The sequence below is a fragment of the Rousettus aegyptiacus genome, unplaced genomic scaffold (assembly GCF_014176215.1).
Source record: "Rousettus aegyptiacus isolate mRouAeg1 unplaced genomic scaffold, mRouAeg1.p scaffold_m13_p_2, whole genome shotgun sequence".
Classification (NCBI taxonomy): domain Eukaryota; kingdom Metazoa; phylum Chordata; class Mammalia; order Chiroptera; family Pteropodidae; genus Rousettus; species Rousettus aegyptiacus.
The window spans coordinates 45,152,564-45,224,652 of NW_023416295.1; the positions used below are offsets into that span (position 1 = coordinate 45,152,564).

Sequence of the window (72,089 nt, forward strand, 5' to 3'; positions counted from 1 at the left end):
AGTGATTTATCACTTTACTCTGAAACACAATGTATTCAGCTTACCCACTAACTGGTATCCTATTCCATTTACCATTAATTAACTTAAAATATGTTAACTTTTACACAAACGAAGCTTTTTTGACAATCTTATGCTTTAAACCTCCAACTGATATTTATATATTTCCTAAGCTAATATTTACTGAGAACCTATTATGTGTCTAATACTGTTATTCAATGGTACTTTTTTGGCTTCCCAAGTATAGCTGAAACTTTTAATATGAAAATTTATTTTCAAAAAGGAAAACGTGTAAGAACAGCGTCAGTGTCAGAGTACAAAAATAGAAGATTGTGAGCTTTCATACCCCCTCTGCCAGTGATACAATGTGTGATCCAGGAGTCATGTTTCTCTCTGTGCCTCTTGTTTCTTCACCTGCACAGAGTAGTAAGTAACTCTCCTTGAACTGATTCATCCATTAAGAGAAACAGCTAATAAAAATTGTTGCAAAGTACCATGAATATTGAAAAGCGCATCATCATCATGATTAATAATAATGAACAAAGCTCAACTATTGAAATAACTCTCTGGCATCATTCCAGATCAAGAAATATAAGCTCTGGCCTTACATATTAATGAAGAGAAACAGTGCAAAATATTCTTATTGTACAAGTTCGAATGAACATGGTGATGACTATCTTTAATTATACTATCCTATGACATGTGTGTGTGTGTCTGTGTGCGTATTTCAAACTGAATGTATTATAATCCTCTAAACAATATAGCTAGGTTTCAAACAGAATCATTCCCAAACCAGGCAGACATGTGTATGTCTGTATCCAACCTTGAAATAAATACTCATTTTGACAGAGAAGGTAAGCAGCTAGCAATTCTCTGTTAAAGAAAACTGACTCTGATTTCACAGATCTCAAAATCTGTCATCTTCATGTTAGCTGACTATCTGGTACCTAATGAGAAAAACAAATTGCTTTTACTTTCCACATAAGACATTTGCATTTAGAACTTTTTTTTTGGCTCATAAAAGGTTTATAAAGAATCCATTCAAACCATTCTACCTGCATTTTTCACCTAAAAGGGTCTTTACGAAATCTTACAGTAAATTTAATAACCCTCTTCAATAAACATGAGCTTTTATGAGCATGACATATCTAAATAGACTCAATGGTTTGGGAATAAAATCTGCATCAGTAATATTTTCAATGCTGTAATATCCCATATATATATATATATATATGAAAGCCACATACAGAACAGACCACTGCATTAGGAAAAAAAAAATTATACTCCAAGTTTAAGAAAGCAACTGGTCAATGAACACCTGAGTGACTCATTAAGTTAAATGTGAAATATCTTGATGTGTACAACATCGAGCTTCATAATTTTCAAACATTAGCATCTCTCATTTTCTTCCATTTTCAGCAAATGCACATTATAGAAATAACTTTAGAAATGGCCTTCAGTAATCGTTCACACTAGGTTTTTCAGGAAAGGGACCTTCACATTAAACATTTCCCCATTTCAATCACCTCCGCAGGGGACTTCTGCTTGGGTGAACCTGCTGACATGAGCCCTATTGCTCCAGGCATCTCATAGCTTCTTTTCACCAGTTAAGCTACCAAATTAGGCATGAGACTGGGACCCTCATTTCTCCTATTGCTGGTGTGTATCAGTAAGGAAGACAGGAAAATGCTAGTGACTTTTTTATAGCTGCTATATAACAAGAGAATGAAATGTCAAAGCCCTGGAAACTCCATCTTTCTTAGTCCCATCAAAGCTCATCTAGCTACTGCTGATACTGAGACTTGCCCCTAACCTTCAACTTTGCCTTACTAGCAAGTAGCAATTTAAAATTCAGCAATGCAGAGCATCCAGAGAGTCAAATATCATGACTGTGGATTCAGTAGTTACTGAACATCTATCTACATGTGCTAACAGCTTGGGCAAACATTCAGAACAGCCCACTCTTACTGTCTTAAGGTAGCTGATTTCTCACAATTAGACATATTCTTGAGAGTTGTATGTAAATTGTTTCCTTGATAATTTATATTTATAACACGCTAAGGTATTATAACCTAAAAAACAATGAACGTTTTATATAATTTTCTCTTTAATTTTTAAAATCATGTCTTTTTAAAATCAAGATTTGCATATTTAAATCAAGGTTTGCTTAAAGTAGAATGGATAAGGTGAGAGAGACCAATTAAACCCAAATAAAACCACGGATTCTCGCTTTAGTCCTTATTGCTGTCTTCTCTTGCTGTCTCATATTTTTGTCATCAGACTTTCTAGTAAGAACTAAATAGAAGAAAGATATCCAATAGTCAAAAGAGCTCTGTTTCCTCTGTCTTTGAGTTCAACTTCCTTTTCCAAATCATTAGATGTAAAAGGCCAAGAAGCAGAGATTGTGAGTAGAAGAGCTAGGAATGAACATAAGACCTCAGAAGGAAGTGATTCAATGGTGCCTTGGGGTTTCTATCACATTTATCCTTCCATTCTTATTCCCTTGGACTCTCCACACCTTGGGGCACAAGAGGACATGGTAACCAAAAAGGAGCCTTCTTCTTCCATACTCATTTTTTCCATCAATGCCCTCAGGCTAAAACCATCAGAACTGCCTGGACAGCCTGCCTCTCCTGCTCTAACTCCCTGTCCTCACCTGAGCCTCTTCCTCTGCTACTGACTGCAATCTTGGTGACCGGAGAGGCTCTTAGGCAGGAGAGCCTTCAACATTTTACAGGATACTCAGCCTGAGCAGAATGAGGCACTCCCAGAATGCCCAGGCTCCACCTTGTAATCGTGTCCCGGTCCACCCTTGAACAGCAGTGCAGTGAAGCAATGATTCATCCAAAGGCTGACAAAGAAAACAAATAGATGAGAAGGAACTCTAGCTAATCAACAAAATAGGTCATTGTCCCTAAATAGCCAAGAAATAGCAAGGTGGCACTTAAGCCTGGTTTTAAAACTTTTTGCAGAACCTTCAGACATGCCTGCTGCCACAGAGCCATGGGAGGGTACCTGCTGGTCTTGCCCACCTGGACCAGGAATCCACTTTTAGTGCCACAGAGCCCCCAGTGGTCACAGAGTCTTCCTAAGGCCCACATAGCTGTGCCTACTAAATGTTCTATTCCCAAGAATCAGTGAAGCCTACTGCTCCAAATTAACGCATTTTAAAAATACCAAATAAAATGAATGAGGTGATGATACAGAGGAAAGAACACATTTAAGGATAATGAGCATGGAGCCCAGAGCTTCATTCTATACAGGGGGAAATAAAGGTCAGTAAATTTAGCACACACATAACAGTCCTCACAAATCATCTCCTAATTAATCCTCATCCAGCCAGAATGTACCAGTTTAACCTTTTCATTCTGGGCTTCTCATAATATTTACAAAGCACTGTCTCTCAACAGCAATGGAAAACACACCCATTCTGGAAGCTTCCAGACTAAGTGTGCCCCTAGAGGGACTCCTGCAAGACAGGATGAGAGGGTGCCTGGCACTGTCCCTCCTCCTGCTGGGAACAATATGGAGTTTGCCCAGACAATTAAAAACCATAGTTATTTAGGGCTGTTGTCTGCATTTTCAATGCCAGAGTTACACATACTGGGCGGCAAAGGGGTTTTCGGTTTTGTTTGGTTTTCAAATAACAGTAATATAATTGATCTTTCTAAAACAATGAAGCTGACCTCAGTGAAAAAACAAGCTGCACTCGCATCCTCCGCATGAGCATAAGTGGTGATTTATTAGAAACCTTGTCAAAAGGTGGCTCAAATAAAGAACGTTCCAGAAGACACTAGGGCAGAACCTCCAAAACAATTATTTCCAAATACATAATTTCTCAGGATAAGTATATTGATAATCAACTTAAGGCTTTGAAACCCTCGATTTGGAAACACTGCAGGGAAGCGCGATACATGTCACCCACCTAATACTGTCGTTTTTAACCCCTGTAGTGCTAAAGTGGCACCACTCTGAACAAAAACAAAATTCAGAAAATGTAGTAGCTTGAGCTTTTGCATCATGCCCTCCACAATTCCAGGTCCACTGCAGCCAGCACACAGCCCTCTACCCACAGTGTCAGTCATTTTAATCACTGTCACACAGAGACAGAACCATGAAAAATCAGAGCCGGAGGAGGGCAGGCTCAGACAGCAGCCCAGATTATAGCAACAGTGGTGTTGGCCGGAATAATAAATAACATTTATAAATACTTTATGCCATACACACTTAAATGTACATTATATTTTTAATCTATTTAGCTTCTATGACAACTCGAGGTTTGTACTATCTATACCAGTATTGTAGAGGAGGAAACTGAGGCACAGAGAGATCAAACAATTTGCCTGAGGTCACGCAGTGAGGAAGAGGAGCCACTAGACTATGGATTCCTCAGGGGTGGAGTTGATATTTTATTCAACTCTGTATCCCATCAACACCTAATCCAGTAGTTTTCACCTGTATAATTTGTAAAACTGAGTTTGTTGAAAAGAATCAGGCTGAACTGAATAATATGAGGAAGGTAGAGAAGATTGCCTGAGGCTACAGAGGGGATATTTGCAAAATATTCTGTGAGCAAAAAGGTCTCCTAATCCTGATCAGTATTTTGAGTTTATACATTCATTGGACAGCCTTCTTTCTAGATGTACAGCATTTTAGGAGTCCACGTAAGCCTCCATTTTCCCTTGATCTTATCCTTTCCTGAGTGATGGGTATTAAGCAATGTGTCCTGCTGCTGTACAGTCTTGTGGCACTGAATCCTTGACTCTTTGGGTGTCTGCACTAACTCCAGGTAGTGTCAGAATTGAATCGAATTGAATTGTAGGACACTCAGTTGGTGTTGGCAGGAGTAGAAGAATGGCTTGGTGTGGAAAATGCCACACATTTGGTGTCAAAAATGTAAGTAGAAATAGCTTAGGCTGTCTTTTTACATACGCCTCAGAAAATTTGCATAGTAAATTAGCAATGATGGAGATATTTTCTCATAGGAGAGTATAAAAAATTAGTGAAAATGTTATTCTCTAAGCAACTACCATATAATTCCTCCTCAGAGAGAAAAGCACCTCTGTTGTGAATTTTCTGATAAGATTGTTGGGACAGAGCTGCTGAGCTGCCCTTCCCCTAGACCTCATTCCTTTTCTGAAAACAGAGAAGGTGTGTGTTATTCAGGAGAGGCTGAAGAAAGACTAGAGAGAAGGAAGAGCAGAGGCAGCAGCCTCTGCTGCCTCTGATGGACAATAGGAGGTAAATTTACCAAAGTCACCAAATGCTTTATGAACACTGGTTAGGGAGAAGATTAACTGTCAACAGACTGGGCTTCCTGTCTAGATCAGCATGGCAGTGGGATTGAAGCAGCAAATGCCCTCAGATGCAAGAGTCAGACATAGAAAAATAGAGTTAAAAAGGGATGTTCCAGTGGAAGGGCATTCCCTGAAACCCACAAAAACACAGGAGTGGGGAAAGGGAAGGTTGCTGAACCAAAGATATATGAATCTGCCACAGCCAGAGAGGCCTCATACTTTCTAGGTGACTCATGCCTTTGTCCCTTCCTTGTGCTCGTACTTCCCATCTTCACCCTCTCTCCTTTCCTCGCATATCTCTTTCTCCTGCCCAACAGTGATAGTTCACAGATCTCTCATTCCCAAACATTCCCCCTTTTTATGTGAAGCCATTTATAGAGTCATCCAGATTCCTGCTCTTGTTAGAGAATTTCTTCATTGGCATTCCGATAGTAAATGAATCACACACCACACAAATAACCTGGTCCACAATTCAACCCACCCACACCTGGGGATGTTTCAGTTTTACAGTTAGTATACATACTGAGCAGAGTAATTTAAAATAAAGAATTGGATGAGTACATATTATAATTTGTCATTGTTAAAGAATGAAGGTGATTGGATAAGTAGACAGGACAAATGCATGCAAGATAATATCGACAGCATGTTGACTAATCAAACACCCAATCATCTCACCTGCCACAAGTGAGAATTTGGTTAAACATTTTGATGATGTACAGAATAGCTTGCAGAGGGATTTGTTTCCAGGTAATTGGCAGGAACTGCAGCTCATTAAATTAGCTCTCATCTGACATGCCAAATGATACTCACAGTTGATCCGTTAGATCATCAGCAAGCAATAGTATATCTCTTCTATAAGCCAGGATGACAAATAAGCAATTTTAGCCAAAAGGGTTAAGGCCAGTGCCAATCATTATTCACAATGCAATTTAACTGATTCTCTGGCAATCAATACCATGTGTTCAAAATGCAATACAGCAGTTACTTCCTCATTGTAAGACCCTTTATGTGACTATTCTGCCAGAGTATAAACAAACAAAATGCTAAATAAAGATAACTCTCAAATGTAGTATTTGTCATCTGATTTTAAGGGAGTGAGGAAATCAGTAAACTTAGAGGCATTCACATTGGACAGTTGCATAATGGAACAGGTGCATTAAGAGAGTTCCTACCCAGATTATTGGGCTAAACCAGTAAGAAATCATGAAAGGCGGCAGGAGAGAAATGACAGCAATGACAGCGGCTGGTTGAATGCCCACACCAAGCTTATCAGCTCATCAGGAAATCTGGATAATGATGGATAAAACAGCTCTAAATAGCCACATTTTGCTCTCCCTTTCCATGCACTTGAAATCAAGGTCTTTGCATGAGATTAGCTAAAGGAGAGATTCTGCACCACTGCAATGTCTTATTCAATTTGCCCATTGATATGGCTGGCCCCTGTCTGACAATAGATGCTATTTCCTTTTCTGACTGAACTTTTCTCTTCTTGCCTAAGGCTCCTGACATTATGGCAAGATTCTAAGCTGTTGGGACAGCATTTCCCTTCATTGTACAAATGACCAAAATACAAATAGTAACAGGGAAAGCCACTACAAATGAGGAGTTTAAATCTTAGAGCCACAGCCCAGAAACTCAGTCGTCACTATGCCACTTAGTGAGATAAGCACTAAGTAAGATAAAAGCACTCTTTCTCAAGTCTTGATTTCTCTTTCAGTGGAACATGCAGATTCTTAACTAGTTTGTGAATTATTTGGGTTTCTTGCTTTCTCTTTTTACTTTGATTGGGAATTGTGGTTATTTAGTTATTATACTGCTCATCTGGTACAGGGCATTCAAGAGCCAGAAATTCAAGCCAATAATAGCCTCCTCACATGTTATCTATGCTGATAAAATATTCAAAATTGAAGAGGAGTGAAGCTGTCGCCTAATGTGAGGTTTTAGGATCATTTTGCTATTCCCATCCCTTGTGTTTTCTTCGGACTCCCAACCAGAATAATCAAAATTTGGTCATAAATCTCCTTGGTTAAGAGCCCTCCTTAAGATATGTTTCAGGCATCATTACTAATCAAAATCCCTGTGGAAAAACTAGTACTTCAGTTCTTTAAAGCAATATATGTAATTAATGTGGTCATAATATTTATAATTTGTATTCATAATTAAAATAATAAATACTATGCACAAAGCTCTTTCTCTGGGATCTTGTCAGACACTCAAGGACAAAGCCCTGAATTGAGTTGGTAGTAATGGAACTACAGAAAAAAGCATGGGGACTGGTTAGATTCAGATTGTGAGGAGAAGTTAGGGTGAGAGAGGGAGAAAAGTCAAGAATTATCCTCAAGAATTATTTAGGTTATTCTGACCTAAATAACTGAGAAGATGCAGCATCAAGATGCAGTATCAAGAGACAGGTAAGGGAAATAAGTTTAGAGCATATCGAGTTTAAGATGCCAGTGGTAGTTTTGTGTGGAGAGATTTAGTAATCAATTAAATATTTGGCCCTAGAGAGATGGGAGCTAAAGATGCAGACTTGGAAGCTGACAGCACATGGTTAATGCTGGAGCCGTTATAAGTGAATGAATCCTTTTAGGGGCATATAAAGAGAGAACAGAGCAGAAAGCAAAACTCCAGGGGCATCATATTTAAGGAGCCAGCTCGGGAAAAGCAGTTATCCAAGGAAGCTGAAATGGGGTGAGAGAGTAGTATTGGGGAAACCTCAGTGGTCATCCAGGATGGGTTCACAACTTTTTGGAAAGAAATTTTCAGTTCCCCTACCATTAATAAATATGTACTGATATGCAGGATGACCAGGTCAGTTACCCTTTCTGCTCCTCTTCTTTAAAAACTACAGCATTTCAGAAGGAATGATCATAGTCTTAGATGTTTTCATAAGTCAAATAAGAATAGTAAAAAAAAAAATTCCACTGACTTTACAAAAAACGAAGTTCTTGGAAACTTCGAATAATTAACTTCCATGAAATAATGAGAGCAAGAACCCATTGTAATGGGCTGGAAAGTTAGAAAAAGCAGAGGATTGTAACAGCTCCTTCTGGAACTCAATTGTGATGGAACTCAGGAAAAGTTGGCAGAAGCAAGTGAGAGAAAGCTGGGTGAAAGGAGGTTTTTGCTGTTTGTCCTATTTTTCAGATTAAAGACTTAGATTTGTTTGTGATCTATGAGGCAGATCCCAGGAAGGTTTCTTTAAAAAATAAATGATAGAGCTATAGATCGATAGGTCAATAGCTGGATAGATCGATAGATCAATTTAAAAGAAAACAATAGAAGGGAAGTAAAAGAAAGGGATTAGTCTTGAAAGAGGAAAAGTGCTGCCTCTTCATGGGAGACACCAAGCAAGTAAATATGACTGATATAACCATAGAGCTATAGGAGAGGGGTCATCCATACCGTGGGGATTGAGAAAGAGGGTAGATCTGGGAGGATAGAAATATTGCCATGTTTCAGAGGTGCCTATTCAAGTGGGAAGTCATACATTTACTGTGACACCAATTCACACAGCTACGTGAGTACCTCAGCAATTTGGGATGCAGGAGCAAAGATGACTGATGGTCAGACTGAGCCTTGTTGGGGGTTTGCAAAGCATATTTTGTAAAAGGAGATGAAGGCACAAACATTGATGATATTAGCAAGAGAGGAGAGAGTTATCAAATATGTGTACTGCAGTCATCCTTGCTAGTGCTGCTTCTACTTTGCCCTGGGCATACCCACACATGCCGAAACTTAAGCAGGTTGTGCTGCTGTCAGAGATGCTTGCCACCCTTTATCCTTTCTCTCTACATTCCCTTTCTTTACTTCATCAATTCTCTGCTGCGTTTCAGTGTTGAGGAAGGTTATATGGACCACCCTGGCTTTTTGTCAGGCTACCAGGTAATGTACAATCAGAAAAGTCTCCCCCACTGTGCAGAAGCCATTGACTAGAACACTTCCTGTGTCACACCATCAAGCATCCCTCCAGCTGCAACCACCTGGGTTTTACTGTTGAACTGTTTCATGCCCACTCTGTGTGGGCTAAACTTACAAAGAGGAAAAGGCCATCTACTGAGCCTGTAACAGATGTCTAATGGGTTCTCAGCCTTGAGCTAATGGTGGGATTAGGAAGGGAGCCTACAGAGACTGATTATTTCCTCCTAGGCTTGGCTGAAATCCAGCCTTTACCTGATTCTCTGCTCACCCAGCAATCTTTTGAATATGAATTCAGTTTATCAAATATCTTAATAATAGGAAGAAAGTGTACAGGATAATGGACATGCAAACAAACCACTTAATGGAAAGCTCCCACTGTAAGATAATTAATTGGCATTCAGTCTTACACATAATTTTTTAAGAAGCAATCACAATCATTTATTAAGCCTACTTAGTACATGGCACTGGATATTTACTTTCTCCCCCTCCTTTCTCCCACAGTTGGACACTTGGTGGCCCAGGGTCCTGGGCATAGGCTGGAGATGGATGCTGCAGAGCTCTGGCACAGGAGTGAGGCATCCTTTATCTGAGAACTGTGTGCATAGAAATGCTTTGGGGACTAAATGAGGGGAGGGTGTGTATTCTAAAAGGATATCTTAGGAACATAGCAGTATTCTCGGGGGAAAAGATCCTATAAAGAGTCTAAAGTTAGGCAGAGAGAGACAATCAGGTATAAAGTAAAAGAGAATTTGGACAGGATAAGAAGTTTAGAGACAAAACCTAGAACAGAGCCCTGAGCCAACGAGGACACAGCTTCTGGACCTTTCCTTTCAGTAAATTACCTGGAATTTGGGTCATGGAATGTAAGGATCATTTAAAGCAAGTATACAGCCTAAATACTAGATACTTTACTTATGTAAATTATCTCTAACTTTTGCAACAACCCTAAAAATTAAAAAACCTTTTACCTATTTCCATAGTAGAAATGATAAAATTGAGGCTGAGGGAGGCTAAGTATTCAAATAAAGGGCAGAGCCATGATTCATATTCATATCATCCGCTTTCAATACAGTGCTTTCACCACAATGGCAAGCTGCCTGTGGCTCTCTCAGAGTACATCCGACCCTTCGACCTGAAGGACTCTGCGTATACAGTTGACCTTTGAACAATGAATTGGAACTGCACTAATTCACTTATATGAGGATTTTTTTCTAGCAAATACAATGGGCCCTTGAACCTGCAGGATTCACATCAGCGAATCCAACCAACCGTGGATTGAAAACAGTAGTTTGCCTTCTTACCAGTAATCCTAACCACAGATTCCCAACCACATAGCAAAAATCCATCCTTAATTGCAGTGGCTCTATCCAGATACTTTCTCCCCATGAGGCACAGCCACATAGCTATTCAGGATATCTCTGCCATCAAGCAAACCCCATTGGCTTTCTGAGGTAAATCACTATGTTTTCACTGATTACCACAAAGTGCAGAAATCCTAGGCTAGGACAACATATAAATGACATTAAAGCCAGGAGTTTGATCATATTTAAACCATTAATTTTAATTTGATCCAAAACATAGACTTGCATCTTTAATTCTTACCTCTTGAAAATATGGCCAAGAAAATATGAATCAACCATATATTAATTCATCCCCAATACTAGATAATAACGGAAATGCCAAATTAGCAATGGGTAGATATAATTCTCTTTCTGTGTAATTCTAATGCCAGAGTGGAAAAAATAATCAGAGCTCATTGAAAAGTGTACCAGCAAAAAACCAAAAACAATACTTTTGCCTTTCCTTGATATTAACTAACAACTATTTTTGGTGAAGATCCTGGCTTTTAAATGGGAAAAAAAAAATGGTCTATGAAACTTCCTCTGATTAAAAAAAAAGTCTAGAATTAATTCTGCAATCTTAAACCAATAGTCAATGTCATATGTAATTGTGATACATTAGAACATTTTTATGTTCTAATAGAGCCAGTGGGAACCATTTAAAGTTTTTAAAAAGTGTAGAGATTAAAATGGATGCCTTAAGAGTTTGAATTTTGCAGTAGTGTGAAATATAGAGTTTTCAATTTTACAAATATAAGTGCATCCTTTAATTGTGAAAATTATGGATTTTATATATTGAATAATTAATACTTGTACTTAAAATATTCAACTTTGAAAAAATTTAGTACTTTGAGAGAAAAAGAGATAAGCGATTGAGCTGTGAGTTCATAGGAAAAGGTGAAAAAAATTGAAGCCTCCTGACTCATGTGGCCCCCTCTACTCTGATAGAACAGCTAATGATAGAGACGTGGACTTGGAGAGTCTGGCTTGACTTTTAAGTCCCTCCTTTACAACATGTAAGCCTGAGCAAGTCACATACTTTCCCCAAGCCTTGGTGTCATCATCAGTAAAGTAGCCTAGTTTAGGGTGCTCCTATAAGGCTCAAAGAAGTGACCTGTAGGCCAGAATTATAAAAAACGATTATCTTCATAATCACCATATATAATAAATATATTAACCCTCTAATTTCTTAGCTACAGTCTCTGAAGTGTAGAAACTTAAATTTAGGTAACTGTAGCAACCAATTATTAAACACTATGCATCAAGCCTTGTGCTAAATGTCTCACGTGTGACACCTCATTTATTCCTTACGACACCACTAGCATTGTCCCCATTTTACAGTTGAGGAAACCAAGATTCAGAAGGAGAAATAACTTATCCAGAGTCACACAGCTGGTAATCTGTGGAGCTAGGATTGCACTGGTGTCTCTTTGGCTCCAGAGTTGATGTTCTAAACCACAGAGTTCACTTCCTCCCCGACTAACATTGGTAAAGCTTTACCAGCCCCACTCATCACATGCTAACTCTCTATTCATTATTAACAACAAAACATTCCGTGAATCCTAAACTTAGAAAGAGAATGATCTATTCGGGGTAGTGAATCCCCTTGGTATGCCACCATTCCCAGCAGCGAGCACGGTGGGCTGGAAGGAGTTACTGTCGCACTAGCTAGACTCTGAGCTTCGAGCTTCGAGCTTTGAGCTTCGAGTTTTGGGATAGTGAGATCTCTCCCTTTTATTTACCACAGAATCCCCCAGCAGATGGCAATGCTCATTTGGTAAATATTTCCTGTTAAACAGATACCATTGAAGAAAAATTCTCTTCTGTCTAGTCTTCACATTACTAATAGAAGTAAAATTTGGAAGGGGGGAAAAAGTGGCATTTACTGGGTTGCCTGCTGGCCCCAGGGGCTTTAGAATGGAGGCATTCTTTCAGCTCCTTAAGCCCAGCAGCCTGAATTTTACATGTGAAGACACCAGGGGCAAGAAATCAATGAAGGACCTCTTCCTCTGGGAGGCTAGGATATGAGCAAGAGAGAAATCAGAGAAACCACTTCCCTTTCTTGTCCTAAGTGACTGGTGCAGCAGTAGACCCTGTGCCATGGGGCACACTGGGGGAAAATGTTCATTGCAGAACCCAGATGCCAAAGTGAAGAAGAAATAGAGTGCTTCCATCAGCCACATCTGGCTTTTTGGCAAGCTTTCTACACTGTGGTACTGATTCTCCCTGCATCTACTCCTTAATTGTTTGTTTCACTAGTTACCTGTGAACTGTTTTACCCGCTTTGACCATGCACTGCTTGGAGCTTGGATAGATGTGTCAGTTATGTCTATTTTCAAGCTGCTGTGAATCTTTCCAAAGAAATCAATATTAAGAAACTTTCATCTGTGATAGTAAAAGAGAAAAAATGAAAAAAAAAGGAAATTTTCTATTCCTGAACCCCGGCAGCTAAGAACCCTGATCACGTTCACACAATGATTTTGAAAATCAAGAGAAAACTCCTAAAGTAAGCGCTCTCTTCCTGTAAATGAGTCCAGGGTTCAGAGGGTTTATACAGTGGTTGTACAGTTAGGGAGGCTCTTAGAAAATTTAATCTACAAGGAGGCTTCATTAAAACCCTCACCTTTAGCAAAGCTTTTTTACACATCAGAAAAGTGAGATACCTTTCATGGCTTTCCCTCTACACATTTTTATACTACACCTTTCAGCAAAAGCTTTTACAATGATATTAAACATTAACTCTGTATGGGTTAATCCCAAGACACAGCAGCAGCCTTAAGGTTAATAGTCCTTTTAATTAAAGGATAAGTCAGTTATCGAACGCAGAAGCTAATCACAAAAGGATTACCACTGAAAATGAACATAGTCTGTGCAATTAGTCTGATAATTAAGACTTAAGTACTGGACAGAGATCAAAGTGCTTGTAATATGCAATAAAGTTCCTAGAGTTGCAAAGATATTCAAAATGTTAGCTTGCGCTTTATTGCACCTTCCATTTATCGTGTACCCATGATAGCAGCAAACACATTTCCCCGATGGATGTCAGCATGGATAACTACAACAGCTGTTACTACATAAGCCTGGTGTTTCTCACAATATGATTACTCTGTCAACGACGGCTGTAAAAGGTGGCATCTGCATTCATCAAACAGAGTTATCAATAAATGTAAAACCATACAACAATTAGAGATCTCAAAGGAAGAACAAATCCAACTAGAAAAAAATGTCAACCACATTCTTTAATTACTAAGATTGTTAATCAATAAAATGCCTTCATAACTTTTAATTAAAATTTTATTTGAGCTGGATGTTTGGAGAATCTGATTCTTTGTTTTCATTACATTTAACAGTTGCACTACAAAAATCCTGGTGGCATCTGTGAGCGGACATCCCCTGGGAGACACTTTATATCTGTAATTGCACATTATCACCTACAGAGGGCGTTAAGAATCCTTGTTAAAAATAAAGGAACTAGGAGCTTCCTACAGTAGCCGTCATTATGGAACAAATTACTAGGTAGAGTAATCTAGAAGCTGTCAACAAAGGTTAGCAAGAAGGAGTGTGAGCAAACCAACCATTCAGCAACTCAGCATGGACCAAAACTAGGTCTGAGATAAAACAGAAGCAAAAAGGGTATAGGTTTTAGGAAGTCAAGACATTGTCTTTGTTTATAACAATGAATAGATTAGAAGAGACGACTGATGAAGGATAAAGAAATGAAATGATAAAAGAAAAATCGATTGCTTTAATCACAATGATACTTGGGCAAGATATCACGAGAACAGGAAGATAGAATTCCAAAGCTCTTTGCTGTATACATTAACTTTATCTTTAATTTGTGTTCATAAAGGTCCATTTAATTTGTTTCGCCAGCCCCAAAATTTGACTGATGAATTCCAATACCTTCATCTCAGTCTCTTCAAGCCAAATCCAGGCCTCACTGTTACATTTTTAAATGGTCTTGTTTTGATTTATAGAAAAAGAAAATTGATCTTAAATTTTTTTCTCAACTGTTTCTACTAGGATTTTATTTTATACTCAGTTCCAGCCTACATAAATAAATGAAGTTGGTGTTGCTTGTTTCATTGCTGAAATACTTAGCGATCTCTCATTTGACATTTTTGAGTGCTGAAAAAATGTAGAATTCAGTGCTCAGAGGTTCACTGTTAGGGCCTTCCTTTCCTTAGCTTGGTTTCTGGGATTCCCATAGCGTAAGAATGATTGTGAACTATAGCCGACCTGTCTACTGGATATACTAGCAAGGGTTGCCATCTCTCTAATTTAAAGTTCATAGCAGATAGAACATACCCTCCGTGTTTTCCTTCTCTCGGGAAAAGTTAATGTGCTATCATCAGAGCATTTTATTGCTCGGAAGATCAGCCAAGGAAGGCTATTTTTTAAAAACAGTTCCCCAGCCCAACTTTGGTTCAAAACAGCAATTATACTCATGAGATCAGGATCTTATCTTGGAGAAAGAAGGAAATAATAGTACCTCATACTTAAATAACGCATACCAAATGCCAGGCACTATTCCGAGCACTTAATATATATCAACTCATCTAATCATGAGTTAACCCTAGGAAGTAAATTATTATTATTACCACACCAAGAGGTTAAGTTGCTTGCCCATGTCACACAGCACATAAGGGAAAGAGCTGGAACTACGTGCCCAAGCTGTCTGGCTTCAGAGTCTATTCCCTTACCCTCAGTACAAACAGCTTTTAAGAAAATAGCACTTATTGGGCATGTACTTGTGTCATGCGTATGCTAAATGTTTTGTTTCCGTTTGCGTAACTCCGCAAGGTGGGTTTTACAGATGGGGAAATTGAGGCTCAAAGAAGAAACTTGAACTTGACCAAAGTCACATAGTAAGTAGTAGTACCCAGAGTCAAATCTAGTTCTATCAAGAGTCTAAAAATCCATATTACTTCACATATCGTCAGAGTAAGAAATGATCATTGGATTTTAGTTCCACTTAACATTTCATGATAAATGAGAAAAAAGAAAGAAATAGAAAAGGCAGGAGAAGAAGAGATTCTGTGTGTGTGCACTACTTTCTCTCCTAGCAGGCTGAGGAATAAATTAGTTCTAAAAGAAAGAAAAGATGAAGCAAAGTTTAGAATTTTCCCAAAAGCTAAGAGTGGTTATTAAATGGAGTTCAAATGTGATAAAATCGGTTTTCTAGGTGTAGGAGAATTCATTCTGAGAACGAGAACTTATGTTTCTAATGGAATCTGAGATCAAGTAGTGCAGAAGGCACATAAAAGTTTATATCGAGAGGTTCTCAAGAGCATGAAAGATTGCCTTCGACTGTGACAGAGGTCGTGTTTTTACCATTTTCCTCAGGGGTGAATATTAGGATTGTGATGTTTATGGTGAAACATATTCCTCTCTACAAGATTAGCAAAACAAATTTAACACCAAAGAAGAAAAAGGGATTGTTTGCAAACAAATAAACAAGCAGTCCAGGATTCGGGGTGGGTGAGTAGAGGAATCTACTGACGTGGGAAAAATCAGGGTCTGATTCACCTTAGTAAAATCGCAATGTCTTACATATCAGTAGGGTCTAATAAACTGACTAAACTTAATGATGAACCTCTTCCTTCTAACTTAGCTACTATTAGAGATAGTAACTCCAGCCTCTACTAAAACACCAGGTTCATAGTTATTTTCGACCTACCAAGGAGAACACTTTCCCATCTTTTTCATCTTTAGCATTTGATTCACTCCTGTTTTTCATTCCTACTATCTTAGAAGTTGTTAGACTTTTCTCCTTCATTTAAGTTAAAAGTTCAGGGTGGACAACAACTCCATCTATCAAAACGTCAATTTCAGATATTGCAGTAGAACTCTTGTTTTCTTCACCAGGGCTTAGCATGGCCTCTTGCATTACAGACAGCGGTCAAAGCATCAACAGAAAAGGTGCGTATTTGTGAAAACTGCTTTTGGCATACTTAGTATTTTATTCTTACCTATAAACAAAGCAGGGAGATAGCCAGCACAAGTAATTATAACCACGTAATCTCATCCACTGCGTACAGACAATAGTCATATTTGAAGAAATGTTTCAAACTATAAATGATATGTAAAAAACATTGCAGACCCCCAAATGTTATTCAGTTTCTCCATTTTGAGATGATTGAAATACGAAAGTCATTTTTTTTTAAAATTTCCATTTTGCAAATGTTAATTGACAAGCATTTTGAGCAAAGGGAATGAGCTGCAAGTAAGCTTCCAATTACCAGAACTGGGACACAGACTTGGGAAAAGGTATGAAACAGATAAATCTTGAAATGCTAAGTAAATGAACTTCCATTAACTTGGTTGAAGAATGAGCAGCATAGGTTTGAAGATATTATGGCTTACTTTATGAAGCTATAGCTATCTATATAACGATAAAATAAAATAAATATCTTGATTTTAATTTCAGGAAGAAATTCTTTAAAAATTTTCCAGAGGAACTATCAATGACTAATAAAATGAGATTTTTTTTTTTTTAATGAAAACATTTGGCTTCAGTTGCAGGACTGTGTGAATCTCTATTTATATTTAGACATAGATATGTAAATTCACTGCCAAAGAGATTAGCAAAATGATAGTAGTATGGCAATCTGGGGGAGAGTCTATCTTGCTGCAATTTTTAAATTTCTCAATCCATCAGTTAAATGTAGATTCAGGGCACAGACTCATATTTCCCTGTCAAATAAATTATGTCTTACATCAAAGACCACACAGATTCCTACTTAACAAAACAGGAGAATGTCTGAATAGACCATAAATGTGAAATATGAAAGAGGACAAAATGAGACAGCCAATAAAAGAAAAGATTTGTTAGTCAGCTAAAAACTATCTACAAAATGGTACTACTGACAATCAGAACTGGTGATTAAAGAAATATTCTTTTAAGCGGATGCTAATTTTTTTCCATGAGAAATGAGGTCTGGTGATAATGCAAAATGGTAAAATTGCTATGCATAAGAAGTTTTTAATTAGACAACAAAGACTGAGATGGTTCATGTATCTTTTCCGTTCAACTATTGAGACATCATATACATAGAATATAATAGGAGAAAGGAATGAGAAATGTGCTCAGTTTTTAAAGAATAAACCAGGTACTAAACAATAATTTAGTTGTAGATTCATGGGTCAGTAATATTTGTTTTATCAATTTGACATTTTTTCCTTTCAACGTAATTAATAGCAGTTAATTCTTGTTTATAGGTATATTTTCTATTTTAATTTTTTCCCAAAGATGGCACCGAAAAAGCTGTTCCTGTTTAGAAGTCACTGCTAAAGATATTATTTGACTTAATGATTTTGGTAAATTAAATTGTTGCCAGTCCTTAAATTGGAACTAACTTAAAATGTAAAAGAATATAACAAATTATGAGATAAAGAAATTATTTTCAACTTTTCTTTAAAGCTGCTTCACTACAAATTGAGTTTCACAGATAAATCTGACTACCAAAGGGCTTTAGAAGATTTGACTTTATGGTAGCAGAGTAGTTAGCACATGGTAAACGCTTGGAAGGTAGGAGATCTATAAGGATTGGATGGATGACTCAATAAATACTCCAGAGAAATGATAACCTCTTGTTGTCCAAGACTCTATCATATATGTATTAGTTTGCCAGACCTGACATAACAGAACACCACAGACTAGGTGGCTTAGACAACAGGCATTTATTTTTTTACAGTTCTGGAATCTAGAAGTCAAAAATTAACAACATGTCAGCAGAGTTGGTTTCTCCCGAGGCCTCTCTCCCTGACTTGTAGATGGCCGCCTTCCTGCTGTGTCCTCACATTGTCTTTCCTCTGTGCACTAGCATCCCTGGTATCTCTGCGTATCCGAATTTTCTCTTCTAATATGGACACCAGATTGATTTAGGATTCGTCCTAAAAGCCTTCTTTTAATTTAATCACATCTTTAAGGCCCCATCTTTAAATCCAGTCACATTCGGAAGCACTGGGGATCAGGGCTTCCACATACAAATTTGGAGATGACACAATTCATCCTGTAACAGTACAATAGCGTAATGTTAGACACCTCCCCAAACGGGGGAGGGGAAGATGTTGGGAATCAAAGTGCACAGAAAGGTATAAGTTATGGCAAGAAAATGTAGAGGGGAAGGCCTGATACTTGTGAAGTTCCAGCACCCTCCCTTGCATTTTCTCCCTGTCCTGGTCCTGCTTGCTCTCTCATCTGCACCAACATCTTTACATCTTTGCATTTTTTTCTGCTTAAGCATCAAAGTGTCTTTGCCCTGAGTTAGGTGTTGATTTGCTTACATTAATACCATATGAAAGTGAGTAAAAGGCTTTGCGGCCTTAAGAGGTGTTCTGTACCCCCACAGAAGGCCTAGTTATACCAAAAGAAACTCTGTGTAATTGAATGGGAGCAGGTAGAGGAGTAAGGATGGAGAGTAGTGGGATCGGAAGTGAGAAAGTAAAAGGGTGAAGGGTAAGGCAGAGTATGCCCTACATTTAAAGGGACCTGAAGAAACTTGAAAAAAAGATATTTGTCTCAGCAGAAACAAAGTGTTATTTTATCCTGTTGTTTCATCCTGTGTGATAACTGTATTGATGTGCTAATCGGGGAGGAGCCCTTTTTTCCTTGACAGGATGTCAGTGTTAAGAAAGACTCATGGTGTAAAATCATTTCAGTAAAATACGTAATTAGCTATAATATGAACTTTAAGGAAATGGAGGAAACAAGCATCTCTTCTTTGTTTCCCAACTCTCCAAGTATGGGAAAGAGGGTATGAATCTGAGAGTGTCTGTAATTTAAGCCCTGACTTAATGCTTGTACAGTTTTCTGCACTGTATTCAACAAATAGATATTGCCAACTGACAACCTCCTTGTACAGTAATATTTGTTTCTTCAGCCAAATTCACCATATCTGCATAGTTCCATTGTTCTTTGGGGGCTTTTTCCTTTTTAAAATGACAAATTGCCAAGTAATAAAAATACTTTCACCTTTATCTCCACCTGTCTCGCCCCCTTTATTTTATTGCTAGGCTCTGTGTCAGGTGATGCATCCACCCATCTCTCATTGGCTTCCTGGTCTCCAGCAGCTCAGAGCAATTCTGGTTTTAAAATGTTGGCAAGTCTATCATTATAATCATTGATGTTGGTTGATTCAAGGAGATGTGGATTGTGTTTTAATTAGTCAGAAATAATAGCATTCTGACTGGCATAAGCCAGGAAAGTCTCTCTTGAGCAAACATGCCCCAGCTGGAAAAAATTAAGAGGCAAACTCAGCAATAAAATCAAGAAACTAAGAACGGTGGGACAGCCTAGCAGAAGGGTCACCATCTTCTTTGCCTAACCTTGAGATAAATCTCCAAAACCAGAGACCGAAGAGTGTAAAGAGTTATTTATTCTTTAAAAATATCTAGAAAAGTAATGGTTTTGGCAAATAACATTTTTATCAAAAAATAAAAAAAATGGTTTCTCTTATCTCTCTGGGGACCATCTATTATGTGGAACTTTCTGTGACTCACATTGCCCTCAACCTGTAAGTCAGAACCTAAAACACATGCAGCACCTGGAGAAAAAGTTCATCTTTGTACTCCCTGCATAATTGCAAAGTAACATGAGCATTCTTCAAGATAGACTCAGAAAGATATTATGCATAAGTTCATTGAAGAACTTTGCAGCTCAGGATCAAATTTACCAGATGAGATAAAACCTGGGAAAATTCCATTTTCAAAGGGCACCCATGAAGTTTAGGACTTTTAAGTTAGAAATCTGATGTTTATGAGTTTGTAATTTCCCCATTTTCTAACAGTTACAATGTGTATGTCATTGATATTTAAAATTGGTTAACACTGACTTCATCTTCTTTTTTTTCCCTTTGTGCCTTTCTGGCTAAAGTATGCCTGCTCTTGAGGTATTAGCAGACATTTTGAGTATGTAATAGTACAATTACCTTTGCTATGCTTTTTTAAACCATTGAGATCTAGATAGAGTCCACATGGACCTGCCCCCTAAATTACAAGGTGATATAGTAGAAAGAACTCTAGAACAGAATCTAAGAGATCAGAGTTATAGAGTGTGCAACTCTTTGGATATCAGTACCTCATTAGGGACATCCTGGATTGACTTGGAAGAGCCCTTGCTTGGGTCTTTGGGTACCCTGTGAAGAAAACCATTCATAAAGAAGTGTGAATTAAGCCTATTGCCTCCCCCATTTTCCTCTTCTCCTTCTTCCTACAGATCTACCTCTTATTTAAATTTAATGTGAACACTGTCAATTCCTTAAAACTTACAATAATCATACTACTTTTTTTTTAGCAGTAATTCTACATTAAATAAATGATGATAATTTGATTACCTTAATTAGCAAAGTGTAAAGCCTACACTTGGAAAGTCATGGGACATAAGATGTCCTAAATTCAATAGGTTGTGAATATTTGGCAGCAATATTTAGTAATCCGGTATGCAAATTTCTATTTCCCACACCAATAAGAAGGATTTACAATTCTTTTTAACTAAAAAAAGCAAGGTTATAGATGCTCTCTTTATAGAATGAGTCAGCACATAAAATAAATAAATAAATAAATCGGTTATGGAAATTTCTTTAGAAATATTCTTCTTAATTTACTTTAATAAAATAAGATTTGAACTTTCCCCCGTACAAATATTTTACCAAAAAATACAAAATATGAAACTTTTATCTCCAATTTATCTAAAGACTTTCCAACATTACTTACAAAGAAAAAACACAACTATCCATTTTTGTATGGGGTGAGTTTTATCTTTATATACCTAACCTTTATTTTTCAATGGAACGAAAGAAAAATGATGGATTACTTAATTTTGCAAAGCCTAAATTATTTCTTAATTCATAATAAACTAACACAAAGCTTTTATCCTACTCCAAAAGAAGAAGCTAACGTTACATTGTCATTGCAATTTTCTCCGATGACGTGTTTAAGTGAGCTAAGCTACTATTCGTGTGACATTATTTTGAAAGCTTCCATTCCAGAAACATATTTTTCACCTTGAAGTGAGTTACATTTGAAAGAGTGGAGGAGAGATGCATCTGAGTAAAGAAAGGCCAGTCACTTTAAAGTGGTGAATGTCAGCGCTGGCAGGGCTGGAGGAGGCATTGCTCCGCCCTCAGGCTCCATCAGCCTCCATCAGCAGGGATCTCACACCTTCCGTCAAAGTGCACCCCACGCCTAAGCCCTGCAGTCTTTGTTCTGCTACTAGGGGAGCTCCTTGGAGAAAGGGTTGTCTGTATGCTTTGTTATCTCAGTGCCTAACTTGTCTTTTCAGACATGTTTAATAAATTGTAGGTGAGTAAGTAACTCATGGCCAAGTCCCCTCTTGTTATAGACAATAAAAAGAAAAAGAAAAAAAAAATAGAAAGACAATGACTTTTGATTAAAATCAGGACAGGATAAAAACTCCAATCTTTTGATTTTCATGCCTTGAAAACCTCAGCCAAGAATTTGAATGTAGATACCAAGTATAGAAAATGGGTTGAATATAGTTTGTGGCTCACAATGACTGATTTATATACCTTTTTATGATAATGTTGCACTAAATATTATAATAGTAATGAATTATTATCTTACTCCATGGAGATATCTAGCATGAAAGTCCAGTGATTCAGAGTCTTTGGATACAAATTACAAGTCAGACATTACCTGCGTGGCCTTGCTCAGTTCCTTAGTCTAATCCGTGGATTCTGTTCTGTCATGTGGATGGAATAGTAGCTACTTCTAGGAGTTATAAGGACCAGACAAAATAATACATATAGAGAACAGAGCTCAGGGCCTGCCACATGGTTATCAACATGGCAATAATTTAAACTGTTTCATAGGGATTTGTTAAGCCTCGAATGGATGAGAAAAACATCCCACTACAAAATATATTTAATATATAAATATAAATGTATATCTTTAAACAAATAATTTAATGTCCACATACATTTATATTTTTAAATACTTAAATATGTATAGTATATAAACAAAGGAAAAAATTCTGTAAAAATACAAAATAGTAAGATGATTATCTCTGGGTAGTGAAATTGTTTACCTGTATTTGTGTACGTTTTCTACAATAAGCATAAATAATTTACGTAAAATAAATTTAGTATATTTTAAATATTTACTTTTATTAATCTGGTTTAAAACTCATTTATTTGGGGTAAATTCGAAAATCACTTTCACAATTAAGCTACTGATAATGCCACAGTTATTGGAATTTTCCCCCAAAATGTAGCTAGGGTTTTTATTTTAATTTTGTAGTTATTTATTTATTTTATGTAACACTTACCATGTGCCAGGTGCTGTTCCAAGTGCTTTATAAATATCAACTCAAATAAGAAAAAGCAATAATACCTTCTTTGGGAGAAAAATAGCTAAGTGTGGAGATAAGGCATATCTAGAATGAAAACTTTTAAAAAAAAAATAGTCTAACTTGCATTTTTAAGACCAGGCTAATGAAAACTACAGGGCAAATATAAAATTCCTACATTTTGTTTTATTCAAATATACACACTAGCCACCAAAACGAGGTCATTCTAGCTTAAGTATATTCTGCTAAGAAATTAATAATCATTTTTTAAAATAATTTAGACATGGTTTTATAAGGCATAATTTTACAAGGAAATTATCTAAAACCATGTAAACTATATAACAGGCACGTAACATATATTACTTTCTTTCTAACCAAAATTACCAATTACTCTTCTATAAGTGAAATTTAAGTACATAATTCCAAATGTAATAATAAGATTGAGAATGCGTTCTCATTATCTCCTCAACATACTTTTCTCTGCACACACAAGGTCCCCATAAAGCCAGCAGGCAGGGCTCAGTAGCTGTGGAGGTCACAGAGGGGGCACAGCAGTGGGTAAGACTCAGGCTGGTAGTCAATATGATATACCTCTAGAATCAGTATAATCACCCTGAATAACACAGGAACATCATGGTAATATATGATGGGCTATCATTTTTCCTTGCTGTTCCTCATGTAGCTGTGATGACCATAACTCAACAACAAATTTGTCATAGAACCTTCAAAAGAGGTGGGAGCGGGGTGGGGATGAGTGGGCTTTCATACATCTGTTCTGGAAACATATGGGTTTTTTCCTAATATAAATACAAATATATTCACAACCATATTTGCTTCATATGTAGAAATGGCAATTCTTAAATATCAGTGCTCCAAAGGCACCAAATCTGCTACCCAAATGTTGAGTGATAGAAAGGAGGCCTGGCATATTAAGGCTGAAACCTCTTAGAAGCAGGAAGAATCATTATTAGTCCTCCTGAGTGGGGTGCTACAGAAAAGCCACTGTGGAAGTCAGTAGCCAGAGCCTGACCTGGGAGAGAGTAATTGCGTTCCAACCTGCCCTAATGTTCATTTAGCATCAGAGGATGTATTAGTGTTCAAAGTTTTAAACTACATAAGCATTTTGATCAATGAAACTGCAGAGCCAGCCTTAGTTTTTCTAATTCTCCCTTTCTGACATACCTGGGCTGAGTTCAGGAAGAGCCATGTGTGTGTAATTGTTAATGGCTGCACTGGTAATTATTTTCATATTAAGAAAGAAGAGAGCAGAGAATTATAAAACTATATTTTTCTGGGGGTAAAACAAAGGAAACTTGTCCAACACCATAAAAAGAAAAAAGGCAGAAATTCTTAGGAAAATTTTTTTAGATTTCCTTAGAAATCTCATATACACGTGCTAAGTTCAAAGTTCAAAGACTCCAGGAGTCTGCAAAGGGGTAGGGCTCTGAAAATAGAATAATAATAATATATAGAAAAGGAGCTGAAAAGGTGTTCATATTTCACCCTACTGAACCACCCCCCCAACACACACACACACACACACACTAGCACCGCCACCATCTACCTCATTACTGAAAAGGAAACAAAGATCCAGAAAAGAATCCCAAGTCAGACAGGGAGTTTCAGGTGAGACCCAGAACTAAAGCATGTTTGGCTCTTCCAGGACCCAGCCTGCAGATCTCAGCCCAGTGTTCCTTCTACTACAGTGGGCTACTTCACAGTAGGGAATAGGGAGCCATTGAAAGTTTTTGAGCAAAGAAATGACATGATCATGTCTGTGTTTTAGGAAGATTGATCTGACAGTTCTATCTGTAAACTGGATTAAAAGATCAGGATTAGCAGGACATAGCATTAGTCCAGGGCCATGGGAACAGGAACTAAGGGAACATAATGGAAGGAACAGATGCAAGAAATATTCCAGATCTGCTTCTCTGCATGAAGACAGAGCCAGTTGTATCCCCAGTTCCTAATACTGTGTCTAGTGCTTAAAAAGGACATGGTAACCACTGTTAAGATGAATTAAGAAGTAGAAAAGACAAGAATCAGTGACTGACTGGATAAAACGAAGGGAAGGAGTCAAAATTTACCTCTAAGTTTGTAGATTACAGGGCTGAGTGATTATTGTAGAAATTGGAAGAGAAATTGGTAGTTTGAAGAACAGGGAGAAAGTAAAGTATTGGGAGTCATCCGGGATGAACCTGGAAAGGGCTTCCTGAATCATTAATGTAGGAGTGACCATGAAAGCCCTAAGATGAATGAAAATGCCATCGAATTACAGAAATTGCGAAAGGGCTGGACACATTGGTAGGATTAATCTGTGCACCTGGATATGATTTTTTAGACTCATAGTTCTCTACACATAACTGACTGATAGAACCATGGACTTGAAATTTAGCAAAAACAAGGGACAGATTTTTGGACCCAAACTCAGTATCAGTGTGACATTTTCAAACAGGAAGACCGAAATGTATACTTATAGATGTAGTGAGAAAATTTCATCTTGAACTTTGAACTTGTCCAGAATTTTACAATCAGGAAACTTTTTTTTAAAAGGAAAAGAAAAAGAACACAGTTTTTATTTTAGTATATGTATAAATTTCGAGTCCTGTGGTAAAGAGGTATTTTAATTTTGAAATATATACCAGGTTGTGGGGGAGGGGCATCATAATCTCAGTGATTTGGCCCAATGGCAGAAAAGCCCTGATACTCCCCACCCCCTACACACACACCTCCAGGAGTGGCAGCATCTGACTATATCACATCATCCTTTCTGGAAAAACCTAGGTAGCAGCACTGTATGAGTCAACTGTTGGCCACGGCAACCTCCTCAGAGATATCCTATAGTTTTTGTGCTCTTTCTATCCTCCTGATCAATCAAATAGAGGTCAGACCTTTGTAATGGACATTTTATATTCTGTGGTTACTATTTCTAAAGGTTGGAGAATCCCAGAATCATAAAAATTAAAATTCATAGACTTATATCTGAATATAACCTTAGAGATGAGCTAGTTAAATCTCCTTGAGGGAACTAGGAACCATGTCTGACCTTCCCGCTAAGGACAGAAGGGCTAGGTTTTTGGTCAAGGCTGGTGTTCTAGAATATGAGGCTGAAAGCCTGAGTGTGGATCTGGCCCTCCTGCTGTAGAATATGCAGTCGAGAGACTAGAATGGGGCAAAGAGGCTTGAGAACCACATTCTCACAGTTGTCAGACACAAGAACAGACAGGTTCCAAATAGGAAGTGGGACCCAGAGAAGTGATAGGCAACTGAACAGTCTACAATTGTAGAGAGGTGGGGACAGTGCTTACAGATTCGTGTGTGAGAATTTCTCCCCTCAGTAAATTGGTTCTGTAATAAGTCGTGGCTACTCCCTGAAGAGAGCTATGTCCAACGCTCTCATGGTACTAGAGTTAACTCTCATCCCTGGTAGAAATAAGAGTTTGGGAATAAAGGTAAAAAATACAGTAAGATCTCAAATATTAGCTAAGCATGATGGAACTCTGTTTTTATTATGAAAAATAGTAATATTAATTTGTCAAAAAGAAAATTGAAACTGTCTACTTGTGTTGGGTGTGTATAAAGGTATCTAGCTATCTTTCAGGGTTTTTTTTTTTTATTTGCTCATTGACCTCTCTATCCATGTACATTTTTTAAAAAAGTCATTTACATATTTATTTATTCACTATCTACTCATTGAATATATATTGTTTGCCTAATATGTGGTGGATGCTTGGTATACAGTAGTTTACAAAATTGCATTGAGCTTTTAAAGAATAATTTTAATCTACTACTAAAATGAATTTGGCTCATTTCAGCATTTATTTTTTTTCTTTTCCTAAAAACAATTCTACTTTCATAAAAGAATCATTTCCCTTGAGCTGAAAGTATCTTTTTGGAGGAAAAGCGAGAAAATAAAAAGCCACTTCATCACTGTGTCACTGGCATTTCATGTACATTCATCCTCAAAGTAAGCAAGACTTTATAATCTGTCCCTGAGGAATATTCAAAAGTAATTTGAAAATCACCCTAGCTTATCTTTGCTTCTGACAGGAGTTTGTAATATCTTTATTTTCTCTGTTTAGTTTGCCTTGGATTTCAACATTAGTGCTTACACTTGAATTAAGTCTTCCCAGCCTCTATTCATAACAGCTTCTTTCAACACTTAACTAACCTGTGGATTGTGATGTTACATTAACTTATCTAAATGTGGCCTTCAGTGTAGTCAGCAGGCAGTATTTTCTGCAAAAGGCATTTTCTCCTATCTGAAAAGAGAAGAAAGCTAACTCTCTAGCTTCCTGTGGGCCCAGTCTGTCGTGAATTCCGAGGAGAAAAAGGTTAATTGTTAACAGGCCCATGCATGTGTCACTTAAACCTCGCCACTGGATCCCTTCAGTCTCACACCCTTTCAGCAGTAGCATTTAACACACTGAGACCAGACGGAGTTTTTTATTGCTTTCTTCAATAAGATACAGGGTGAGTTTAAAGAAGGCGATCTTTAAGATTTATCTCTGTGTTCTGGAATAAGAGTTCAATAATTCCTTTAATCCATGTTGTCATCTCCTTTAGCCTTTTGCTTTACTTTAGTCTTTTAACATCTCATCTTATATTAACAGCAATTATAAGAATCCATATACTAATTTAACCTAACAAGAACTCTAGTATGAGCCTAGTATGAGCAAGGCACTGAACCAGGCACTCATACTGCATAATGATACCATCTTTCACAGGCAAATTAACTGTCTTTAATAACTACAATTTATCTACAACTTATCTTTAAAAGATCTTCAAAAATAAATCAAAAGGGTTAATTGGATAAATTTTCCTTAAGAGAAAATTAAAGTATTATAATGTCCCTTAACACTATTTGAAGTGGGCATAAACTTCAAACGTGCCATAGAAATAATTTAAATTTAGTAAACACAATCTGTAGAAGTAAAAGCCAGACTTTTTTTTTCTATTGTAATTTATTTGTTTTTAAAATAAATTTAACATGTTACATTTTGTAAATTTCAGGTGGACAGCATGTTATTTTGAAATATATTGTAACATGATTGCCAGTGAAGAAATATTATCACATTACATCATTATAGTACAATATTATTACCCATATGTATTATAATGTGCATTAGATCTCTGTGGCTTATGTACTACTCTTTGCAAGTATGTAGCCTTAAACACCATCCATCTTATCTCCCCATACTCCACTCTCTGTTAACTATCATTTTACTATTTTTTTTTACAGGTTCAACATTTTTAGATTCCACATATAAGTGATATCATACAGTACTTGTCTTCATCTGACTTATCTCACTTAGCATGATGTGCGCAAGGTCCATCCATGATGTTGTAAATAGCATGATTTCTTCTTTTCTCATGACTGAATAATACTTTGTTGTGTGTATATACCACATCTTTTTAATCCATTCATTCACTAATGGATATTTATAAAAGCTAGACTTTAAATAGAATTTATGGATCCCAAATTACTTCTGGAATCTTTAAAAGTATATCTATATCTATCACTTATCTATCCACCTGTATACTTCTATACTTATTTGTATATAGCTGTAGATATAGTCTTAAATACGTTTAGTTCTTTGTAAGAATTATAATTTGTTTTCTGCTTCCGAAGGCACTACATGGGCACCATTCTTGAATGTTTGGGATTAGCAAAACAATGAAACATTTTTCTGAAATTTCAAAAAATCTTCTATACCTATCATATCTCTAGATAAACATCAAAAGAGATCTGAACATTTCAGCATTTGAAAACAGTATGATTCTTTACCATCCTGTAAGGAAATCAACAGAATCATTTGTCCTTATTTCACAAACTTATCCAAGAACTAGGACCTCTATGCATCATGTGGTTCACCCTCTATCTTCAGAATCATATACTCTGCAACTCAAAGACTTCTTAGAAATACATTAATTCATTATTTCTGAAACTTCCTTCCAAAGACTATTCATGTACTTCAACATGTTAATAGGTATTTGGGGTAAAACAAAAACCTACTGGGGGGAGGGCGTCTTTTTGGTTTTCTCTAAATATATTTGTATGTTTTATTGTTTAAAAATATAAGAAATGAAGAAATCAATCTCAGAGAAAGTGAAGAGAAAGAAGAGAGATGGAGAAAGAAAGATTTTATCAGTCTCAGTGAGATATGGAACTTTAAGAATTAAGAGAAATGTGTGGAGACCATTTTTATAAAGTTTTGTAATATGAGGTGCTTTATATTTCTTTCTTGGTGTCCTTAAGACTCACATTACTTGTCAGGGCAAGAAAAGGAAGAAAGGAGGCAAGAAAGGAAAGAGGGGGGCAGAGAGGAATGGAGGTAGGGAGGGAAGAAGAGAAAAAAGAGAAGGGTGAAGAAAGAGAGAAAGGAATGGTTTTACTTTGTAAAACTTGTGTTCCAAAACTTACCTGACTGTAAACTCTATTCAGAGTATCTATGAGCATTAGTGGTGTACTGATAAGTATTTAACAACCAACTCTCAAGAAAGTGGTGGAAGGGCTGATTTGTAGCACTTACCTATATAAATCCGCCCTCTGTGGCCAATTTTAAATTGCCAACACAACATTCACTGGCTCACAAGTTCTGGCTCCAGCATACCCCTGCTAATGTTTCCTTAGGAAACAGTTTGCTGAGCTGGTATATCTGCTCCTCCTTCCCAGTCCTCTCTCCTACGTACACATTTTAGAGATGAGCAAACTAAGGTCAGAGAGGTTATGTGACTTTTAAAATTACATAGCCAATCAACTTTACTGGTATCTAAACTTTAACTTCTAAACTAAATAATGATTTTAAATTCTCTAACATAAAATTTTAACTGCATGAAATGAAAGTATAGTACCATAGAACCCAATGACAAGGAAGAAGACCCTTACCTCAGAAGTATGAATTGATATCTTTTAGCTGTTTAGCGCCTCTGCCTATAGATGGCATAATGTGCATAATATGTATGTATTATTAATATCTCTTAATAGTAATAAAATATCTGTGTCCATTTATTCATAAATATTTTTAAATCCTTTGTCCAAAGAGGATGCTTGACACTTTAAAATGTTCTGCAGTCATTCATGTCTCATTCAGATCTTGAAATTTCTTAGATCTTGGTTTCAATCTAAGGTTACTCTCTTAAGTCAGAGGAAACACCTTACTTAAAAACAAAGGAAAAATAACTCTCATTTATTTTAATATTTTTGTAGTTTAAACTTTTCCTTTCAAACCATTATGTACCTTATATTTTTTACTTTCCTCATCAAATTTTCAAAAGAAGGATTTGTTGAAATCCATGCTTTTAAAACTTAGAATTGTTTTTTATATATTTATACATTCATATGTATTTATAAATAAGTTCAATTTTGTTTGTGGAAGGTGATGCTAATTCCTTGGGTTCAAGGATAAGAATATAAATTTGCTTATATTGAGAGGCATTATCCTTCATGGTAGAGATGTCTCTGTAATTATTTTAATTAGGTGGATAATATTCCATTGTTTGGATATGCTATTTACTTAATTAACTCCTTCGGTAAGCCCTTCTATAAAAGGATTTTTTTTTTTTTTTACATAAATCCCAGGTTCTCTAACTAGCTTCCACTGATCATGGACAAGTCCCTTAATCTGTTATTAACTTTCTTTCATTATTCATAAAGTATAGTAATCTATACTTTATGTGGGAGTTGGTCTCAACTACAGAGTTTTTTTTTTTTTTTTTTAATTTTTAGGCACAGCAACCCTTGGTTGACCTCACAGATTTCAAGGACCTTGTCAACTTAAAATCCCTTATTTTTTATTTTTTATGCCTACAGCACCTGGTCTTCCTAGGTGGTCTCCCATCCAAGTACTAACCAGGCCTGACCCTGCTTAGCTTCCAAGATCAGAAGAGATTGGGCTTGTTCAGGGTGGCATGGCCGTAGACTCAATTACAGAGATTTTTGAAAACTAATTATTAAGCTGGTGAATTTCACTCTAACTTCTGGCCATTTTACAATATTTTGACTCACCAAAGATTACCGAAAAAAATAACTAGAGTCAAATTTGTTTAAAATTGTTTACATTTGTTAAATTATCTGTAGATTGAAATCATTCAGGTCCTCCTGGTGTCTCTTTGGGTTGGGTACCAAGAATTGACAATAGCAGACAATTGATATCATGTAAATATAATAATGGATTTGTGTTACCACTATATTTACTTAATGAGCAACATCAACAAAACAACAATTTAAAAAACAAAGGTCTTACAAAATTCAATAAGTCACAGATTCCAGATTAAAAGGAAAGAAGAAGCATAATGAAAAAAAGAAGGAATTAGAGGGCAAATAGTTGGAATGCTTTCCTGAGTGCCTCTGGCTGAACCACATTTTACACCTCAAGGAATGAAATACCTAACATTCTTTAATGGTCCCTTCCCTATAATGATGCAGTTCTGATATTTCAGAGATTCTAATGAAATTCTGCAAAATTTTAAAGTTTTTTAACTTGAAATATTTTCCTATTTCCAAATTCTCTGATTGTAAAGTGATTGCTTCCTTTGACAGTGCATATGCTTCATTCAGGAAGACAATTACCTGACAGTTACCTAAGCTCTGCTGGAAAATTCTGAAGAAAACAAGTAACTGCAGGTGCAAAGGAATCCTCCTAGGATTTGTATTTTGTAATACCTATTCATAGCTCCATCCAAGTACACTCAAGTAAGTGTGTCTAGCAGCTTGTGAGTGCAACTTTTTTCTAAGAGATTTCAGTGACAATTCTGAAAATGATATTATTGAAAAAAGAAAAATTGCAATTGATATTTAAATAGGACTTTACTGTTTCTGCAGTATTTTGCCCTCATGTTGTCTCGTTTAATCCTCACAATAACCTCGATAAGTGTGTTATCACCATTTTATGGATAAAGAAGTTGATGTTTCAAGAAGCTGTTTTATCCAGGTCGATGGAAGTCGTCTATCAGAGAAGTTTGGGACTCAAATACCAAATTCTGTGTGCCTTCCACTACACTATATTAACTCCTAGAAATGAACTTGACTCTTGCCCCTACTATTCAACTAATTACTGATGTTAGCCAGTCCCGCAGTCCCGGGCTGTATAACAATTTAATCCTGACGAAGGTCAAATAAATATGTGGTCCCTGCATATATGCAGTAGGGCTTTGACATACAAATCCAGCAGTAATGAAGCCATATAGCAGAGAGTGCTTCCTCTATAACTGAACAATACAAGATGCAAATCCTTATTCCAGTGTTTACTTGGCCAAGTTACCTAACATCTTAGAATCTCAGTTTCCTCATTTGTACAATGGGGATGATGATAGTGCTTACCTTATAGCGTTGCTGTGAGCATTAAAAGGGTTTTAGATACAAAAAGCACTTAACAAATAGCAAGCACTCCATAAATACTAGCTTTACAAAGTTGTCTCAGTTATGTTTTTTTCCTTTTAATCTCTTAACATAAACCTCATCTAAAATTAAAATTTCTTTATTCAACTTAAGGCACACACGGAATGTCCACATAAGGCCTATCACTTGGAGTTTAACTGTTCACTCCTGTCTGCAGAAATCTAAAGGCTACCCCAGGCCACCAATGTAATTATATCCAGGATGCGCACCAAAGGTGAAAATCCTTCCAGAACTGTTTTTCAATCATCATCTCTCCAACTGAGCTGGGCTAGTGACACTAAACCCAGCAATTAAAAGCCTCAAGTTTAGAAATACATTCAGTTTCCCAAGTCCCCAAATGGCAAAGGTTAAGTGAATTATGTGGAGATAATTCAGCAAGGTCCCAAGGGAGGGTCCTGCTAACTTCAGATTGCTGGCTGTTTCAGTCTTATTTTTCCTTCCTAACTGATATACTTCTTGCAGTAGTACTGCTGCCAATGTAAATATCAGGAAAATAAGAAAAGTTGCAGATGGGAAAAATAAAAACCCTTCAATACATTTCTAAGGGGAAGCCACGTGATATGCACATTTAGTGTTTCTGTAACACCGAAGGCTTTTCCTCTAGCTATTTTCAAGAATAATCATGAGTAAATTTACACTCACCTCATACTAAAAATATTTGAGATCTTTACTGTGTTGCTTTGCCACTTAAATTGGAGTGCGTTGCTGGACATCTTACTATGTGAGACCATAATGGGACCCACGACTCTCCTCCAGGCCGAATTAGAACCACCCATTACACCTCGAGTTGTGTGGTAACACCTCCACAGCGTTTCCAATTAACTTTGTAAGTTTTTAATCAGTGACAAATGCATCTTTGTAAATTCAGTTTACCTTTTATTGCAGCACTATAAACCGTCTTGCAGCATTCCGGTGCTCTGTGAACATTTTACTTGCTGCTGACATGAGACAGCTGTTAGACCTACAACAAAGGCTAAGCTTTATGAGTTACCTGAATTAGGATGTAGGTGAAGTAATTAAACCCCAAAGAGAAAGAGGAGGGAAACAGATAGCCCTCCATGATCCACAGGCACCCATACACGAGCAGGAACTCCTGAAGCAACTCCGAAGCTGTAACATGCAAGATTAAAACCCCAGAAACTCTCTTCTTTTATTGTCAGTTTAAACTCACAATATGCTGAAAGAGGTAGATAAGTGAAAAGGTCAAGCACATTTTATTAATAAATCCATACTGATGTTTGTTTTTCTTTTTAATCAGATTCAAATGCATCCTGTTAAAGAGCCATGGGTGATTAGATCATAAATCTGAATGACCTTGAAGATGATGAAGGAAATGCTTCTCTGTAAAGCGATCAGCATGCTGCCAGTTTCATCATTTACACATTTTTACAGGTGCAAGGAAAACATTTAATTTCAAATCACTTGCAAGAAATCACTCAGAATAAAATATGACTTTATAAGATCCCCAGATAATAAAGTAAGTAAGCTAATTGCATTACAAGAAAATATGTATTTTTTTTCTGTCTTTACTCCTAAAATAAGAAAAAGGCAAAAAAACTAGGGGAAGGATTAGTATGAGTGTTTGACCTCAACTATACCTATTCTAGGATTCTAGCTTAGGTTTCGTTTTGAATATTACTAGTGACATATTAATTCATTGCCTCTTGCTGTAAATTATTAACTAATTGTAAGTAATATAGTCATGAGATATATCTTTTGTTACATATTTAATCAAAAGTCTGCATTTTCATAAAGGCAGAAAATTTATGGATGACATTTATGGTTTGTTTTTTTTCTTTAAATACTGAAGAATTCTTTTGTCTTATTTTTAGATTTATCCCTCAACATGAGACATTGGACATTCAAGGTGTAGAACTGTGCCTTGTTATTATCACACTGAAAATACTGTGTTGTAATTTGTCAGTTTTTAGACCTTGGCTTTATTCTAAATTCATTAGTTCATTTATTCATCAAGTTCCTAGGTTAACTAGTGACTAAAGCTATGGCTCCTCTCTTGAATATCAAGGATTACAAATGCAAGAAAAATTTCAGACCAATATAAATTTGTGTTGTTTATTTTAGATGTTTACTTAGACTTTCTATGTCTTTAAAATGTATTTAAAAATCAGCCATGATCTAAAGCTTTTTATCGAACCTGTATATTCATCTCTAAACCATAGGCTTGGCTTTCTTTGACCTTTTCTGAAAGGCATACTCTTTGAATACTGTTTTGATTCTCCTATGTGTATCAAAGATGCTTCTGATAGCCTGTGAATCCTTTATAATGCATTTACAAAATAGAAAATACAGCTTTGATTTCATTACTCCGTTTTTTCTCCATTCTTTATTACATGTATTAAAGAAATGAGAACATGCTTAACAGGTTACTATATAGCTGTTTTAGAAGGTAAGAATTAGACATGAAAAGCACCCTTTTAAATTGTTCTAACTGATCCTTAGTTTCTCACAATTTCTTCTGGGTACCCAGAAAACACTATGGCCAGACATAGGAGTTTTAACAGACAGTATTGAGTGTATGGCCTTTATCCCACAGTATGATCTTTACCCAGTCAAATGGTAACTGACTTGTAGAACAAAAGGTCTCAGTGCTCTGGCATGGCACAATCATTACGTAAGGAGGCTTTCTAGGAGTTACTAAACCACCCCCAGTTCTTGCCCTAACCCTATCAAAACCAACTCAGGGACATTTCCCAAAGGTGTGGAGAGAGAGGTGGCCTTCCAGAACTCAGGATTTCATGATCATTTCCCAAGATGTCAAATGACATCCCAACATGATACCAGCATATGCCTTAAGGATGAAGCAAATCAGTGGTTAGAATCAAAAGCTTTGGAGAAGAACTGTAGTTTAGTGACTAAGCTATAAAAAGCTGCTGCTTAGTGAGAGCTAGAAATATGTAGGCATCGAATTCATCACAACCACCTCACATGAGAAGACAGAGGCTCAGGAATTTGCCTTGAGCTAACAACACATTGGAGTTGGAAATTCATACCTGTGCTGGCTATGAATTCCACATAGCTAAGACCACGCTCTTAACCACTACACCACCTTGCCATCAGACACCAAAATGTCATACTATCTCTGAATCCTTATTCTTTGTAATAGAATTTAAAATCTATGACATATCTTTTGAGTAATAAAGTTTACATCCCAGAAACCCATCCTTACATTGGAATCAAAGGTCCCTCTAAAATAGCAGAGTCTGCCCCATATTATTGGAAAACGTGCCTTTATTTTAGAAAAGTAAATTAATTTTCTCCCCATTGGATAGTTTCCATTTAAACCATCTTACATCTAAAGCCACTTTACCATAATTTATGCTTAGCTTTTTTAATAAAAGGCTTCTAATAATGTCTCTTGCATGAGAACTATTTTATAGTATTGTATATGATATGCAAATTATTTCCATTAAAACAAATCTAAAGATTTGTATATATTCTATATTATTTAATGATGTAAAACTCTAGCTCTTGAAGTAATTAATTAGGGATTATTGGTAATTAGCATTTTGGATCCTGGTCAGGGAATATTTTAAAAATCAATGAACATTGGAGACTTCACTTTCTCCACACCCAAAAGAAAGAAAAAAGATCTAAAACAAATTCCTCGAGTATCATCAGACATTCTCAGCACACTCACATCTGGTATTGTCTGCAACAGCTCAATCAATAAAGAAGAGTAATGTAATAATTGCTGCAACATTTTCTGTAATTTCTCATTGTGGTAGCAACAGCATTTCAATAATATTCAGAGAGACTATTTATGGTGCTTAAGGTAAGAGGTTTCTGCCATCTACAGAATAACAAAAAATTCAGTGCTGATGCTTAACCCTTAATGTGAAGAATTATCAGGGAAAGCAAAGCAGTTAAGCACTTATCTTAAGTTATCAAATACCCTCTTTGCCAACACAATAGTCAGAAGCCTTTGATCCACAGAGCATTCGAATAGGCAAAATAGTACTGGATGGCCACTAATTAATAGAGAACCAGTTGAATTAAGTGTGGTATACCCACGCAATAGACTATGCAACGTAGGAAGCTCACTATGTACTGATATGAAAAATTCTCCAAGATATTTTGTTGAGTGGACAAAGCAAAATACAGAATGATATATAAAGTAGTAGGCTATCTTTTACATATAACAGGAGGAAAATTAAGAATATGCATTTGTATTTACTTCTATATGCATAAGGAAACTCTGAAAGCTATATTTAAAACTAATATTTTTTTAGTAACAACATTTTTACCTGGATGTATGTGTGGTGGGATATGGCAGGGGGAGAGGAGTGGTATTGGGTGGATGGAATGAGTATGAGATGTTTATATATGTACATATAATATAATTTTCGAACACGTGAATGTGTTACTTATGCAACAACTTAAATTAAAAGTCATTTAAGTATGTACTACTATAAACAGAGAACTAGTTAAATAAATATGGTAGGGTCATAGAGTAGAATACTATGTGGCCATAAAACAATAAGGAAGCTCTTTATGTACCGATATAGAAAGATATCTCGGATGTTATTGTGTCTAAAAGAAAATCTTTATGCAGAATAGTGTCCTTAATATGTTACCATTTTTATGGAAGGAGAAATATTTGCTTGCATATGATTAATTAGTTCTGAAATTACATGTAGAAAATGAATTACGGTGGTTGGTTGTGGTATGGCTTGAAGGCAGAAGGGGGACCTGTCATTGAATAGCTTTTTCCTTAACCACACGAATGCATTATCTTTTTATAAAAATTAAATTCAAACTTTAAAATTTTTAAAACAGTATTTAACTTTAATTACTGCTTTGTTCCTAAAGAAATAAAAAAATGAATCTTAGAAATAGAAAAAGAAAACCAAGCTCTAATTATCAAACTACTGATCTAACTACTACCAAACTATTTCTCCGTACTTTTTTCCAACTAGTTTGACTGCAGTGTACTGTCTTTGATTCAAACTTAGCTTAATAAAAGTAACTGGATTCATTTTTTCCCCAGGCATATAAATAAACACCATTTTTGTCTCTCATTCACTCCACCCTCCCACTCCAGGAAGGGAAGACTAAATGGATTGAGACTACATGATTTAAATGTTACCTGGTTCATTATCGCTGTCAAATAATTTATGCATTTTAAGCAGCTGCTTTCTTCTCCTTATGTGTCAATCATGCAAATTAGTAAGACCTCAAAAAATTAATCTACAATAAATCAATTTTTAAACTAAATATTTCACAGACCTACCTTTTCTGTGTAGATTTTAACAGCTGCAAAGCACCCACACTTCCACATTGGCAAATAGTAGATAGATCATGAGTTTATAGTTAAATGCATCTACCTGAAACTTACTGGATTTCATTAACCAATGTCACCATAATAATAAACAAATGAACGAACAAACACATCTGAGGTTTAATCTTGCCCTGCCATTTACAAGCTACATGTCCTTATCATTTAAGCTCTTTGAGCCTCAGTTTTCCTTACCTGTAAAATAGGAATGAGAATGCCTATTCCCAGACCTATCATTTAAATAAGGCATATTAGGGTGTTTAATAGAATGCCCGATATGAGTGGACAATGGTCCTGGTTGGACTTAGATTCCTTCCTTTAGCACCGATATGCCTATATCCTGGGAAACCCCTCAGTTTTGGGCAGATCAGGCTAGCTAGTTATCCTATTTGGTACAAAAGAAACATTCAATGTGAACTAAAATCTTGAGTGCACAGACTATGGAGGGCAGTAGTGTCCATCGTAGATTGTTTTTATGTATTTCGAGGGGCTTCAGTGAGACGAATTCAAAAAATTCAGTTCTACAACTTTTAGGCAATGGAAGCACAAGATAGGTACGGAAAAGTGAGCAGTGACTTGACTCAGGAGCCCGCTGGCCTGTGTTAGTTCTGGTTCTATTGAAGATCAATGGTGTGGCTGGCTTCAGTGCCATTAGGCCCTAGGGTCATCATCTATAAATGAGAAATTTAGACCAGCTCTTTCTTAGCTCTAAAATTCTATTTAGGAATAGTTAGAAATACCCAACCATGTTGAAAAATCTCTGAACACCACCAAGAGGAGGTAGAAGAGCTCAACGTCCACTGTCTTGTCAGTCCCTCCAATGTCATGAGCAATCATCGAGCATTATCTACCATGCGGGGTGCTTTGCTGAGTAGGAACAGGGTGACTAAAACCCAACCCCTATCCTCCACCCACATAGGACCAAGTGAAATTATTTTCACTAACAAGATTCTGACAAGAAGTGGTTTACCAGTGGAGGCTGATGGCTGGGTAAACATTAATGGGCAGTAAATGGCAAGGCACTGAGGGCAGAGGCCACAGTCTGAACAGAGGGGAGAATGCTAGTTGTCTAGAATCCTGCTGCAGACAGATGGCAAAAAGAGGTTACAGGGTTTGGTAAGGGCAGATAATAAATATTCCAAAGAGCTATTCTAGTAGGATTATAGCAATACCACCAACATTGCCAAGTGGGGAAGAAAATGGAGGCCTTGGATAATGAAGAGGAGAAGGGAGATGAGAACCTGAAGTGGAGGCAAAGCAGGGCCAAGGAAAGGTTTCTTTAGAAAAGGGGCAAAATTCGAACATGTGATTAAATACATTACAGATTAGCAGCAGAGAGAACACATGTAGAAAAGTTCACTCTGGGAAGGAGTAAGGAAATTTTTTCTTTTCAGACTTTAGGTACTGGAAGAAAAGAAAACCTTAGAAAAGTTGGGGAAAGGTGGAATTGGAGGAAGGTGGTCAGAAGATACAAACTTCTAGTTTTAAGATAGATAAGTACTAGGGATGTGATGCACAACACGATGACTATGCCTAACACTGCTGTGTGATATATAGGAAAGTTGTTAAGAGAGTAGTATATCCTAGGAGTTCTCACAGGACAAATTTTTTTTTTTTGTATCTATATGAGATGATGGATGTCAACTAAATGTATCGAATCATTATGCTGTACACCTTAAACTTACGCAGCGCTGTATGTCAATTATATCTCAGTAAAACTGGAAAAAATATATATATTTAATCATAATACTACCCCCAAAAAGAAAAACAAAAATAGTTGGTGGAATTTGGTCTTGATGGTCTCAATCAACAGAGTTTAGTTATCAGCTCAATTTGATGAATTGTCTTTATGTTGCTATATCAAGGACAGTGGTGCTCAATTGATGAGATAATTAATTTAATGTTTTGGGTAACCAAAGGTTTGCTGAAGGTTTCAAACAGAAATTGTGCCTTCTTTTGTTTTGGAATTTTGTAAAATCTATTGGTCTACTCTCCTTTCTTGGCAATTAAAGTGTAAAATACCTTTTTTAAAAATATGAATTGTTGGATTTTTTAGTATTCTTAATTAAAATTGTTCATTATAGAAAATATGGAAAATAAAGTATGAGGAGGAAAAATTCTCACAGAGCCCAAAAATTCAAACATTGTTAATATTTGGAGACTAGTATATCCTCTTAATTTTTTTCTAGATATTTTTTATCATATGGAATTATGCAAATAACATGTATCAATTTTTTTGTTCACTTAACAATAGAAAATAGGAATCTTCTGATATTAGTACAATCTCTTACAAGAGTTTTCTTACACTCATTATTTTAATATTGACATTGCATTATGAGACTATGCCATTTCTATTTGGAAATATGGGTTTTTAATTTTTCACTATTATATATAATACAGCAGTTTGCAACTTTATGCATAAAGGGGTTTTCTAATTTATTTAGGATAGTTTTCTTAATTTTTATTTCTTATAAATAAAAATCTTTAACAGCTTCTTATTCAGTATAGTTTACATACCATACCTTTCACCCATTTAAAGCATACAGTTCAATTGTTTTCATATATTCACAGATATGTGCAACTACAGTTCACTTTAGAACTTTTTCATTACCACCAAAAAGAAACCCTGTACTCTTCACTTATCCCCCTTCTTACCCCACATCCTACACCCACCTCCCACCAGTCCTAGGCAACCACTACTCTATTTTCTGTCTATATAGATTTCCCTGTTCTGGACATCTCATATAAATAGAATCATGTAAAATGTGGTCTTTCGTAACTGGCTTCTTTCACTTAGCATAAAATTTTCAAGGTTTATCCATGTTGTAATATGTATCCATACTTTATTCCTTTTTATAGTTGAATAATATTCTTTTGTATGAACATACCATTTTTTATTTATTTGTTTGCCAATTGGTGGACAGTGAGTTGTTTCCACCTTTTTGGCTTTAGTGACTAATGCTGCTGTAAACATATGCTTTCATTTCTGTGTGTGTGTGTGTGTGTGTGTGTGTGTGTGTGTCCTAGAATTAGAATTGCTGGGTCATAGAGCTAGAAACGTAAATTCCTGCTTAAAAGAGCTTGGACACAATTAAGTCTCTTAATAAGTATCTCCAAATTGCTTTTCAAAGGGTGTTAAATCGTTTTAATTCTGTAATTGAAGGATCTTACTATTATCCGCAATCATTTGGGTCTCAGAGCAATGATGACCCAAAGTAGAAGCCTAAGATAGTGTTGTCCAAAAGAAATATAATACAAGTCATATATGTAATTTTAAATTTTCTAGTGGCCACATTTTAAAAACTGATAAAAAATAGGTGAAATTAATTTTAATAATAAATTTTATTGAATGCAATGTATCCAAAACATTCTTTTCAACCTGTAATCAGTATAAATATTATTAATGAGATATCTTATCTTCTTTTGTACTCACATTATTTCCAAAATTTAATATTCATTTTAGTCTTCAGCCCATCTTAATTTGAACTAGTCACATTACAATTGTACAATAGTCACATGTGGCTAGTGGTTAGGAGAGCATAGATCTAGGAGTTTGGCTGACTATATCTTTGGAAAGTGACAGGAAGATACTTTTTAAAACATCTTCAGATTTATTTCCCTTTGGTATCTTCCATTTTAGCTAACTGAAAATTTCTCCTAGATAGAAAATAGTTGACTAAGTACTTAACTGCTTCATGAACTACTTCATATTTACACCTGTCGGGTAACAATGTACAATGTGTGAAAAAAAGGAGGTTTTAAAATACCCACTCTTTTATTCCAGATAACTTGGATGGGCCCTAGAGATGTTTTTGTTTCTGAAGTCTACTGGATTGGGCCGAATGCTACACAACAGGACTAACATTCTCCCAAATTGGTAAATAATTTCCTTTATTGGATTTTTAATGATGAAATAAACAGAAAAGGAAAAAAAGCAAGAAATAGATTTACTGTACTATGCTGGTGAAAATCATGTTTTCTAATTTATTCCTCTCACAATATAAAATATTTGATCTGAGATCCTATATAATCTCAGGACACAACGATCCTTCTCTGTTGTACAGCACCTGCCTGCCATGCATAATTATTTTCCAAAAGCATATCAGGTCAGAGATGAAGCAGAGAATTGGGGAGAGAGTCCTCAGTGGCCTTAGGCAGATTTTTTTTTCCTAGTAGGAATCAGTTAGATAGTTATTACCACCTGGCGCTGCTAATGAGTCTAGTTGGGAAAACAAAGCTGCTAAGCATTCCACAGCAGACTGTGATCTAGGTCTGGGGAGTCTTTAGGGTCTGTTGAGCATCCACAGATACATTTTAAGGTGTTTTGCCTATCATAGAAATTGAACTCATAGTTTTTCAGTTTTAAAAGGAACATGTTGTTTAGGAAGCATTATTAGTTATTGATTCATTCGTGCCTCTATAACCTAAATATTCTACCTATGTTCACAAAGTAATTTTAAAAATTTAAATATATCTTATGCGGTAAAAGAAACTTAACATTTTTGGAGGAAGTAGACCATATCTTCCAAGAACATATTTCTACCACTAATTCAAATGGCCTCTAAGCAACCTAGAACAAGGGACAACAATATAGTGTAGCCATTCAAGGCAGGAAGTCTGATATCAGCGTCCTTCTCCTGAAAACAGGAATAATGAGAACTATTTTAAGGATAAAGTGAGATAATGTATATGTTATACTTAACTGAATGTCCATTGATACTGTCTTTGTTGTGGTTTTAGTTTTGGTTATTATTATTACATACATCTCATATATTCCAAGTTATCACAGCATAGGGAAAAGCAAATGAAAAGCCCAAAGAATAACAAATAATCAAACATCAACAACCACGTGACCCAACTGCTATGTTATATAAGAGGAAAGCATGGCTAATCTATAAGTTGTGAGAATTAGGAAAAAGAGGACTGGAGTGATGGGAAGAGGTGTAGTAGGAAACATTAAAGTAACATATTTACTAGGAAGATGCTTTACTAATACACTCTGCCTATTGCAAATTAATTAATTAATTAATTAATTAATTAATACTTATTGAGTACTAGCTATATGCAAAGCACTGTGCTTAGTATTGGGGTTACAAAGGTTAGATATGTTACCTGCCTTCAATAATTGTAAAGCCTAGCAGAGTGTTGCCTTGATTATCGTATGTACCACATTGTCTTGTAGTCCTTGGCTTGCTTGTTAACCCCGGCCTCTTAATTATGAGCAGAAATGCAGTCTTATTCACATTTCTGCCTCTGCACTGAGCATAGTGCTTGGCTCATAAAAGGTACTAAATGTTTGCTGAAGTGAATTCCTTAGTGTGAAAAAGGGGATCAATCACTATTGGATTTCCAACTGCAGTAAAAAGCTCCTTGAAGGCAAAGACCCACACTTGTAAATTTCTTGATGCCAAGAAAGGTAGATTTTTGATACTAGGTTAGCAGTTATGCCAATATTAAAATTTTGTTATTAAAATGAGAGTTGCTATGTAATATCAAAAGACAGTTATTGCAGTTTCAATTTTCAATAGGTTCCTTTAGTTACAGGTGCATAAAATACATAGTTGTATTACACTGTTATATCTAGTTAAGGGAAATAAAGCAATGATAATATGCTCTCTGGTAAATATATGATTTACCAGTTTGGAAAGCCTTTTATTTTTCACTGAGATACTATAAATAAGCTTTTTGTTGAATCATAAATGCTGGGACTTCGTTATTTATTTTCCATTCAAATAACTTTAGTCTATTCTCCTAAAAATAAGTAATAAAGTTTAGATGTTGAAATATGTTTAAGTGAGGAAAAACGGATTATATAATGTGTGTGTTTTCCAATTCTCATATGGAGGTAATATGGTCAATAAGAGCTATTCATAATACTGTTGCAGTGTATTTGATAAAATTATGTTTTGAAGAGTGCATTCTTTCTGACGTCCTGTGAAGTAAATTGTACATAGTGATATTATTACTGAACTTTGTTAGATTGTGGAAGTTAGTAGCTGATTTCTTTGATAGGATGCATGGAGGCAGGCTATAAATATTCCTAGTTTATTGAAGCTCATTATAATTGGTAGTCTGAAATCAAATGCTAATCTACAGCCTACTCCAAGCATGATAACTTTCCATTAATCTATGATGGGTTTTTATTTCTTAATTATGAGTTAAATGTGTAAACACAAAAGAATTAACAAAATCATCTTGGCACGATGCAATTCTCAGGGCTCCCTCTGTTGGCAGTGAAAAACAACAAAGTTATAGAAAGCTTAAGAATGAGGTTAATATCATTATTACCACACTTCTGCCATTTATAGTAAAGCTAAATTTATTGTTGGATACTTATGCAATAAAACCAAATGTTTTGGTTTACATCTAGCCAGCTTTTCCACTAAAGATTAAGTGATATTTTCGTGGTTGAATTAATTATTCTTTTCATCACAGAAAATTGAACTACTTTTGTATTTAAAATAAATATTTGCCAGAGCTATACAGAGTAATTTATAACATCACTTATCCAAATGATTACAAACAGCTTGCATAAATGGAAACAGAACACTTAGTAGAGACAGTGAAGATTTAGTAGCTACCCAAACTACTTTATCCTCCCCTGTATAATTCCTATATAACATAAATACCCCTCATACCATCCAATAAAACAATTACTTCCTGGGCCATAATATCTCAACACAAATCATAAAAATTCATTAGAAATTGGAAAAAATATACTCAACTTACAACCCCCTAAAACTGAGTACTTGTATATATAGTGCTCTTTTAACTTTGAAAAGTACTTTCACATTTCTTACCACATTTTATCCTAACAACCCTTGAGATAGAGCATTTAACAGGCACTGTAACTGAGGTCAGAGAGGGGCCTTGGGCTCTTCCAATAAGGCCTGAAGGCTTTTCTTCTCAAGAATTATAAATAAAAAGGCATCAAGAAAATAACTTAAATTATCTAGTTTCTTTATTAACCAAGTTGTCTCAAATTTTCTATTTATGTTTATGCTTCACAATACCCTCTTAATGGACCCAAATTCTCTGAGAACTGTATATAATTTTCAAATAAGGGTCCTGGCAATGAATTATAAGAGAGAAAAGAACAGAACTGGTGAGGTAGGGATATTTTTAGTATTATCCACTACATTAGCACATAGAGAGTTGGCTGTGTTCTCATAACTCTGAGTTCCAAGATCATTTGGGTAGTAAGAGTCATGCCATTGTATAGAACCATGGGCTCTAATTGGACCAGCCTCAAGATAAAAACAAATGAATATTCCAGTTCCCAGGAGTCACCCAGGCCCATGAGCAGAGAGTCTTTGGAAACCAAATCACAAACTTAGTTATTTTTTAAATGTGTAATAAGTGAACAGCCTTTTAGCAAAATTTAATGACAGAGTTGAGACCAAAGATTGTAGTCTGACTAACAATTCTCACTGAAACAGGTTTGATGGTTTCAGTTCAGTGCATATCATGAAAGCACTTTGGCACACTTGATAGGATGTTCATGAGGAGGTAATATACAGATCCACAGATTAAATTACTTTTCACCCCAAGAGATATTTATAGGGGCGATCTATCAAGGTTACAAGGAAGAGTAGTGACATGACAGTAAGAATGCTCAACCTAAGCTTATATACTGGAACATAAAGATACCTGCAATTTTATCCTTGTTAAACATTACAGTTGACAACTTTTCATTATAAAATGTTTTGGTACAGAAATCAGTTCTAAAGATTTATACTTGTTTTTCAAGTTGAATAAAAATGCAAAAAATGTATCAATCTATTTTATTGTAGAAGAGATACTACCTACATCTTAAAAGAAGATATATAAAATGACTGTTTCCATAGCAAAAAAAAAAAGTTAATTTATTTTATTATAGAATAGATGCTACTTATATCTTAAAGACCACAAATATGAAATTATTGTTTTCACAGCCATAAAATTCCTTCAACTGTAAAAAATATATAATTTTTCTAAACAGAAATGTTAGCATTTTGCCTCCGAAAAGCCTACCATAAGATCAACTAAATTTCAACTACATTTCAATGTTAGATAATACAGATAGATGAACTTGTCATCTTCTACCCCACAAATTCTCCTTCAAAAGCTCTTAATTGGAATGAAATCCAGTTCACCTGACCTTTACACATCACACACACACACACACACACACACACACACACACACACACACACGTTATTATTTCCTGATCTTGTCAACAATTGAGAAAATAGACCTAAGAATTCTTTCAAAAGTATAGTAATATTTTAACTATATCTCACATACGTGAGTACTTTATTCTTCAGAATGTAACAAGCAAGGAACCAGAAAAAAACCAAACAGGCATTTAAGAAATAAAAATAAATCAGGCTAAAGTTCATTTACTTTATTCATGAGAAAATTCCTTGGCCCTTCTTTTATAATCTGTTTACTCTTTACATACGTTTCAACAAGCTTGGTTACCCTGGAAGAAAATTATTGCTAGAGGTGGGCATACTGACATTAAGAACAGCATTTTATGTATACTGGATACAAATTAAATCACCACTCAGGTCCAGAGAAAAAGTAAATTGTAAAAAACGCACATGCAAAAATCCATCTCTCATCTAGTCTCAATATCAGAGAGCAAAATTGAAATGTACATTTTATAATCTCTAAGGCATAATAAGCTGAAGAGCCTATATTGTCTGCTAACTGGATAAGGAGTGTTTACTCTACCACTTGGCTCAGACTGGCCTGTCACAAACCCAGAGAGAGACTCCTTGAGAAGATTTACACTAGAGAGAAGGGAGGACATGTCTCTTCCTCCATGCCTGAGTGTAAACCTCTGGCTTCAGAGGCTGCCAAGACAAGGGTCCAGCCGAGCTGGGGAGCAGCCAGAGTTAGCAGCCTATGTAACCAGTATTCACTTATCCACGTATGGCCACCTCCACATTTTCCATGGTAGGTTCCTCTGCTCTGCTGGTACTTCAGCTCAGGAAAGCTGTGTCCCTACCTCTCCTGGGCAGCATCCAGCTGGGTGGAAGCAGAGCAAGATTTTCTCCTTTTGATGTTGAGACAGTCTGACAAGAGCAAGAAATGAAGATTCAGGCTTACATATTTGGTGACTTGTTGTCCTTCCAAGTGATAAATCATGGTTAGAACAGAAAGCCATATCAAATACATTCTGCCAATCAAACTTTCAACACTGAATTGAAGTTCCATTTTTCTCTTCATAAATATAACCTTGGTTTGGTGAAGTCATAGTTCCTGTGTTTCTTTGGTTCTCTTCTGAAATGTTGAGACCAACAAAAAGGGGAATATTTACAAAGGCAGTATCATAAGAGAAATTCCTAATTTTGAATGGATATCATTGAGAATCTTTAATCAAACATGTGAAAATCTCTAGTGATTATTTAGAGAATCTCAAAGTGATTATTTGAGACCAGGTTCTCAACCTTCTTAGGTGTGAGTGTCCCTTGTTGAAAGTCCTTGAAATTTTAGTATCTGCTGATTAAGAAGCTACGTAGTGTTGACAAGCTATTGCCAGGTTAACAATTCATTTAATTTTAATTAACTTGCATTTAATCAATCATAATATCTACCTATATTTGGAAAGTAGCACTACAGTTCATATATGTGGGAGGCACAAATTCAGAATCCATTCACACACCCTTTACAGTAGCTCCAAAAGCTCGTAGAAACTAAGATCTATTGATTGAAAATTACCTTTTCAGAATAACCAAATTTATGAGAATAATGTGTAACTGAACAAAATTCTGACCATTTTGAATGTGAGCATGTTTTAATTTGGCAGGAATCTGAAAACAGATCAAATTGAGTGCTTACCCTTTTTTTTTTTTTTAGATCAAGTTCATTTTGAATATGAATGGAAAAAGAAACTAAAAAAAAAGCTTGACTGGCATTGAGACAAAAGAGGCTTTACACTTAAACGTAGGAAGGGATGTCAATAAAAACTAATCCTTGTATGAAAAAAATGTTTGCTTTTCCCTTTTTCTCTTTAATTCTAGAAAAAAAAGTAGGAAAAGGCAGAGACGCACAAGATGATTAGGTCATAGGACCGTGTAGTGGCTAAGTGCAGGTTTTCAGAGCCTGATAACCTGGATTTGACAGCAGGCTGTAGCCCTAAGCAACTATAGGATCTTCAGTTTCTTCACACCAATTTTTCATGTGTGTAATAGGAAGTTTTCATGTGCCTATATTAGCGAATGGTGATAAGGATTGAATAACATAATTGTAAAGTGCTGGTGCACAGTAAGAGCTCAAAAAATAGTAACCATTATTATTATTATTAGTGAACTATATTCTAGTGTGGTGTATTTTTTGAAAACTAATATTTTTAATATATGTATCGAAAGGACAAATTGCAGAGAGACCTAAAGGTAGATCTCCAAAATGCAAAGAGAGTGCAAGTAGGTAGACATCTTCACTCTCCTTAAGTAAATTCCAAGAGATGAGAGAGGAGAAGGAATTTTTATCACTGTTTATTTTGTGTTTGGGCTCTCTGCTGAGGCAAGAAGTACTAAATGGTCTAAAGCCAGGTTTCCACGTTTAAATAGGCATTATGTACCCACTGATAGGTTTTAAGATTGCTTCTTGTCAAAAAGGATCTTGGATGGGCACAAATGCTGACACTGTGTTTTTTTTCTTTACTAGAACATTAATTCCTTTCCACCATTCCTTCAAAAAGACAGTTGATAAAAAATACCTATCGCAAATTTGTTGTGGCTTTAGGTTGCAAAACTGAATTTCACTGCTCATTCTCATGTAACTCTGAATACCTTGCATTTCTTTTACCTTGACAATAAATAGGTATAAAGATCTATTCTTGTTTGGCAGCGCGGGTGCAGTGGGAAGAATCTCAACTTAAAATTTTCTTTTTCCTTGAAATATATTAAAACACTTAGGAGCCAAACATTTAGCTTCACTTGAAATAAAGATTGTAACACCAAGAAAGTGTCTCTGGCCCTTCAGGGATTTTTTTGAAGTCTGCAGAAAATCATTCTGATAGTACCTGAAGGATCAGGAGGGGATAGTTCAATTACAATTGGGAAGTCTGCAAAGAAGATCTGCACATAATTCTCACAGTGCTCATTACCTCTGGCTCTCTGCCTTAGCAACTGCCATGTACTACATCAAGCGTGTAAATGTTCTATGCAGAAGGCTTTTTGTCGCAGCTTTTGGGCCCCTGGGGCCCAGACAAGGCTAAGGGAAAGTTATCGTAGGACATTCGGGAACCAGTTCCCTACTTTTCAAAATATTGAAGTGTTAACCATCAAATGTGTGATGAATAAAAATATCTAGATAAACTACAATTAGTTTGTTAAATCATACAACAATTCTGTGAAAAAGATAAATACAGTTGCCATCTTCATTTGAGTTTGTTTGGTGGGTTGTTTTCCAGAATTAGGTCACCCATCAAGATGCGGCCCATGTGTCCTAATCCCTCTAATCTGTTGTGCTTTCCTGAAGTCATATAAGGTCTGGGCTTTGTTCTATCAAATTCTTTTTCCTGTTCCTCTCTAATCGCTACATACTAAATGGACTGAAAGTTGCTAATATTGGAAACAGGAAGATAAGTAAGGAGGCACTTGCAATCAGCCATACGATTGGAGTAGTTCTCTTCATTTTGACTTGACGAGAAACTACAAATGCAAATGGAAGGTAAATTCCAAGACAAGTACACGCTATGCTGCTAACCAAACTTTGTGTGGTATTTAAAAGCTATATTCAATTACTTAATTTCCCTGAGCATTGGTTTTTCTGGAGAAACTTCCCAATCTTGAAGAGTTAAATTGAGCATTAAATGACAAAATAATAAATGAGAAGCATCTAACACCATGCCTGACACAGAGTAGGTACACATTAAATTATATTGTTACTATCATTTTCCATAAAGTAATGCCTTCTTATGACCCATAAAATCTCCATTTTTAAAAATCATCAATCTCTCCATTTATAAACTTAAGACATAGAAATTACCTCTTTTAAATAGGTACTTATCTTCTTACTTGCTTTTTCTTTTACATCTTGGAGTAGAGACTGATTCTGCAAGAAAATAGCCTACTAAATATATAAAAATCAATCAGATCTTTAAAGATTCAAAATATGTTCAGTGCCATATTGGTAGTAGTTTTTTCTCTCTAGTTAACATTTAGGACACCTTTTACATTACCATCCCTATAAATACAAATGTAGGAAAAACGTTTCAAATATGAATTTATATCTTATCTAAAATTGTTTCCAATTTTAATCATTTTTTTCACTAAATCCAAATTATATTTTATGAGTCAGTATTTGTCATTTAAAATAATATATTTCAATTTTACACTAGTATCCCTTTTTTAATGGTGTCATGTTTCTAATGTTGACTTGTGACTCAGTATGCCTCAGGTCAGCCACGGAATCCCCTTTAACATTAAAATATGGAATCAACGAAGACTGCAGAAAATAACCACAATTTGGCTCAATCTTTCTTGGAAAACAAATTCAGAAAATAGAGCAGAGATACTATTGATGCATTTCCTCTGGCCGCAGCCTGGGAGGGAACAGGGACTCTGTCTTTTCCCTCCTCATTTCCTGCCAGAAAGGAGTTGGGGCTTCCACTATGAAATACAAGCCATAGTCACCACCAAGGGGTGAATGGCAAGAGATTATGGGACTCTGAACCCTGAGAAGGAGCTGGGGTATAAGAAATAGGGATGGAAGAAGGAAGCAGGGTGGCAAGAGAGGGGTCCTAGAAAGAGGGAAATGTAGGGAGGTTCCCACTGTAACTCTTAACACTTAACCCAGCCCTGGGGGAGCTGATGAATGATGGCAAGTGTCACAGTTGTGCCCCAGGTAGAAGAAGAGCAGGATGAGGGCAGGAGTTGGATTGATTATTGTCAGAGAAAGGGAAGGGAAGGGGTAAGAGTAGATGCTTAAGACCAACCACCAGTGAGATGTGTCCCCAGGTCCATATGACAGTAATCAATACAACACAAGCTAAGGTAAAAAAAACTGGTAGCTTATCAAATTTTTCCTACAGATTTTATGTGAGATGTTCACTATCCAGTTTCTATGCTTCTCAGAAGTTAGGAGCAACATGGATTGATTCTAACTGCTAAATGTGATTTTCTGGATTAAGGTACCCTCATAAAGAATATAAGGAAAAAGTTATATTTCTACCAGATTATATATAAATTATATTTGACAATTTTTAAGGGCTTTCAAAATATTTTTTAGGATGCAAATTATATTGAGTTCAATAGCGAAGGTTGGGAATTATCTAATGCTCCTTTCCTGTCTTATCCTACACCATGTGTCTCAGCCCCTGTACAGATCTGGCATGTGGGAAGCTCTCAATAAATAGCTGCTGAGAAGATGATACTTCTTGAAATTAATACCTCTAGATTTTACAAATATAATAATCTCATTATGAGTATAATTGTCACCGACATAGTCAGAGTATTAGAAACTTCGAAAGCTTAAGTTGGCCATGCCTATGACCACAGGACTGCTATTCCAGATCCTGAAAGAAAAACAGTTCATAGAAATTTTGTCATGAGAAAGTCTTTTTAAAAAGTTTTTAATAGACTATGTTTTTTAGAGCAGTTTTAGGTTCACAGCAACACTGAGTGGAACTCTTACTCATTGCTGGTGAGAATGCAAAATGGTATAGACACTTTGGAAAACAGGTTGGTGGATTTGTACAAAGCTACATACTTATTCCAGCCTTCATGCTCCTTGTTATTTACCCAAATGAATGGAAAATTTATGGCCACACAAATATGTGCACACGGATGTTTACAGAGCTTCATTCATAACTGCCAAAACTTGGAAGCAATGAAGATGTCTTTCAGTAGGTGAGTGGATAAATAAACTGGTACATCTGGACAATGGGATATTATTATTCAGCCCTAAAAAGAAAAGAGCTATCAAGCCATGAAAAGACGTGTATATTGCTAAGTGAAGGGAGCCAGTCTGAAAAGGTACATGCATACTATATAACTCAACTGTATGACCATAATAAGATCGGTGGTTGCCAGGATTAAGGAGGAGAAAGGGATGAACAGGTGGAGCACAGAGGATTTTTAGGGCAGTGAAACCACTCTGTATTTTACTATAATGATGACTAGATGAAATTATTCATTTGTCAGAACCCATTGAATGTACAACACCAAGTGTGAATTGTAATGTAAACTATGGACTTTGGACGATTATGATGTGTAAATGTAGGTTCATTTGTAACAAAGGTACCACTCTTGTGGGGGATGTTGATAATGTGGGAGGCTGTGCATGTGAAGGAACTGGAGGATATGGGAAATCTCTGTACCCTCTGCTCAATTTTTCTGAGAAAGGCTTTGTATAAGTAATTTGCTCACAGTATCTTACTATTTGATCATTGCTAACTTTGCTGCATTCTTACTATGTGTCAGGCACAGTTACATACCTGGTTAGGTTACATTTAACCCTGAACACAACTCTGTAAAGTAGATACTATTATTATCATCATCTCCTCTTTACAAGGATGGAAATGAGGCTTGGAGAGACTGAGTAACTTGCCAAAGTCACAGTGTCAAAATAGATAGAGCTTGCACTTGTCCTCATTCTGCCATGCCATCCCAGGCCACACAGATGCTAACTGAAGCCAGCGCTATGTCACGGGGACATTGTAACATGTGAGCATAACTAATAACTGTGATGGAATAGGAAAAACTATGAACTAAAATTTTATATGAAGCTATTTGTAAATAAATTATAAAGATCATAAAAACTGCTACCAAGTGAGAGATCCAGGGGAAAACGTCTTTGCATGATTCACTTAGCATCCACTGCCTGAGCATCAGAAAAAGTTTTTTGTGTGTGCTGAGGTAATGTTTGCGGTGGTTTTCTGTTAAAGAAAAAAAGACACTTAAAAGTCTTCTGGTGGCAAAAATTTAAATAGATTTTAATGATTTATGCTCTGACTTAAAAAAAAGTGTTCTGCTCTTTCATTATGCCCAAAATAATGTAAAATATGACTTTTTCACTTTTTAGTGATTTATAGATTATACCCTACACTGTGCCCTCACAGGGCATGTACAAAGGGAAGACCAAAATTGTTAATAATGTAAAGGACGCCCACATCTGGTTGATCTTCCCAGGTGAATGAAACCAAAGCCCGATTTAACAGATGGACACTGCGCTGTTTCCTGATGGTAAAATCGCCAGATGTTTAGAGATTCCACAAGTACAAAGGCAGAAGGAAGTGCGTTAATGATGAGGTTTCTGGCACACCTTTGAATTTTCTTTCTTTTCACACTGCATTTCCTTGCACATCAGGTATATGTCCATGAGTTGTGTCATTATTTGAATTTTAATTAAAATAGAATTTTGCTCTAAAAGATTTTTTTAAAATCAGGACCGGGGGAGATGTTATTATATATCATCACCAGGCTGCACCAAACGTATTCAGAACTTGAAAGAAAAAGTTCATCTGTTTTATTTCCCATTGATTTTCTTCCACAAATACCTTCAAAGTGGCCTGGGCCCCAAATACCAGTGATGGTCTGCCTGACATGCCCCCCTCCCGGGCTCTGCTTCCCTGGCTTTGTGAGGGAGCCTCTAGCTCCTGCTGCAGGGGGGATCAGAGCAGGTTTGCTCCAATAGTTTCTTAGGCTGTATCCATTATTTTTAAGCCTCTGACCCTAAAAGGAAGTTGGGCCCACCCTCAGTCATGAAGGGGACAGTGTGGAGGTCATAATGCTGGGGAATTGGAGCTTTAGTGCTAGTAGAGCTGCAGGAGAGAGATTGTTCCATGGTGGAGAAGCTCCAGCATGGAGATTAAGACCTCGTTCCAGCATTAACCATGTGGCTTTATCCTTGGACCAGTTGCTTAAACCTCTCTCTGTCTTGGTTCTCAGTTTTCCCCTCTGTATAATAGGGATCATCATTCATACCTCATAGGATTGTACTGATGATGATCAAATGAGGTAAGGGATAGAAATGCACCTTGCACAGTGCCTGATATAGAATTAAATCCTTAAATAAGAAGAAATCAGAGAGTGAGAGGAAAATTTCATTGTAAATTTCCATGCACACTGCCTCAAGTAACATATTCTTCCATCCTTTTGCCTCAGGATATTTCCATTTTGAATCCTGGGACAGACTAACTTCAGCTCATTTGTTCCAAACCAGTCTTGATTTTTCCAGTAGTCAAAGTTCTGGGCCCTATATGCAATACAGTCAATGTGGGCTGCCATATTGTATTATAATCATCAAACTTGCTAAGAGACTAGATGTTAATTATTCCCACCATAAAAAATCAATAACAATTATATGATGTGATAGAGGGGCTAACTATCACTACAGTTGTAGTCATATTATAGTATGTAAATATATTAAACCAATGTGTTCTGCATCTTAAATTTTACAATGTCATATGTCAGATATATTTCATTAATTACTTAATTAAATAACTAGTTAATTAACTAACTAAATAATTAATCAGGGCCCTGAACTTTCCCAGATGGAGCTGCTTATTTCAAAACTGAGAGAGGGCTAAGGGGTCTGCCCAGCTCAGCTATCTTGTGATAGTTCTTCTTTCAGATGTTTAGAAGTTTGACCTTATGAGTCCATGTAAATACAGAGACAAGCTACAAAAAAAAAAAAAAAAATAGCTTTCTTTGAGAATCTTTTATGTGTGCTTTCAACAGGATGAAGTTGACATAGGATTAGATACTATGCTATTAATTGAGAGACAACAAAGATGCACCCTGAAAAAGTAAGGCCAAACTTCCCTTTTTCGTATTTTCCCTCTCACTACCTGCTGGGTGACTGTTCAATTAGTGCGTGAACAGCGATTCCCAGAAATTATACAGTCTTTAGTGTTCACAAGGATATAGTTCCTGATGTTTTTTCCCAGCAGTATATACAACCATTTCCTACAATTAAATAGTAGGCTAATCTGAATATTAACTATCTGCCAATTTCAACACACATCTCCTATAAACATTTCCTTCCTGGGTAGGGAGGAAGCCCAAATGATGTGGTCCTGTGTAGTTCTTTAACTTTCTTTTTTATGATTGGTGCAGAGCATCTGATTATTTCCAGGTGTTTCAGATTTTCTCATGGTCTCCCTATTATTTCTCCCCTCTTTGAGCTCCTTTGGCAATGAATGTGACCATGAGATCCAAAGCTATAAAGGATGTGTTCACCACTTCCCTCTTATGTCTGTCGCTTTATTTAACCACAAGTTCACTGTCTTTATCCATGTTAATTCCCTGAGGTATTCACACAGCATTTGTGTTGACTGCCTTAATTTTGATCTTCTCTAATCATTCCCTGCCAGATGGTAGTTAAAGTTTAATGGTCCCTGTAAAAATAGTTCCCTTTCTTCTTTCATCAGTCATGTGTGTTTACTTAGCTAACTGACCACCAACAAAATGAATTCAACAAACACATTGGCTTAATACTTTTCATGGTAGCTAAAGATGTGGGCTGCCATTATCCACTCAACCGTTATCCTTACCTTAGATACCTTTTTTTCTGTTTTGTTAGTTTTCTTTCCTTTTTATCTCCCTTCTCAGGTTGTTTGGTGGAAACCACAAGATCGTGAGGCTCAGCAATCATCAGTGTGCAACAATCGAAGTATGTGGACATGTCCAGTTCCAATAATACTTAAGTATTAGATAGATGACATTTGGCATATCTGTAGAGCTTTCCTTGCCACACCCATAAGATGTGGGTAAGTGTCATTCTTTATGATTCAGATAAGCTGAGCTAACTCCTAGAAGGCCACACAAGAGGCTAGGATGGAAACTTAGCATTCTTAAGGAACAAAATAAAGAAGCAGATAGATAAGACAAATTTTTCTCCAAATAAATAGTATGCCCTTCGTGTCTTTAGTGCATTCTACTATCATTCCTGAGCTAGCTAGCTCAGAAATAACAACTAAATAAGAATTATGTTATATGCCATTTTACAGATGAGGTAGCCAAGATGAGCCATAATACATGGCCTTTGCCAGGCCACACACAAATCTCTAGAAGTATCCTGTCACTTAGATTTACAGTCAATTTATTAAAATATGTAGGAGCTATTTAAAAAATAAATAAAACTAACCAAACAAAAGATTAGGAGCATTTTTAAAGCAAGCATTCTGGGCGACTTTATACACACACCACTTAAAGCCTATAAAATATAGGAGTCTAAGGCAGGGGTCTTCAAACTACAGCCTGAAGGGCAAATTCAGCATGCTGCCTGTTTTTGTAAATAGTATTTTATTGGAACATAGTCACACTCATTCTTTTACATATTGTTTATGGCTGCTTTAACACTACAATGACATTGTTGAGTAGTTTTAACAGAGACTATATGACCTGCAAAGCCTAAAATATTTATTATCTGGCCCTTTACAGGAAAAAAAAAAAATGCCAACCCTGCTCTCGGCCTTTGAATTGTGGCATTGCATAAATAATGTCTTCTTATGATTCAGGACTGCTATTAGGTGTTGTCACTGAACATTGCTTAAAATAATGTTGATTTTAAATGGCATTTCAAATGCAAAAGGATTCTAAAATCATCTACCAAAATGTCTGTCTCAATTGTACTGATCATCTTGAAGAGTTAAGAAACTACAAATGTTCAACAAATTCTTGGTAATTTGAGAAGCAGCTGATGGCCACTATACATTCAATAGCTAGTAGTAATCTAGAATGTCGGCAAGAGATATCCTAACTAACTATTAATCAATGAAAAAAATAAGTGTCATTTGGCCAGTTTTGCAATTTGGAGCAAGAAACTTAGAATTCTTGAGGAACAAAATAAAGAGGCAGATAGATATAACAAATTCCTCTCTAAATAAATAGAGCAAGAGTCATAATCTCGCTGGGATTTTGTTTCTTCATCTATGAATCAATGCTATGAATTAAATAATCTCTAGCATCCCTTTTAGCACTAATGCTCTATTGTCCATAATTTTTCCAGTCAAAGTCCAAATGACCCAGCTCTTCTTCCTTCCAAAAGAAAAGTTTCTGGGCTCTCATGGGAATATCACTAGTCCAAGTTTTTAAACAGCCCCTTCAGGAAGATTTTAATTCTAAACAACTTTGACCTGAATTTCAAGGGGAGTGAAAGAGAGATGATACTCTGAAATGAGAGCATTTAGTACTCTCATGCCAAATAGCTATAAATAGCTATAAAAACAGGAGACTTATACCCTGTGGATGTGAGAAAGTGTTTCCAGACACAAGACAAATAAGGCATCAACTTCCCACAAAGATTTGGAAGGAAGATTAAGAAAATATATGTTAAATAAATATATTGAAACAAAAAAAGCCACGTTGTGGAGTAACATGTAAAAATTAGCATGAAATTAAAAAGTACTACCCTTCAAAGCGATTTTGTTTGTGAGGAAGGAGCTCTAGGTTTTACACACAGAGCTTTTCTCTATCCTTTTGCCCTCACACAAAGGGCTGTTCACTGTTCTTGGTGGCTGAGGAACTTCAAGAAAAAAGTTAGAGAGGCATTGCCTTATGGAAAGTGAATTCTCACCTTTCAGAATGAAGAATATCATCTGTGCCTTTGAGTCAGTATGCTGAATTTATGTTCAGATTTATTACTGGATCTCAAACTTCTAACTAGCTCTGAGAAGTTTATTTTAACAAAATATGTATAAGTGAACATTCAAAGTGTCCCAGATTTATAAATTCCCAGGAGTGTGTGTATCTTATCCTAATGTTTCAATTAATTTCTGTAGGTAGAAGTCAAGCATCATAATTCAACCAAATTATATCTAAGTTCCATTCTAAGCAAGGGAGGCACTGAGAGGAGGTGAGGAATGAAGTTCTAGCACCGGCTCATCGTGTGAACCTAGTCAAGTTCAATAACTCTGGGTCATGATTCTTTGTCTGTGAGTAAGAGATTGGAAATAGAGGCAGGCCCATGTGTGTCAGATTTGAAATTCTTAGTAAATTACAACTGCTATAAAAATATTTGTATTATCTTCTATTCACTATCCTATGTCTAGCAGTCATAAAAATGTATCATACTTAATATTTCCTAAATAGGAGTGAATATTACTATTATTTTACCTTATTTTAGTAAAGAGAGTAATAAATTCCACAAACAACACAGTAATTTGGAACACAGTAAGTGAAAAAGAGGGGTATGATTTCATATCTAAAGGAGCTGCCATAGTGAGATGCTGTTGATCAGGCTTAGAAACAAAGAAGTTTATTTCTCTCTCAGGTAACAGTCGCAGGTAGAAGGGCAGCTCTGTTCCATATAGCCATTCAGAGACTGAGGCTGATGACAGTTGTCTGCCTTCCACACATGGCTTCCAAGGCCACGTTGGTTGTTACCATTCCAGCAGCCAGGAAGGCTGATGCCTAGAAGCCCAGAGCCAGCAATCTGTGGGAGGCAAGATAGCTACCTGCCATCCATTGGCAAGAGCTTAGCCACACACCCATACCTTACTAAAATGGGAACTAGGAAATGGGAAATCTCATCCACGATTATGCAAGAAGAGGAGAATTGTTTGGGAGGACTGATAATCCTTGTGATCATTGGAATGAAAGGAGGTTGAAAAGGCAAATAGGTCCATTAGTCAATGTACAAAAGATTTATATATATATATATATATATAATGTTTAATATTTCATTTTGATATATAAAATATTCAGATATTGATAAAATGCTCATAATAATAAAACAAATTAATGATACTTACCCAAGTTTTAACAAATCTTAGAATGTATATAGTTGAAGACCTCTAATTCTCTCTCCTGTCTTACCAAAGGGAGCACACTCCTGAAATTAGTGCAAAGCCTTCTTTTCTGTGTTTTCTAAAATTTTACTACATTTTAAAGTCAATAAACAATATAAAGAATAATTCTGTTTTTTTTAACTTTACATAAAGTGGTTTCACTCTGTATTTATCATAACACAGCTTACTTTTCACCTCCAAATTGTGTTCCTGAGATAATTCATGTTGAAAATATAAACTCGACTTATTGATTTTGACTGCTTTATGGTATTTTTGTGACTACGGCTTGTTTCTGATTTTTTATTATTGCAAATATTACTGTAATGAGCATCTTTGTGCACGTGGGCAAGCATTTTGCTAGAACGGCGCTGTTTAACAAAGTAGCCACTACCCACACGTGGCTACATAAATTTAAATTAATTAAAAGCAATTAATTAAATTAATCACATAAAATTAAAATTTTAATTCCTCAGTCATGCTAGCCACATTTCAAGTGCTCAGTAGTCACATGTGGCTATTGGCTAGCATTTTAGATAGCATGGTTGTTATCACATAAATTTCTACTGCACAATACTGCTCTAAAGTATATATGTAGCAGCGGAACTGCTGGATGACAGGGTATGTATACCTTCAGTTTTAATAGATATTTTCAAATTGCTTTCCACATCAGTCAAAATCTTAGTTATGAGTGACGAACAGCTATTATGAATCAGTTAGCCTTGAAAAATATTTTTTTAAAGAATGTGAGATAGTTTACAGAATCTGAGGAAGGGCTTGAGAACCAACTTGAAGATAAACTACCTAATATCACATCATGGAATTGATTTAATGAGGACAGTGCTACTCTGCTTAAAGGTATTGTCCCTTTTATTTCTAAAATGGAAAATACTCGATGCTGGTGCTATTTCTAGGACTGTAGTCATTGCCACCTCCATAAATTGTATGTAGGAGCCATGGCCGATGCCACTTTCACTACAGGGGTTCCGCTTGGTCCCTACTTTTTTAGCACTGTCTTCAGATTCAAAACTTGGAGCTGATGCATCTGTTTTGCAGACACAATCAGATACTGCATCTCATCCTCACAAAAAGCTAGGAAAGCAAGAGTCCTGTAATTTTGGGGAGATGTGCAAATTTTCAGACTTTCTAGCTATTACCCTGTTGGTCTCCAATGTGGAAATAAAAATTTTAATTCCTACCATAGTAAAGGACAGTTCTTATTTCTCCATGTAGTTTCTTACATGTGGTGTCATCTAGCATTTTAATGTTTACAAAACTAGTGGTTGTGCAAAGATATCTCATTGTGGTTTTAGTTTGCATTTTTCTGAGTAATGGTAAAGGTGAACATCTTGTAATATATTTCATTATCATTAGAGCTTGATCTATAAACTGTTTATTCATATCCTTTGCCTAATTTTGAAGTTGAATATTTGGCCTTCCACTTATTAATATTAGGAACTCTTTTTATATATGATTTTTTTAAATTCTAGGCATTAGTTATATCTCTTCCCAGGTGGTAGATTGTCTTTTCAATTAAAAAAAAAAAGTCTTATTAGGGAATCATCAAGCATATACAACGTAGAATAATATAATGAATCTCAATGTACCCATCCACCTAGTTCATCAATATTATTTCATCTACACCGCCAGCCTGCACTCCCTACCACTAGGTAATTTAGAAGAAAAGTCCCAGATTTCATATAACTTCCTGCATAGATATTTCAGTATGAATCTCTAAGGAAAAGAACTCTTTGTAAAACCAGAATGATAATACCATCATCAACCTAATAATATGTGTAAAAAAAAAAAAAAAAAAGAACAATATCTTACTATCATCAAATTATCCAGTCAATTATCCAGTTCATGTTTCCTCAATTGCTTCCTAAATGTTTTTACAGTTTGTTTGTTTGAGTCATTTAAATAACCATTTATAATCAATATCCAATAGTCAATAACCATTCAGTTAATTGATATGTTTCTTAAGTATATTTTAATCTACAGGTTACCCCTCCATTTCTCTCTCTTTTTTATTTTTTAGAAATGTTTTTGTTATCATTGAAGATGCCAGGTTTTTGGCTTGTAAAGTTCTTAAGGTTGGAATTTTGCTGTTTGAATCTATGTAATATACTGTAACATGTTCCTCCTCCCTTGTATTTTCTGTAAATTTGTAGTTAGATTGAGACACTTGAATAGACTCAACTGCAATTTTTTGGCAAAAATACTTCATTGATGTGTAGTATAATTCTATCAAGAGTTACATAATGTCTCGCTGTCTCCCTTTCATTAATGACCTTTGCCCAGATCTATTATTTCGATAGGGGTTGCAAAATGATGATATTCTAATGATATCAGTCCATCTTCATTTGTTAGGTGGAATACTTCTTTTAAAACACAGAAATTAGAACAAAAAAACCTCTCCTTATGAACTATTGATAACCTGAGGTACAGTGCATATAGAAAAGGTAAGATCAATATTATTTTCCCTTTAGCAGTTTTCAATATCATAAGTTAGTTACCTAGAATCCTTCACAGGGGAACAGGCTGTAGATTCCAAATACTGTTTCTCACTAAAAACAAAATAAGGATCCTTGGAGAAATGAAGATGTGGAACAGGAAATGTATAGAGTGAGTCTACACATAACAATTGAAACGGGGAAGCTAAAAAGTCTGCCAGAGTTACATTAGTAGTGCTCAGGAGCCAACTTGAAGAGGTTTCTATTGACCAAAGATAAGGTAATTTGATCATTAGAAGGAAAATATTAAAGAGTTGAAATACAACTTATATGTTAAAATTCATAAATTTATAATGACTCCAAACAAAAAGACTTTATATTTCTAACGGTATTCTTTTTTGTCCAGATGTTTTTTAACCTGAATGTATTCAGATTCATTCATGTTTTCCTTTAAGTTTATCTTTATTGTGTCTTGCTTAAGAAATCCTTCCTTATCCCAAAGTCATAAAAATGTTCTCTTAAAATTTCAAAAGAAAAATGAATTACGCATTTGAGTCTTAATTCAAACTATTTTTGTGTATGGCGTGAGGTATGTCTCAATGTTTAGTTGGAGTTCCAGCAGGAAAGATTATAGAGAATCAGAGAAGAAATCTTTGGAGAAACAGTGGATGGAATTTTTCTGGAATTAAAGTATAAATAAAAAGAAATTCATACTTGGAGGTATCATGTAAAAATGCAAAACAGCAAAGATAAAATCGGTCTGAGAGTAAAGAGAAATAAATTACAAAGGAATGACAAAAAAGATAGTAGATTTATCAATATCTAAAATGAAAGCCAGGAGCCAATATTTCTCCCAAATACTGAGAGAGAAAAAAGATTCTTAATCAAGAATTGTGTAACCTACAAAATTATCTTTCAAGAATGATACTGAAATAATTACAATTTCATTTAAGCAAAAACTGAGAGAGTTTACATCCTACAGACTTTCCCTAAAAGAATTTCTAAAAGAGGTACTTTAAGAACATTGAAAGTGGCTTCAGAATGATGATCTGAGATATGAGAAGAAATAGGAAATAAAATAGTAATGATGTACACAATTACTATCTGTTCTAATTTGTGAGGTTGGAAAAAGAAAAGGACAAAACTAAGATAATGGACAATTGCCTAAACGTCAGAAGGGGAAAGAGTGTGATTCAAGTTAAGTAATTCTGAAGACTTGTATTATTCCAAAGGAAATTAAGAATTGTGTAACTTTAGGCTTTGTTCAGTTAAATAATGCATAATAAAATTTTGAGGATAACCAATAAAAATAGATAGTATAAATTCCGTGTCAGCAGAGTGGGAGATCAGTGAACCAAAAGACATACATACACATAAGGATAGACATATAAATCAAATGGAATAAAATTGAGGGTCCAGAGATAAACTCTTATATTAAAACTGACTGTGGTGATGGTTATAGAGCTCTATAGATGGTTATAGAACTCGGTTTTTAGTGAACATACTGAAAACTATCAAAGTACGTACTTTGAATGAGTGAATTGTATGATATGTGAATTAAAGATGTTAATAAATAAATAAAACAAAGGAAAAAATACAATAAACGAAGGATGATTGGAGCTGATGCCATCACAGCTCTTCCTCAGCCTCTTTGTTTTTTAACATATCAGCTGCAGATCTTTTTCACCATCAGGAGGATTTGTAGCTAGTCATGGCTCCCAGACTCCAACGTGACTAACTCTTCAACTAGAGAGTAATGGGGCTTCTCTAGATCCAGTTTGAAATATCCCAGTAAAAGGCTGTGATTGGTCCTGCTGAAGTATTGTTTCTCACACTTCAACACAATCACAGTGCCTAAAGAGATGAAGAATTATGATCAGTAAAGTTTTGGAAGCTTGGATAAGGTGGGGAAAACCTGTTACCAGAAAGGAAAATAGAGAACACAAAAGAAGATGGAGGAAAAAAAAGAGGTTTGTAACCAAAAACATTTGAACTTGACTGATAATAGACTCAGGTTCACAAGTCAACCTGTGAATGCCCAGTTTTAAATGAGTCTGGCCAGCTATCTGGTATGTGAACCTATAATAACCCTTATGTTTAAATGGGAACTATTCCTGTTGAGTATTACAAGATACAAAAAGGTTACACAATTACCTTTTTGTCTAACTTTATTATGACATTTATGTGATTGCTTCTTGGCAATGACCAAGGCCAGAGTCCCTCTGATAAATTAATTTCCTTTTATACCACCCTTAATCATTCATGTACTTCAGAATTTACTTGTATTAATTCACCTTGACAAAAAAAAAATCTTTCTTTTTTCTTTAGCTTCACATTTATTGTGCTTCTTAAAGTCAATTTTATTGTTGGAACTTCTGAAATTGCCAAGTACAAGGATGAATGTCAGAGTGTCAAAGGTTTTTAAATGAATTCTGACAAAACATAAAAGGTCAGAGCAGATTTCTTTAACATGTTCAAATGTGGTCCTGATTATAAAGATTTTTACAAGGAGTATTTAGGGTTTTTTTTAATGACTACGATATTCTGCTATACTTGGTGGATTAAATTTTGCCTGGAACACTCTTCTCCTAGGGCCCCAGCTTCTGACTTGCTCACTTCTTCATCCTTCTGCTCTTCATTTAGATGTCATCTCTTGCAAGAAGCCCTTACAGGTTCCCCCAGATATATCCAGTTGACCCTTCTAATATCCTTTCCATACTCAGTGTTTACCTCCATTATCGCATTTATTACCCTGTATTGTAATTACCTGTTAATTTGTACATCTCTGAATCTCTTCATTAAAAGACTAGCTTCCTGGGGGCAAAGACTGAACCTAAAGTACTCCAGAGACTCGCACGGTGCCTACAAAAAGTATCTGCATGCGTTTGTTAAATTGAAGGACGGTCTTCAAAACAATTGCCCTATTCTCCATGAAAGTGTCAAGGTCATGGGAGACTGAAAAACTATCCCATGACTCTGATTCTGTATTGCTTCCTAGACCAGAAAAACATCATTAAAGGGACAACTGGCAAAATTTGAATAAAGTCAGTAGGTTAGTTAATTTCCATTGTATAATTATTAATTTGACCACTGTTACTATGGTTTTGTAAATGTTAACATTTGGGAAACTGGGTGAAGGGCATATGAGAATTCTTTGAATGATTTTTGAAATCTTTTTTGTAAGCCCGAGGTTAAGAAAAGTTAATAGGAAAAAAAAATGTGTATGTTCACTCATGAATAAAGAGAAAGGTTAGTGCAGGGGAGGGAGGAAAAGAGGAGGGAGAGCAGAAGAGGAGTAAAGAAGAACAAAAGCTAAAAGCCAACTGGCTTTTCAAGTATAGCTAGGGTAATAAAAGGAAAAATTTGAGAGCTTCAGTAACCATAGGTGCCTCAAAATGCCATGTTATCACCATGTTCTTAGCAATCTAATTAGGAAATGGTGTTCGTGACCACAACCTATGTGTAATTCTTTCTTTGCTGTTGACTCCTGAGCTTTGTCCATATGTTTTCAAACTATTCAATTGGATTTAGCATGCATTTACAGAGTGTCTGCTACATGCCAGGCACAGTAATGAGCACTGAGGATGAATGCAAATGTGGTAAGATATGTTCCTCATCCTTAGAGAGGAACACAATCTACAGGGGAAATTGAAGCAATGAGGAAACGAAGAGTGGCAATACAGTGAGAAATGTGCAACTGTTCCCAAATCAAAGACAACACCTGAGGGTATTATGCTAAGTAAAATAAGTCAGACAAATATTGTATGATCTCACTTATATGTGGAATCTAAAAGCAAAACAAACAAAACCTCATATATATAAAGAATAGATTGGTATTTGCCAGACACAGTGGTTGGGGTGGGCAAAATGGTTGAAGTGGGTCAAAAGGTACAAACTTCCAATTATAAAATAAATAAGTCCTAGGGAATGTAATGTACAGCATGATGGCTATAGTTAATAATACTGCTGTATTTAAAATTTACTAAGAGAATAGATCTCAAACGTTCTCACAAGAAAAATAAATCACAAGAAAAATAACTATGTGGTAGTGGATGGTAACTAGACTTATTGTGGTGATCATTTTGCAACATATACAAATATCGAATCATTATGTTGTACACCTGAAACTAATATAATGTTATGTGTCAATTATATTTCAATTTTAGAAAAGGGCAGCACAGAAGAGTGCTTAATTTCCTGGGAGGACAGAAGCTTCACAAAAGAGGTGATACCTAAACTGGGTTTTGAAGAATAAATAGGGATTTACAAGTAAACGAAATTGGGAAGAACATTCTAGGCACAGAATGTATAAGATCTCACAGGTGAGAAATAGCAAAGTGAGTTCAGCACAGTTAGAATGAAAACCACCCACAGATCAATGAATTCTTTCTTAGTAGTTTTATTGGGATATAATTCACATATCATAAAATTCACCTGTTTAAAAGGCACACTTTAATGGTTTTTAGTATATCACAAAGTTGTACAGCCATCATCACTATTTAATTTTAGAACATTTCATCAACCCCAAATCAAATAACATACCCACTAGCAGCCATTTTTCATTCATTCTTCACCCCCAGCCCTAAGCAACCACTAATCAAATATATCTTCTGCCTCCACAGATGCCTATTTGGGACATTTTATATTATAAGTAGCTGTATCATTTTACCTTATATTATACATTCCTATCAGCAGTATATGAGGGTTCCAGTTTCTCCACAACTTCACAACACTTGGTATTGTCTATCTTTTTTATTTTATCTATCCTAGTGAGAATGAAGCAGCATATTAGATTTCTGGGCTGCTGTAACAAACTACCACAAACTGGGTGATTAAACAACAAAAATTTATTCTTTCATATTCTGGGACTAGAGGTCTAAAATCAAAGTGTCAACGAGGTCGTGCTCTCTCTAAAGGCTCTAAGGGAAATGTTGTCCCATACTTTTCTCTTAGTTTCTTGCATTACCAATAATCCTTAGCATTTCAGGACTTGCAGATGCATCACTTCAGCCTCTGACTCTGTCATCACTTCGAAGTCTCCCCTGTACCTCTGTGTCTCTTTCCCAGTCATGTTGGATTAGGACCCATTCACCATGACTTGACTATCTCTGCAAAAACTATTTCCAAAGAAGGTTATATGCACAGCTACCAGAATTAGGACTTCAATATATCTTTTGGGGGAACACAGTTCAACCCACAACAAGTGGTATCTCGTTGTGGTTTGATTTACGTTTCCCTAATAGTAATGATTTTTAGCATCTTTTCATGTGTTGTTGACCATTCATATATCTTCTTTGGAGAAATCTATTCAAATTTTTTGTCAACTTTTAAATTAAGCTATTCGTCTTTTTATTAATGAGTTAAGTAGTCTTTATATATTCCAGACCCTTACCACATATGTGGTTTCCAAATATGTTCTTCTGTCCTTTGGACTGTTTTTACTTTTTGGTAGTGTCCTTTGAAACAAAAATTTTAATTTAGATGATGTCCAATTTATTTATTTTTTTCTTTTGTTACTTGGGCTTTGGCATAATATCAAAGAAACTGTTGACTAATTCGAAGTCATGAAGGTTAATGCTTACATTTTCTTTTAAGAGTTTTAAAGTTTTATATCTTATATTTAGGTTTCTGGCATATTTTGAGTTAAATGTTGTGTATGGCACAAGACATGGATCCAAATGATTATTTTGCATGTGAATATCCAGTTATCCTAGCCATTTACTGAAAATATTCTTCCCCCATTAAATTGTCTGGGCACCCTTGCCAAAATATGAATTTACCATAAACATGGAAATTTGTTTCTGGACTCTCAATTCTATTGCATTGATCTATCCTTATGTTGGCATTACACTGTCTTGATTACTGTAGCTTTGAAATTAGGAATAGTAAAATCTCCAATTTTATTGCTCTTTTAAAAAACTACTTTGATTATTTAAGCTTCATATTTTGATATGAATTTAGGATCAGATTATCAATTATTAAAAATTCTGGCTCGAATTTTTACAGGAATTGTATTGAATCTGGAGATCAATTTGGGGCTATTGCCATCTTATCAATAATAAGTCTACCAACCTATGTGCATAGATGTCTTTCTGTTTATTTAAATATTCTTTAATTTCTTTCAATAATGTTTCTATGGTTTTCAATGTGCAAATCTGACACTTCTGTTGTTAAATTTGTTTTATTTTTTGATACTAGAATTGTTTTAAATTTCATTTTCAGATTGTTCATTGCTAGTATATGAAATAAAGTGATTTGTATAATAATCTTATGTGTCGCAAGTTGATTTATTTATTAATTCCATAGCTTTTTAGTGGGCTCTATAGTATTTTCTATTTACAAGATCATGTCATCTGCAAATTGAGATACTTTTACTTCTTTCTTTCCAATCCAGGTAGCTTTTATTTCTTTGTCTTGTCTAATTGTCTTAGCTAGGGTTTCTAGTGCAATATTAGAGGTGGTGAGAGGAGACATCTCTGTCTTGTTTCTGATCTTAGTCTCTCACCACTCAGTATGATGTAGTTGTGGGTTCCTCATAGATTCCCTTTATCGAATTAAAGCAGTTTCTTTCTAGTCCTAGCTTGTTGAGTGTTTTTGTTGTGAATGTTGTTGGAGTTTGTCAAATTCTTTTTCTATGTCTATTGAAATAATCTTGTGGTTTTTGTCTTTTATTCTATTAGTGTAGTGTATTATATTTATCAATTTCTTGTATGTTAAACCAACTTTTCATTCCTCTGATGAATCCCATTTGGTCATAGTGTACAATTTCTTTTTACGTTATTGGATTGAGTTTGCTAGTTTTTTGTCATTTTTGTTGCTAAGGAATTTTACATCTTTATCCATAAGGGCTATTAGGCAGCGGTTTTCTTTTCTTGTGATGTCTTTGTCTGGTTTTAGTATATGGGTAATATTGGCCTCATAAGAATAAGTTGGGTCATGTTCCCTCTACTGTTTGTTAAGAGTTTGTAAAGGATTGGTGTTAATTCTTCTTTAAATATTTGATAGAGTTCATCAGTGAAACCATCTTGGGCTTTTCTTTGTGAGAAGTTTTTTTGATTACTTATTCAGTCTCTTTACTTGTTATAGATCTATTCAGATTTGCTGTTTCTTCTCAAGTCTGTTTTGATAGTTTGTGTCTGTGTAGGCATTTGTCCATTTCATTTAGGTTATATAATTTATTGGCATATAATCGTAAATGGCATTTCCCTCTAATTCTTTTGGTTTTTTAAGGTCAGTAGTTATGTTCCCTTTCATTCTTGATTTTAGTAAGCTGAGTCTTCTTCCTTTCTTTTCTTTTCTTTCTTTCTTTCTTTTTTTTTTTTTTTTTGGTTAATTGAGCGAAAGGATTATCAATTTTCTTGATTATTTCAAGGACCAAGTGTTCAAAAATCTTGATTTTCTCTCTTATTTTTCTATTCTCTATTTCATTTCTTTTTGCCCAATCTTTATTATTTCTTTTCTTCTCCTTGCTTTAGGGTTAGTTTTCTCTTCTTTTCCAGTGTCTTAAAGTGAAAAGTTAGAATATTCATTGAGAGTTTTCTTCTTTTTTAGTATAGGCATTTATAGCTATAAATTTCCTACTAAGTACCACTTTAGCTGCATCTCCTACATTTTGATATTTGTACTTTTATTCTCACTAATCTCAACTATTTTCTATTTTTTAAAAATTTTTTCTTCAACCCACTGGTTATTTAGGAGTATATAATTCAAATTTCCATATGTTTATGCGTTCCCCAAATTTCCTTCAGTTGTTGAGTTTTAATTCTAAAAATAATTATGCTGGGTGAAAGAATTCAGACAAAAATGAGTATAGACTGTGCAATTCCATTTATAGAAAACTCCATAAAACACAAACTAATCAATAGTAATAGAAAGCAGATCCACAGTTGCTAGGACAGGTTGGGAGGGTGCTGTTGGACAGAGAGGGGCTACAGAGGACAAGGAAACTTTGCAGGATAATGGATGCGTTTATTGTCTTGATTGTGAAAATGGATTCAGGTATATACATATGTCAAAACCTATCATATTATATACTTTAAATATCTGCAGTTTATTTTGTGTCAATTATACTTCAATAAAGACGTTTTCTGAAAGCCACCATTTTGCCTTTAGACTTTGAGACTTTACTATAAAATAATTTCCACCTTTTGAAACTTCAAAAGTTTTACTCGAATGCTACATAAAATGTTTTAAATTGATGTTTTAGGTGTTTGATATGTTTGGCTCTTTTCATTTCTTTCATTCTCTATACAGAGGTCGATTTATTCAGATAATTAGAAATTGTTCCAAGGGAATGTTTCCCTAAGGTTGCAATGGAATAGTAATTTAGTCTATAAATTGCATAATATCCCAACTGAGAAGTGTAAGAAAAGTATACTCAATGTGTTGATTTCCTACTCATAAAACTCTTGTGTGCAAATGATTCTTGGTTCCTGAAGAGGTTTTCTTCCCAAGCTCTTTGTCCATTTCTAAACTGTATGCTCCACTCTTGGATCATATTTTCTCAATGGAATGATGTTGTAAATGCTAGCTGAATCCATAGGCTCATTCTCCGTTTGCTCCTATTGAAATCTCAAAAATAAAAATGAATAAAAAACTTTTATTGAAAAATAATTATTACTAATAAAGAAAAGAGCATTTAATTATAAAATGGTTTTTGTTTTCCCCTTAATTTAACTCCAAAACTTTCCCTCAAGAGGAAGTATTTATATACAGAAGTTGAACAGTTGGTCAACAGAGACTTCTATGGAAATTCTGAAAGAGATTTCTAGACACTTTCAAGGGCTTTAGAGGCTAATAAGGAAAGTTAGCTAATTATCATTTCTAAATCCACTTTTATCTATGACTTTCTTCATCCAACCAACTGGGGATAATTGATAAAAATTATTCTCCATAGTCACAATTTATTATATAACTTTGTTCTAGATCTTACAGCCAGAGGTTCCTTACCCTGGAATTTGGGGTACATAATGCTTCACACCTCTTACTCCCCCTTTTAAGCCCCTTTAGTCCAATATAAAATACAGCCATAGTAAAGGAAGAGGTCAGTCTCTTCTCATTTTCCCTTTCCCATCCATTCTCCCAGCCATAAGTTCCCTTGTACAATCCCAGCATATTCGGTATGCTTTCTTTAAAAAAAAAAAAAAAGATTTTTGCAGGTCTTATAAAGCAATAGTTTTTTCTTATAAATAAATTGATTTTTTTATTGTTTTATTTTGATTTTAAACAGCTCAAAGAATTTTTCATCTAAAAACTAATATTTTAATCTAGAACTGTTCAAATAGCTCCTCATAGCCCAGGTTTGATTATGGGACAAATAAAATAATATATATTTTGATTTATAATCAAAGTAATTGATTTATGATGTAATTGGATTTCATAGCTGAAACTCCCCCGCTCCTAGTCTAAATTTATAATAGGACTCTTCTGTATTTGAAAAGCCAAATCAGAGACTTCAGAAAATTGGAAATAAAAGGGAAGAACCTAGCTCAGAAAGAGAATGAGAACCTAAACAAAAAATTTTAAAAACATAAATAGAAATAAACTTAAACACTAAAAAATTTTAAATTTAAATGTATATAAAGAAAACAAGAAAAAAATGATAATGACATCTACAAGTGAATAAATGCAGCTGATCCAAACCTTGCAGTTTTAAAGCATTACATATGTAAAGTCCTTAGGAATGGCTTTAAGCTCACCAAAGAGAGTGTTTCCCTACATGCCAAATTACAATGCTAAGGCAGATTGAGGGAGAACTATAATCAACCATTTGTTGATTATTTATTTTTAAATCTGTCCTCAGCATCTACAGATGTAAGGAAGCATGTGGCCTCAGATTGGAGCTGTTTGCTAACAGCAGGATTGCCTGGCCCAAGAAATGACGCTTGCTGTGTGATGAAAGCTGCCCCTCTACAACCAGGTTTGGTTAGCACCTATGCCCTGCGCATTCTCCATGGGCATGCTGCCAGCCTAACAGATGGGCATGAATGTAACCCTGCCAAAGAACCTGTGTGTGCAGTGCGCTCACAACTGTGGTTAGATTCCTTTCCAAGAATGTTGCATCTACTTAAGCTGCCTAGCAAAAAAAAAAAAAAAAAAAAATTATGACTTACATGTCTTCAAATGGCATTAACGAATATGTAAATAATTCTGCAAATTAGTGGTTCTCAAAGTGGGATTCCATGGACCAGCAGCATTAGCACCATTTGGGAGATTGTTTGATATGTAAATTTTCAGGCCCCACACCAGATCTAGTGAATCAGAAACTCTGGGGAGTGGGACCCAGCGATCTACAATTTAAGAAGCCCTCTAGGTGATTCTAATGCAGCTCAAGTTTGACAACGGCTACTCTTAACAACGTTCTCAAACGTTCAAATTACTTGAGAAATTTTTTAAAATATGGATGCTGATGTTTCAGGCCCAGAGATTCTTGATTTAATTGGTACAGAGAGCAGCCAGTGCATTGTTTTAAATTCTCCCCAGGGGATTCTAATACGCAGCAAAGTTTGAGAAGCAATACCGTTCTAAGTACTCAGATTACCTCTCACAAGCTTTGAGGAGAAATATTTCAGACCTTCGCAAATGCAGGTAAGTCTTTATTGAAAGCACATTTGTTTAGAAATTTTCTTAAATAATTCTTTGATTAGTTGATCAGTTTTTTAAATCCTTAGATAAGATTAAAAATGTATGTAACCCTATATGCTCTGTGAGTCACTTACTGATAAGATCACCCTATCTCACAGCACCATATTTAAGTTGGCTCCCAATTTCAGTGTGCTTTTTTAATCTCAATGAATTTGACATCTTTTAATGTAATATCCCAAAACTATTCTACTGGTATCTCACTCCTCTTTGTGTCTCAAATACCAAAGCCTTGCTTTCTTCCCAGACAGGAGATCTGATATCAGAAAATTTAAACTTCAGACCATCTAAATGAACTAATAAAAAATAATAATAATAATAATAATAATAATAAGCCCCTTTAGGCCTCAGATTTACCCAGCATATTTAGTATTAGTATAAGTATTTGATTAAGAAAGTAAGAACAGGAAAACATGAAATATCCACTAATTTGCTATGCTTTCACTACGCATTTCACAGCAAGACGCGCATAGGCGTGATAGTATTTGTACATCCCAAAAGGAGTGAATGGGAGAAGTTGCTGAAGACCTGGCCACTCTGAGTACAAGAAATCAGGATCTCACACACACAATTCACTGTTAGGAAGCTCTGAATTGACGAAAACTCAGGTTTATGGATAATATCTTAACATAATTCCATGGAAACTGAGACTTAACCAACTCATGTTCTGTTTTCCTTCTCTTTTTCAGCAATTAATCTATTTAAGATG

At 35.6% G+C, this 72,089-nt stretch overlaps 1 long non-coding RNA gene and 1 other non-coding gene across 4 annotated transcripts; one reads left to right on the top strand and one right to left on the bottom strand.

Moving 5' to 3' along the window:
- The first annotated feature begins 27,268 nt into the window (after positions 1-27,268).
- On the top strand, positions 27,269-55,883 carry LOC118613848. Of its 3 annotated transcripts, XR_004955964.1 has the most exons (6): positions 27,269-27,338; positions 31,408-31,560; positions 32,359-32,479; positions 33,524-33,742; positions 41,346-41,438; positions 55,111-55,883. It is a non-coding gene; the product is annotated as an uncharacterized LOC118613848 (long non-coding RNA). The 3 variants fall into 3 exon arrangements; XR_004955962.1 differs by lacking the exon at positions 32,359-32,479; XR_004955963.1 differs by lacking the exons at positions 32,359-32,479; positions 55,111-55,883 and adding an exon at positions 47,408-47,538.
- Positions 30,670-30,788, bottom strand: LOC118613878. The gene has a single exon (XR_004956008.1). It is a non-coding gene; the product is annotated as a 5S ribosomal RNA (ribosomal RNA).
- Positions 55,884-72,089: the final 16,206 nt, after the last annotated feature.